The sequence below is a fragment of the Lampetra fluviatilis genome, chromosome 31 (assembly GCF_964198595.1).
Source record: "Lampetra fluviatilis chromosome 31, kcLamFluv1.1, whole genome shotgun sequence".
In the NCBI taxonomy this organism is placed as follows: Eukaryota; Metazoa; Chordata; class Hyperoartia; order Petromyzontiformes; family Petromyzontidae; genus Lampetra; species Lampetra fluviatilis.
Window position 1 is genome coordinate 4139837 of NC_136305.1, and position 60948 is coordinate 4200784.

Here is a 60948-nt window from a genome sequence, read left to right on the forward strand (position 1 = left end):
GGTGACTGGGTGAGTGGCTGGGTTAGTATGTGAGTTAGTGGGTGGGTGAGTGACTGGGTGATTGGTGAGTGATAGACTGGGTTCGTGGGTGAGTGACTGACCGAGTGAGTGTGTTGGTGAGACCCGCAGTGCGTTGCTTGAACACGATGTGAATGAGAAGTATCAGCAAGTCAGCGCAGTCGTGGTCGGCACGTCAAGCAGTGTGTGCTTCATTACAGCCGTGCCTTGCCCTGTGTTGGGACTCTCGCTCCGGGTACACCTCACCCAGGCTATCCCATCGCTCGTCACACTCCAACTCGAGTGCGGCCGGCCACCACTTAGACCGCATTCCGTAAGCAATGAAGACCCGAGGGCAAGCGGTGTAAATACCTCATCTGCTCCCCGTTTGAAATTCCATCTCCGTATTTTATTTGCTCCCCCCCGCCCGCCCCACCGCAGAAACAAGAGCTGGGCACGAAGCCGCCCACTTCTCCCCCCGCCCCCGCCATCCCCCCCTCACCCCCCCCACCCCCCCGCCTCAATTAAATCCCCCATCGAAAGCCTTCACGATCCCATGGCAGTCATCCCAAATGGCCCCCATTACGCGTGGAGCTGGAGCTAATTAGGAGGCCGGCCACTAGGCCGTGGAGTTGGTTTGGGAGGGGGGGGAGGAGGAGTTGTTGTTGTTGTTGTTTATATTTTTATTTATTTATTTTTCTGCAGATTGTTCCAGAGCGCTTTGAGAGACGAGAACGGATGGATGTCTATCTCAGCAGACGGGCGCGGTTGTTCGTTCTTGTTGTTGTCAATGTTGTTGTTTGTTGTCATTGTAGTCATTGTTGTTGTCGTTTGTTGTTGTCGTCGTTGTTGTTGTAGTCATTGTTGTTGTTGTCGTTGTTGTTATTTGTGGCCGTTGCAGCGACGGAGTCTGCTCGCTCCGAAATCAACACCGCAACAGCGGACAGCAGAGAGAGAATAAAATGCACCACCTATTGGTGGCGTTGCCCGTTCTTAAACACACCACGTAGCTAAAACACACATCACGTTGCTAACACACACACCACGTGACACACCACGTGGCTAACACACACACCACGTGGCTAACACACACACCACGTGGCTTACACACACACCACGTGGCTTACACACACACCACGTGGCTTACACACACACCGCGTGGCTTACACACACACCACGTAGCTAACACACACCACGTGGCTTACACACACACCACGTGGCTTACACACACACCACGTGGCTTACACACACACCACGTGGCTTACACACACACCACGTGGCGTACACACACACCACGTGGCTAACACACACCACGTGGCTTACACACACACCACGTGGCTTACACACACACCACGTGGCTTACACACACACCACGTGGCGTACACACACACCACGTGGCTTACACCCACCACGTGGCGTACACACACACCACGTGGCTTACACACACACCACGTAGCTAGCACACACCACGAAGCTCATCACCCCGCCACGCGGCATGAGTAGGATACCTTGTTTGTAACATTCACGTGCTCCCTCTGAAATGAAAGTTTGGATGACGGCGTCGCTTATTCCGTTGCCGTTGCGTGACGTGCGGCCCTCTGTGTGTACCACGTGGGATGTTTTCTCTCTCGCCTGGTGTGCAGGAGGTCGCGGCTTCGATCCTCGGCCCTTACGCCTGTTGTCTATTGGGAGTTTGACTGCTCTCCCCGTGCGTTTGGAGTATTTGGCTGCTGTAAATGTCCACGTGACGATGATACACTTTGTTGTGGCTATCAATTGTGGCCAGGTCGCTTCTGAAGAAGAGCTGCATTGCTCAGTGGGCCTTACCTGGTAAAATAAAAATATATAGTTTTAACATAAACATATACACGGTGAGCTTGTTGTTCAAGTTGTACCGCGTGGTATCCGAGCGATGACGTTGGCTGTTACGTCACAAAGGACACGCGGCGTGGCGAATGAACGTCGACGTCGCAGAGCTGTGGTCGCGAGCAGCAGAGACGATTTGCGTCGTTTTGAAGTCTTTGGTTGTGGTTGTTGTTGAGATATTTAAGTTATGGTCGTGGGGTTGACTCAACTCCGGAGTCGATTAAATAAAGTCCCACTTTGTCGACAGTCAACTGTGGGGCTTGTCCTATGGGGAGACTTGCCACCCCCCCAAACCTTCTCTCCCCCCCCATCATCGAATCCGAATCCATATTCTGATTCGAAAGGAGGAACGGGACGGACATCCTCCCCCCCCCCCCCCGAGACGGACAAAGAGGAGGAGGGGGGGACACGACTCAAAATGAGCAGCAGCAAGCGAGGAATGGGAGCAGGAGGGGGAGGAATGAGAGGGTGGTGATGGTGATGATGATGAGAGGGTGGTGATGGTGATGATGAGAGGGTAGTGATGGTGATGATGAGAGGGTGGTGATGGTGATGATGATGAGAGGGTGGTGATGGTGATGATGAGAGGGTGGTGATGGTGAGAGGGTGGTGATGGTGATGGTGAGAGGGTGGTGATGGTGATGGTGAGAGGGTGGTGATGGTGATGAGAGGGTGGTGATGGTGATGATGAGAGAGTGGTGATGGTGATGGTGATGAGAGAGTGGTGATGGTGATGATGAGAGGGTGGTGATGGCGATGGTGAGAGGGTGGTGATGGTGATGGTGAGAGGGTGGTGATGGTGATGAGAGGGTCGTGATGGTGATGATGAGAGAATGGTGATGGTGATGATGAGAGGGGAGGAGGGAAGAGAGGGGAAGAGGAGTGGTGTCTGTTTTCGCAGTGGGCGGGGAGAGGGGAGGGATTCATTGCACGCTCAGCGGAGTCAACTCAGGGGTGTGGATTGTAACAGAAGCCATCAAATGGGATTGGCCATCAAACAAAGGGGCCCCCCTTCCTGACAACACTGAGGCTATGCTGGGTAAAAAAATAATAATAATGGGCATGATTAGGGTTAATATACAATGGCTGAAGTAACACAAAGCCAGTTGTAATTGTTAAACAAATATGTCACGCAAACTAAGACGAAAGACGTTCCGTTAGTTTCACTTTGGCGCAGAGCACGGGCGGGTGATTTGCAGTCTCTGAATGAGGATGTTGTGGCCGCTGCTGCTGCTGGTGTAGAAGTTGTAACTCTAGAGACTGGGGGGTGAGAGTTTATGTGTGGGGGGGTGAGCGCACTGCGATATTAACCCGACCATTCTAGATTTGAAGTTTTCGTGACTGCAAGGATCCATACTCTTTAGTTCTTTCGGTAAAGTCAGGCAGAAAAAAAACCCCAAAAAACTAAAAAAAAATGATTGTCTGTGTTGCAATCGAAACGTCGTGATTTAATTTCTTTTTAATTTTGTAGTTTTATTTTTTTAGTTTATTGCCTGCCTGACTTTACCGAAAGAACCAAAGAGTATTCACCCGACCACCTGAGTTTCGTTCCTGCTCATGGCCATCCATGGACAATTTTACCTTTAAGTGAGTACCTGGTGTTGTGTGTAAAGCATCGGCAAAGGGAGACAAAGGCGGCCGGGCGTCGGTTGTGCTGCCCACACCACCCCCCTCGTGCGCCGTGCTCGGGCCTTCATAGGAACTCGACAGCAGCACTTGCCCCAACAGCCGATGTTAGGCTACATAGTGGGTCTTTGTCTTTGGTGTGTGTGGGGAGCGGTGGTGTAGCGGTTAGCGCACTGCGCTACGAACCCGGCCACCCGAGTTCGATTCCCGCTCACGGCCAACACCAGTGACGATTATCTGAGCCGGTCCTGGGCCTCCCCCTAGGTCGACTCAGCCCCAAATGAGTACCTAGTGCAATGTGTAAACTTCGCCACTAGGGAGACAAAGGCGGCCGGGCGTGGTGTTGGCCACCCACCCCCTCGTGTGCCGTGCCGGCCTTCATAGGTGCTCGCGAACAGCACTTGCCCCTAGAGTCTGTTAAAGGCTATCCGGGGGGGGGGGATCTTTTGTCTTTGTACACCTCCTTGCCACTCACGCGCACTCAAAATGCACCTAGCCTGGCACAAGCCCGCCACGCTTAGTGTTGTTTGTTGTTGTACGCATGTGCACACACACGTACACACGTGTGTGTGTACGTGTGTGTGCGCGTGTGGGTATGCGATCCACAGCGTGGTCCGTCACCCGTGAAAACGCAGCTGCGTGTGCGTACGGGGTACAAGGAATTGTGTTGTCCAGGCGGTGGCGAGCACAGCTGTTACAACAACAAAATGAAAGTACTTGCACACGTGTGTGTGTGTAGGAGTTTTTTTCCCCTCTTCCCCTAGCCGTGTTATGTGACCAAGAAAGACAACAAGTTAATAAATCACAGAAATGAAAGCTTTGGCCCGAGTAATGGCTGTGCCGTGCGGTAACAGAACCCGCGGAATTGACTGGAGTTGCGTGATAGCCCCAAACATTCAACCACCACCCACCCACCACTATTCACCTAGCCACCACCACCACCCACCCACCCACCACCACCCACCACTACTCACCTAACCACCACCACCCACCCACCACCACCCACCCACCCACCACCCACCCACCACTACTCACCTAGCCACCACCACCCACCACCACCCACCCACCACCCACCACTACTCACCTAACCACCACCACCACCACCCACCCACCCACCACCACCCACCACCACCACCCACCACCCACCACCACCCACCACTACTCACCTAACCACCACCACCATCCACCCACCACCCACCCACCACTACTCACCTAGCCACCACCACCACCCACCCACCACCACCCACCCACCACTACTCACCTAGCCACCACCACCACCCACCCACCACCCACCTAACCACCACCACCCACCCACCACCCACCCACCACTACTCATCTAGCCACCACCATCCACCCACCACCACCCACCCCTACTCACCCACCCACCCACCACCACCACCACCCACCACCCACCTCTACTCACCTAGCCACCGCCACCATCCACCCACCACCACCCACCACCCACCACCCACCCACCACTACTCACCTAGCCACCACCACCCACCCACCACCACCCACCACCACCCACCACCACCACCCACCACCCACCACCCACCACTACTCACCTAACCACCACCACCACCCACCCACCACTACTCACCTAGCCACCACCACCACCCACCCACCATCCACCCACCCAACACCACCCACCCACCCACCAGCACAACTCACCGACCAACCACCACCCACTGACCCACCACCATCGACCTACCCACCCCTACTCACCACCACCACCCACCTACCCACCACCACCTACCTACCCACCCCTACTCACCACCACCACTACCACCACCTACCCACCCCTACTCACCACCACCACCCACCTACCCACCACCATCGACCTACCCACCCCTACTCACCACCACCACCCACCTACCTACCCACCGTCCACCTACCCACCCCAACTCACCAACACCACCCACTTACCTACCCACCCCTACTCACCACCACCACCCACCTACCCACCCCTACTCACCACCACAACCCACCTACCCACCACCACCTATCTACCCACCCCTACTCACCACCACCACTCACCTACCCACCACCACCGACCTACCTACCCCGACTCACCTACCCACCACCCACCTACCCACCTCAACCCACCAACCCCATTCCTTTCAAACTTTTGATAATTTGCAAGACAAATAGCAGCTTTGTGTTGAGATGTTTTAACACAGTGGGCAATTGTGTGGGTGAGGTTTAAAAAAACACATATATACACCATTCACTTCACACAAAGACAAAGGTCCCCCGTGTAGCCTTCACATACGGTTGGGGCAAGTGCTGTTAGCGAGTAAGCCACCTATGAAGGCCGGCACGGCACACGAGGGTGGGGGGTGAGATGGCCAGCACCTACGCCCGACCGCCTTTGTCTCCCTCGTGGCGATGCTAACATCGTATTAGGGAGCTCGTGTAAGTGTGCGTCGACCGAGGGGTTGGCCCAGGACCTCGCTTCAAACATGTACGCCGTTTTTTGTTTGCATTTTGACTGCTTGTGTTGTGGTTATTGCAAACATGATGCCTTGTCTTCTTGGTTCTTTCGGTAAAGACACGTAGAAGGGAAGTAATAAAATAATAAAAATAAAACATAATAAAACAATTCTCACGACGTTTCGGCCACAACGCAAGCAGCCGTCCTCAGGTGAAAACTAGGTCTGTCGAAGCGACCTCCCTTCTACGTGACTTTACCGAAAGAATCAAGAAGATGAATCCCTGCAGTCACGAAAGCTTTAAATCGAAATATGATGCCTTGTATAAAGGTGTCAGTTTTTGTACCAGTTGAAATGGTAAAACCCTATTACTATATTTTGCCACTGGTAAAGGAGATGTCTCAAAGTGTAAATGCTTACCCCGAGCTCTCAATACTCTGATAGTGCGCTGTTTTTGAGTTGTACGCATTTTGGCGTCATCTGGTCCAACACCAATGGAGACTAGGCTCTAAGAAAAGCTGTCTCGGGTGTGGACTAATCAACTTCAAGGACAGTGCATATCATTATTATCATCATCAGAGTTGTTTCTTTTTGTTTGCATTTTGACTGCTTGTGTTGTGGTTATTGCAAACATGATGCCTTGTATAAAGGTGTCAGTTTTTGTACCAGTTGGAAGGGTAAAAACCTATTACTATGTACGCCGCTGTTGTTGGTCGTGAGCTGGAATGGAACTCGCCTCGTCGCTAACTACTGCGCCACCGCTCCTCCACGCAGTGCGAAAACCCACAGCGGCAACACAACGATGACAAGGCAGAGATCCCTTTTCACATTTTTTGTTATGCATCCACAATGTTGTGTGTGTGTGTGTTCGCGCGAATGAGTCAATAAACTGAACGTGCCGGAGAATTAATTCTAAAACTATTGTTCCAGCATTAAAAGCTCGTTTTGGGGGTTCTTTTGTTATAAAAAAAAATTTTTATATATATAAATACAAGCGTAAATATAAATGGAAATCAAACTTTGTAATTGCCGGAACGGTGTCTGCTGCTGGCAGAAGACCCCCGGCGCTGTGACCCGCGCGAGACGCGTCTCCGACAGAAGACCGCAGCCGCTTTGACTTTGTGGAGTTAAAATGTTGTCACTTTGATTAATTGCCAGAGTCTCGCCTGCATTTGGGAGTAATTATGGGAAAGCAGTCCCACAGTCGTTTCCATACAAGTTGCAGATTATGTTTTTTTTTGCTCCCCCCCCCAGCCCCCCAGCCAGACCTCTATAGGAGCAGCAGCAGCAGCAGAACTCGTGATGCCCGAGGCAGTATCGGGGGAGGGGGGTTGTGGGGGGCTGGGGGGGGGGCTTTCTGCCCAGCCCCCGCAATGTCAAAAACAGGGGAGTGCGCTAATTCGAAAACAACTGCGCGCGTGTACGAGCACGTGTGCTGATGCGTGTACGCACGCGTGCGTTCACGTACACGCACTCATATGCGTACACGTACACAGACACACACTTGTTGGGGGCAAGTTCTGTGAGCAAGCGCCTTTGAAGGTCACGCACTGCGCACGTGACGGTGGTGTGGTCAGATGCACGCCGGCCGCCTTTGTCTCCCCAGTGGCGATGTTTACACAACGCACAAGGTTACTAATTTGAGGCTGAGTCGACCTAGGGGACGCCCAGGACCGATTCAAATAATCGTCACCGGTGTTGGTTGGCCGTGAGCGCGAACCGAATTCGGGGTCGCCGGGTTCGTAGCGCAGCTCAGAGCTCACCGCTGCACTACCGCACTCACACACCGACACACGCACAGACACTCACACACTCACGGACACTCACACTCACACACCGACACACTCACGGACACTCACGCTCACACACCGACACACTCACGGACACTCACACTCACACACCGACACACGCACGGACACTCACACTCACACACCGACACACGCACGGACACTCACACTCACACACCGACACACGCATGGACACTCACACTCACACACCGACACACTCACGGACACTCACACTCACACACCGACACACGCACGGACACTCACACTCACACACCGACACACGCACGGACACTCACACTCACACACCGACACACTCACGGACACTCACACTCACACACCGACACTCACACTCACACACCGACACACGCACGGGCACTCACACTTACACACCGACACACGCACGGGCACTCACACTCACACACCGACACACGCACTCACACACCGACACACTCACACACCGACACACTCACACACCGACACACGCACGGACACTCACACTCACACTCCGACACACGCACGGACACTCACACGAGCACACGGTCACTCACACTCACACACCGACACACACGCACACCCACACAAGTGTCCGGCCATGAATAAAAACGTAGAGAAACACAATGAAATAAATCGATGCAGAATTATAGCCGTGATTGATCACGGGGTGGATGAAAAAAAAACATTTGAACGGTCTCTGTTTGCCTCCGTTGCACTCTCCACGTACAAATGCACGGAATATGTATGAACTCTCGAACCGCGGTCAATCTCAATAAGCGTCAGCTCACCGTCAGAATCTCTCGGCTCAGGCGAGCGCGACCGTGGGTGCTCTTATCGGCTGGTCGCCGTGTGTTGCCAACAGTGGAAATTCCACATTCCTATGTTGGGTTGGGGGGGGGGTGCAGTCAGTCCATTTTATTGTCCGTCTTAAACAGTTCCTCGAATTTGTGACTCTCAACTCGTGATGATGGAAATGATGGATTGTGATGATCAATAATTGGTGTTGATGTTTCATTATGATGATGATGAAAATTATGATAATCTATTGACGATGATTATTGATGCCAACGATGATGGTGATGATGATTGATTATGATGATCAGTAATTGGTATTGATGATTATTAATTATGATTATGACAATCTATTCACGATGATTATCGATGCCGACGATGATGATGATTGATTATGATTAACAATCATTGATGTTGATGATAATACATTATGATGATAATCTATTGACGATTATTATTTATGCCGACGACGATGATGATGATGATTGATTATGATTATCAATAATTGGTGGTGTTGATGATGATTTATTATGATTACGATAATCTATTGACGATGGTTATTGATGCCAACGATGATGATTATTAATTACGGTGATCAATAATCGGTGTTGATGATGATTCATTATGATGATTAATGATGATGATGACGATAATCTATTGACAATAATTATTGATTCCGACAACGACGACGCTGACGACGCTGACGATGCTGATGCTCATGAAGCACTGAGCCGCATCTCTTCGACCGGGATTTGAACTCGAAGCGTGAAGCCACCCGGCCTGACATCAGCTCAATGGATCACGATCGTTGAGATCCACCGTGTGATGATTAAGAGATCCACCGTGTGATGAATTCGGCCTATTAATGTAAACCCACGCCCTCGCGACACAATCGCAAAACAAGATGCATCGACTTCAAACGTGACGGATGCACTCGAGGATTGACCAGGCAAGCATAATGATTCCGATTTTAGTTTTTGTTGTTGTTTTATTTTGACAGAGCGTCCCTCCTACGACGCCGCGACATCTCTGAGCGCTTGAACGTGAACAAGCTCTCAGTCCCGTCGCGTTTTGTGAAGGGCACCCCCGGTGGCAGCTGGCCGTGTGCGCCACATGGTGACTCAAGCCACCTGGTCTGAAAACGGTGAATTAGTCCAGCCAAAAGGGAGGCAATGATTGCTGCTGCTGCTGTGTGTGTCTGTGTGTGTCTCTGTGTGTGTGTCTGTGTATCTGTGTGTGTGTGTCTGTGTGTGTCTGTGTGTTTGTGTGTGTGTGTGTGTCCGTGTGTCTGTGTGTGTGTGTGTCTGTGTGTGTCTGTGTGTGTCTCTGTGTGTCTGTGTGACTGTGTCTGTGTCTTGGTGTGTGTGTATGTATCTGTGTGTCTGTGTGCTGTTCCAATCTAGGATTGAAGCTTTCATGACTGTAGAAATTATACTCATTGGTTTTTTCGGTAAAGTCACGTATGTAGAAATAAAATACGATTTAAATAAATACAATTAAATTAAATTAAATCACGACGTTTCGAGCGCAACACAAGCGCTCATCATCAGATGGGAATGGGGTGAAACACACAGCGAGGGAACACACAGGGGGACACCACGTGCATAGCACGTAGAGAACGGCAAACTGCACGTAAGAAAATGCAACAAGAAGATGGGAGACGAGAAACTCAACAGACCTTAGAGACATCACGTGACGCAAACCAGTCGGCCAACAACACAGTTAGACACTAACCTGGTTGACCACGTATTTCAAAAAGACTGCGAAATCTCTCGTGTTCATCATTTGGGCTGAACATGCCGACGTAAAACAGAGGACAAGGACTCGTGGACAGACACGAGGTACATACACAGAGAAGACACACAGGGAAAGATATTGTTGGGCAGCCCAGAGGGACAACCAGAGCAACACCACACCAAGAGAGATACACACATGCAGAGGCACACACAGAACGACGCATGGATGAATAAGGTACAGGGACTTATATTGGATGTGCTATTCCAATTGAGTGTGGGGAGCGGTGGTGCAGCGGTTAGCGCGCTGCGCTATGAACCTGGCGACCCGAGTTCGACTCCCGCTCACGGCCAATACCAGTGACGATTATCTGCACCGGTACCAGGCCTCCCCTAGGTCGACTCAGCCTCAGATGAGTGACTGGTGCGGCATGTTGAACTTCTTTCGCACCGTACGTTTCCAACCGTGCTGACCGGAGGTGCGGTACATCTCCTATTAAGGAGGGATCATGCGGCCATAAAACCGCAGCATAGGTCGAGATGAGATGCCCCGCAAGGTGCTGTCCAGCTGGCTCAGGCATATCGTCAGCGTCCTGCGCGTGGAAAATCCTTCACCAAACGTAACAACAGAGGCGTTTCAATTTAAAGCTTTCGTCACTGCAGGGATTCATCTTCTTGGTTCTTTCGGTAAAGTCACGTAGAAGGGAAATAGTAAAATAATAAAAGTAAAACATAATAAAAAAAAAAAACTATTGTATTGTATAATAAAAGAATAAAAATAAAACATAAAAATATTGTATTTTATTATGTTTTGTTTTTATTATTTTATTATTTCCCTTCTACGTGACTTTACCGAAAGAACCAAGAAGAACAGAGGCGTTGCACTCACGTGCCCGTACAGACGCCGGGATCGCGAGTGGCTTTTTCATGAAAACATAAAATCTCTTTGCCACCCAAAAGAGTGACTCCGATGCATCAGCGGGGCTCAAAACGGCTGATGAACTGCAGACGACCGCCTGACTAATGAAAGCCCCCCCCCCCCCCCCACTAATGATGATATGCACGGTTGCCGTACGCACTTACACGGGCCGGTGCGAGTGAAAATGAAATGATGTATGATGCCACGGGCCAAAAGCGGCCGCTCGGTTCGATTCGCTTAAGCTGGTGACACGGAGGGGACTGCGCTCCATCCATTCACTGCTGCGGGACACTTCTAGCAGGAGGGAAGAGAAGGAAGAGAGAAGAAAAAATCCTCCCAAGTTTCATTTTGTGTGTGTGACCTGCTTAGCAAGGAGCGCGCGCGTGCGCGTGTGTGTGGGGGAGCGGTGGTGTTGCAGTTAGCGCGACGCTGCGCTACGAACCCGGCCACCCGAGTTCGATTCCCGCTTACGGCCACCGACACCGATGACGATTATCTGAACCGGTCCTGAGCCTCCCCCTAGGTCGACTCAGCCTCAAATGAGCACCTGGTGCGGTGTGTAAACATCGCCACTGGGGAGACAAAGGTGGCCGGGCGTAGTGCTGGCCACCCACCTCCTCATGTGCTGGGCCGGCCTTCATAGGTGCTCGCTAACAGCACTCGCCCCAACAGTTTGTTCAGGCTATACGGGGGATCGTTGTCTTTTGCTCAAGAAGCTCCGTGGGCTGCTGGGAATGAATGGCTCCTCTGCTTCTTACGTCCTCGGCTGCACCCACAGCACTCGCCCCGAACTGCGCGCCCGATCTCAGCAGATCTCGCCAGATGTTGCAAGTTAACCAGGAGTTGTTGTTGTTGTTGAGTCCGGCGAGTACATCTTTTTCATCATCATCATCATCATCTTCTTCTTTCGTATGGCGTTTTGGGGGATTGCAACAGTTGACAAATTGATGTCGAGATCTGATATTCCCATTTGACTGCTTCGGGAGTAGCCGCGCGGATTTGTTTCAGATCGCCGTTGAATGATGCGATTGGGTGCAGTCGTTGACTCGATGTTTGCACGGGCTGTGATGTCACAACACCACCACCACCACAGTCACAAACTTGACTCTCGTTAATTTTCCATCCGTGGGGAAAGTGTCCCCGCATCTTCCGTGCAGTGTCCGGATCCGATTCGAGAAGGACCCAGGAGGTTCCTCGGCAGGTCAGATCCTAGATGGAGGATTGTGGATGTCTGCAGCGGGTTGGTGTTTGCCCCCCAGGGCTGCCCTCATCGTGCTTCGGTGGTCTTGTCGCTGTCAGGGGGTGCTCTGCTCTGCAGATTGCCAGAAGGTGAGTGGTGGTAGACGGGCGGGCAATCAACACCTGCTGTCGTAGGATGAGGATGATGATGAGGATAATGATGATGATAATACTGAGGATCATGATGAGGATGATGATGATGATGATTATTAGGAGAGGATGATGAGGATGATGATGACGATGAGCATTATGATGAGGGTGATGATGATGATGATGACGATGAGCATTATGATGAGGATGATGATGATGACGATGAGCATTATGATGAGGATGATGATGACGATGAGCATTATGATGGGGATGATGATGATGATGATGCGGGGCTACGTTGTCGGCAGAAAGGAAGTGCGGCAAGATTCATTGTTGTACTGTACTCTGCTCCGACGTCTACGTTCACCACTTTCCACAAGACACACTGACCAGCCGTGTAACCTCTCGTCATCGCTTGTCGTGTCACGGCGCCTGTGTAGAAATTGTCGTCGTTTTTGTTGTTCAAGTACGGTCAAACGCTACGACTCATAGGACATGGAGTGTACATCAACCATCAGTGGATTGACAAAGGGCTGTACAACGTTATTTTTACGAGAGTAGTATGGCAATTCATTTACATCATTTGATTTACGCGCTTGTATGTATGTATGTTGAACTTCTTTCACACCGTACGCTAATCGGAGGTGCGGTGGAAGAACAATAAACTGAACACAAAAAGCACGTGTCAGCTCCAGGGGCGTAACAGCTGCTACTATCACGACAACATGTAGGGGCCACCCAATAAATACACGGTGCACGTGTGCTTAACTTCTTTTGCACCGCACGTGGCCAACCCGTGCTGATTGGAGGTGCGCTAATCCACCGCTAAGGAGAGTGAACTTGGTTTGGCACAATCGACGTTTGGTGTCGCCGGGTGCATTTGGCGCGCCGGATCTGTTCTCCACAACTTACACAAACTTCCATGCCGTGTTTTAAAGTTTTGCTGGCTGGCTGGCTGGTCTGATGGAGGGAGGGACGGACGAACGAAACGGCCACGGTCTAAAGTGCGTGTGCCTTGCTGGACACTTTCAACGAGAACATTTTCAGATTTCTCACAACTGCCCGAAGACGCGTGTTGTGTCTATCAGCGAAACGTCCGCACCTCCGATTATCACGGTTGGCTACGTACGGTGCGAAAGAAGTTCAACGTACACACACACACGTACAATACAAGTGTTGCGGTGATATCGCCCTCTCCTAAAACACTACCCTTCGGTTGATTCTCGCCACACATTGTTCGCGCGTGACCAACTTTATTCATTGGCCGCCTTGCGTGGAGGAGGCGATGCGACATTGGGCGAAGATTGGCAGATAAAAAACACGAATGTCCACGTGAAGGTTTCGCTCGTTCGTCTTTCACGGCGCCAGTTTGTCCGACGAGCTCACTCCTCTTGGTTGCAATCCGCACATAAATATAATTCTAGATTTGCAGCTTTCGTGACTGCAAGGATTCATATTCGTAGGTTTTGTCGGTAAAGTCACGTAGGTAAAAAAATTTAATTAATAAAAGTAAAATAAAATAAAAAATAAAATAAAAATCACGACGTTTCGGAGGCAACACAAGCTTCCGTCTTCAGGTGGAAGAAAATAAAATTTAAATAAAATAAAAATCACGACGTTTCGGAGGCAACACAAGCTTTCGTCTTCAGGTGGAAGACGAAAGCTTGTGTTGTCTTCAGGTGGAAGACGAAAGCTTGTGTTGCCTCCGAAACGTCGTGATTTTTATTTTATTTTATTTTACTTTTATCAATTTAAATTTTTTACCTACGTGACTTTACCGAAAAAACCTAAGAATATTAATATAATTACATCTCTCTTTCTTGTTAATCTGTCCTTGATGTCTCCCGCAACAACAGCCGTGCTCGGGAGAAACGCAGCGAAACGGGCTCGATTCTCTTTAGGAATGTGATTTCCTGCCGCGAGCCTTGCACCATCGGGGAGGTTCTGCAATAATTACCGTCCACATTTGGAATCTATAAAGAGCCCCCCCCCCCCCCCCGCTGCAGTAACCACATCGCGCTGGGACAAGCCGATATTTAGCATTTTGGCCAAGGCGCGGAGCACGCGGCGGTGTTTATAACCATAATTACGGGCCGCGAGTGGAACAACTAACGGTGATTGTGTAGAGGCATTAAAAGATGATGCTCATCGCTGTAAACGCGCAGCGGGATTAGTGTTCGGACGCACGAAAGACAAGCACTGGAGGCGATTCCGATATGAAATACACAAAGTCACCAGCAAACAAATAAACGCTACAAATCCACGCGCTGTGACGCTAAAAGCACCGCGCACAACACGAAAGAAAGCCACGTGGTGGTGGTGGTCATCGCGCACGCCACGGTGACGAGCGAGCGCTTCAGAAGGTGAACACCACGAGGGTGCCGTCCACGCTGGTACAGAGAGGGGCTTGTCCGGCTCCCCCAGCGTTCGAAGAAGACGCGCACATCACCGGCATGTGTGTGGTACGCGTGCTCCAGCCGGAGCCGCGCCTTAAGCAGACCTCTGAACACTGGAAGCACAGAGCAGCCGTCAGTATCACCCTCCAGCATCTTTTTCCTCGTTCTGTAACACCGCCATCTTCGCCTGAGCACAGGCGAAGTTGGCGAGGTCATGGCGCTTGCTAGCGAGAGATACAAACTAAACTACTAATATTACAGGCGTCGTGGTCGGGATCGAACCCACGGCCTCCTGTAGACAGGGCGAGATAGTTTCAAGCCCCAGACACTTCGCTTAACTTGACTGTTGAAACCAGCGCCATCGTCGTAAAACAAGGAAAATACGTGTTGTAAAACAACACGTATTGTTCGGTATTGTTAATCTTATTGGACTGCTGAATTTGTTTCACGTTTATGGCTTCGTAGTGAGTGCACAGGTGCTGTTTAACTGTCCTCTGGTTTCCTACACGCGCGCGCGTGTGCGCTTAGAGATATCTGGGCGTCTCTGTGTGGAGCGCCTTGGGCAGGGGTGAGAGTAAATTGTAAATGCTGTAGTGGGTTTTCTCTCCAACACACAACCGGTGTGCTGTACTAGTAACGAATTGGCATGTTTTATTTACGTGACAACCCTTACGCATTGGCCGTGTCGGGTGGTGGCGGGTTTACCGACACATTGACATTTATGCCATCTAACCCAAAACAAACTCTGTTATGGATAATCCAGAAAGGTGGAATTTCACAATCACAGTGAACTCCTGTCTTGCCCGAGGCTCTCATCGTCGTTGTAGTCGTTTGCCTTGGCCAATCTACTGCTGGATGAAGGCCTCGTCAAAGTTCATTTATTTATTATTTCATTTATTAGGTATAGCCCTGTGAGCCATTCGGCTCTTGAATCGGGTGCAACCGCAACAAACAAAAACACAAAAACATGAACAAGAAAACATCTTAAAGTGACTATGTGCAAACAGAAAATCCAAGAGAAGACAGCAAAATATTGCAGAAAAAGCACCGTACACCAACGCTGTGTGCAAAAATCCCAGTGGGATGCAAGTCAAACAACAACAACCACAAGACAACTTAGATTAAGGCCATCAGTCTAACTCTGTACTACAACAAACAAACATGGCCAAAGCAAAAAACTTTTCGAAAATCACCAAAATAAAGCCATAAAAGCAATGAAACAGTGATCATAGGAACACAGTGGTCATAGGAGCTAGTCAACTTGCGCTGCTAACTCTCACGATGCTGCAATGGAAAAATGCACCGAACGTTCTGCACCACGAGCTGATTTAATGTCTCCGTCTACGAAACTTTATCAATCCGCTCATCTTGTTATCTGTGTCCCCAACTGCGCCGCTAAAAAAATGCTCATGTCAACCGTGCATCACGTTATATATTTATATATATGTGATATATATTATATATGATATATTGTGTTTATAATCTCCATCACTTCTTTTCAAAATGGTTCAATTTGTGTTCCATTTTGCTTCGCCAATGTCCACGTTTCTGACGCACGTCATAGCAGGCATTCAGCATTCACTGATAAACAAACAACAACAATCACGCCAATGCTTCCCAGGACAAAAGGCACGTTGAAAAATCCTTACCGAATCCACGCGTTATAACCGAAAGACCGAAACAGCAGGAGGATTTCTCCACAATTCTGGCTGTTGCCTGATGGGGCTAGTTGTGATTACCGGCGAAAAGCCACGGCACTCGAATTGTAAATGTTGTGGGTTTACTCTCCAACATACAACCGGTGTGCTGAACTCGTAACTAATTGGTACGTTTTATTTACGTGACAAACCTTCCTACTATTTTAACTGTGCCGGGCGGTGGTGGTGGTGGTGGTGGTGGTTTTAACGACGCATTTATAAATTTCGATTTAAAGCTTTCGTGACTGCAGGGATTCATCTTCGTGGTTCTTTCGGTAAAGTCACGTAGAATGGAAATAATAAAATAATAAAAAATACAAATTAATAAAATAATTCTCTGTGAGAATATAATAAAATAATTATCTGTGAGAAGAATGGTCAGCACACCGGACTTGCTATCCAGGGTTCGCAGGCTCCGTTCAATCTCCCGGAGCGGCAGTGAAATCCCCCCACCCCGCCCTCTGTCCACCCGGCAGCAGATACTATAAAACCGTGTGCGCAACAAGTTGCGTGTGGTGGGGTAAAGCGTGGGTGAATCGCGCATCTCCCAAGACAGTGTGGAAGAGTAGGCCAAGTACCCTCTCGGGGGGTGCTGCTCGCGAGTTACCGTGGAGTGGAGACCCCATTCCGCCAGCAGTGTCGTGAGCAAGCAATTGCAGCGCTTCGCCTGGACCTCTTGCACTTGCAATGCAACAACACGGCTCCGTTGAAACGCAATTCTGCCATCTGCTGGCTCAAAATGCAAATTCATATTCTTAGGTTTTTTCGGTAAAGTCACGTAGGTAAAACATTAAAATTAATAAAAGTAAAATAAAATAAAAATCACGACGTTTCGGAGGCAACACAAGCTTCCGTCTTCAGGTGGAACCGTCACAGCCACGACAGCTGTATCAAGTAAATGAGAGATTTCAAGAGCTACCACTCCGTATGTATAATGGTTGGAGACCAACAGAATCGAGGGACTTCATTTTCCATGGACTTCATTTTCCATAGATTATTTTTGTTTTGCCGGAATACCCCACGCGAGCCGCCAGCCCCCTCCCGGATCCACGTGGGAGGCGGAAATCATTTCTTTTTCCGGAGCTCAGGCCCGGGCGGCTCCGTCTGTGACTGAATCCCTGGGAGGAGTTAATGATATAATTGGCAGTACGTGTGTATTGCACGTGTGTCGTTGAACTTATGTCGCACCGTTGGTAGCCAATTGTGCTCGTCGGAAGTGCAGGGCAAGGGCAAAAAATTAAACCCAAAAAACAACAAATTAGAGACGCAAAAAGTTCCGAAGAAATTCGTTTTCAAGCAGCTCTGTTGTCAACCCACTGCTGGATGAACGCCTCCCCAAGCTGTGTCAGTTATGGGAGGTTGCTTGACCATACTTCACCACGCTGGTCACTGTTTTGTTGGGAGTGTGCGCAGGACCGTTTCATCAGATATCACTCGCCGCTGATGTCAGCATCGAATTCAGGTTACCAAGTTCAAAGCGAAGTGAGCTAACCACTGTGCCACCGCTCCTCCAGCAGCCACCATCAATAACAGCAAACCCTCCTTTGTACAGCCGACGCACCACGATCACTCCCGCAAAATTCAGAGCGATTAAATTCGTGACGCGCCGTCGCAATAACATCGTGAATGCGCCGCAATTACCCGTCTTGATTTGCAATGAGCTTTGTCCACGGCACCGTCTTGGACACGGCGGTTGTAGAATTTACTCGAATTACCTGTCGCAGAATTGGCTCTCATTAATGCCCTATCACTGCCCCATCAGAGAGAAGGCGATATTACGCAACACCGTGACACAATTGTGGCACTGCGGTATTTTGTTTGCGGCTAACAATGCGTTTCCTTTGTACCCCCTTTCTATTCAATAGTTTATTTGTTTAATTAAAAAATTTTAACAGCTGTGATTAGCGGTAGGGTTGAACGGTGGCGCAGTGGTTAGCGCACGTTGAGTTATTCCCGGCCACGGCTAACATCATCTCCACCCCCGCTCCCTTCCCATCTCCACTTCACCAACCCATGCAGCCTGGTGAAGTAATGGCTGATTAGTGCGTGGGGAAACATTGTCCCGTGCGTGGCCTGAGAATGGCTGAAGGCGATTTCATTTTTGATCAGCGGTGATGAATGCGTGTGCTCCAGCCACCGTGATTATCCAATAAAAAATAAAATACCTACGACTACTCGCTGATACGGTTCCTAGCAACTGGGGAGGCCACCCACATTCAAGACTTGAAGGCTCGCGTTTGAGCCCATCAAATCAAGCGCTATACATATAAACTAAGCAAATAATGTGTTGTTTTTTAGCAGGTAAGGCCCACTGAGATATAGAGCTGTTTATTTTCAGAAGCGACATGGATATCGCAAACGGCAGGAGCCCCACCCTCCCCACCCAGCCCCTCCCCACCCTCCCCTTTCCACCCAGCCCCTCCCCACCCTCCCCACCCAGCCCCTCCCCACCCTCCCCACCCAGCCCCTCCCCACCCTCCCCTCTCCACCCAGCCCTACTCCTCCCATTTTTGGATGCACGACGGACGGACGGACACAATAATCCCCTGTGGGCTGATGGAACCAGGTGGTTCCTACCAGTATAAACATGCGTCTAGATTATTTAGATGATATTGCTGCTGTGGATGTCCACATGTTCATGAGCCACTTCGTTGAGCCATCAATCGTGGCCAGGTCGCTTCTGAAAGAGAACTGTCATAGCTCAGTGGGCCTTTCCTGGTTAAATAGACAAAACAATTGTTTCGTTTATTTGTAAATATTTAGTTTACCTTCCCGATGCTTTAGACTCCTGTCGTGTTTTTGGTGTCGTTTTGCTGATGTGACGTTCTCGCCTGGCCCCTACTGGACATCTGTGAGAAAGAGCTTTACAGCTCATCGGATTTCTCCTGCAGCCCAGAATAAATATCCTGCACCTGTAATTCCGTACCGCCCCCACCCACCTCCTCCAAGGTTACGCAATCACCGCGCGTCATTCACGCGCGCGTATTCCCCCCCTCCCCCCGCCGCCCTAAAAAAAGATAAAAATTGCGCAGAGCAATTGGGAGGGAGCAAGGTGGTGCTCGACAGCCCGGCCGCGTGGGAGCAACGAGAGCGATGCCCAGCGCAAGTCCCCAGAGGGCAACTCTGCTTGCCGTCTGGATCACGGAGATACATTTGCAATTCCCATATCAGCTCGCAGCCCTGCTTTCGCACACAGACAAAGATTGCCCCCCCCCTCGCCCCGCCCCTGCCCCCCCCCCCTCGCCCCCCCCTGCCCCCTGAAAGGATAACACCTATTATAATTATTATTATTCATAATCAACGTTTTTGGGTTTAGATCGCGTTATTTATAAATGTGTCGTAACCCTCCACCACCCGACACGGCCAATCAGTAAAAAAAAAAAGTGTCACGTTGACAAAAGACAAATAGTGCACTGCTTTAGCCCACCGGTGTGTTGAAGCGTGAAACCACAACATTTACAATTTTTAAATAACGCGATCTAAACCCAAAAACGTTGATTATGAATAATATTGGTCGCGAAAGCCTATGTGTTAAACTGACCTATTATTATTTTTCATCATTTTTTATACATGGCAAAAAGGTCTCCGAAGAGGAGGTTATATTTGAGAATAAGTTTTCCCCTTTTATCTGGCAACAAAACAGGTGTTAAGTTGTTAAAACATCAAACTGAAACCTTTTACAAGGAATCATGTCTGCATTAACCACAATACTTGCGGTCAAAATACAAACAAAATACATACTCTGCTAAGCTATGCATTGTCCTTGAAACTGATTGGTCCACACCAGAGACAGCTTTCTTTTGAGCCTCGTCTCAGAGGACGCCTTTTGACGCCTTTTGGCGTCGTCTGGTCTAACACCGTTTGAGACGAGGCTCAAAAGAAAGCTGTCTCTGGTGTGGACCAATCAGTTTCAACGACAATGCATAGCTTATCAGAGTATGTATTTTGTTTGCATTTTGACCACAAGTATTGTGGTTAATGCAGACATGATTCGTTGTAAAAGGATTCAGTTTGGTGTTTTAACAACTTAACACTTGTTTCGTTGCCAGATAAAAGGGGAAAACTTATTCTCATATTTTGATACTGACAAAGAAGGTCCCATGATGTAGCGGTTTTATTTGTTAGGCATTGAGGGAGAGGGTAGGGGGGAGAGTAGGGGGGGAGAGTAGGGGGGGAGGGGCGGGGGGGAAGGCCCGCCCCTCCCCGCCCCTCCACGCCCCTCCACGCCCCTCCCCGCCCTTCAGTGGCTCGCTAACCCCCCACCCATCCACCCACCAGCTCGTCTCGGCCCTGTGCCCTTCGCGAATGCTGCAACTGGGGCGATCTTCCAGCAGGTGGCGCAAGTGCCTTGTCTAGATATCACTTTGTCTCCGGCAGAGAGAGGGCTGGGGGTTGGGTGCAGATTTGAGGCTCGCTCCGTCGAAGGAGCCACAGCAGACTGCACGTGGTGTTTATTATTATTACTACAATTAAGTAATACACAACACATATTGCAATGCCTTACGGGTGAGTCACATGCTAAGTGGCTGATTACTGATCTATTACATAATTGCATACACCCCCACCCCCGCCTCTGCCTCTGATCTCGAAACGTGATGGGGTTCCACAATGAAGACGTCATCCTGCACGATGTAAGACTGGCAGCAGGTGGATGGCTTCGCTATTCTGGCAAATCGCCCGAAGATGCTGGATGTTATACTGGTAGGAACCTCCTGGTTACACCAGCCCACAGGGGATTATTGTGTCCGTCGTGCAGGGAGGGGTGGGGTGGGGAGGGGTGGGGTGGGGTGGGGAGGGGAGGGGCTGGGTGGGGTGGGGAGGGGAGGGGCTGGGTGGGGAGGGGAGGGGCTGGGTGGAGTGGGGAGGGGAGGGGCTGGGTGGGGAGGGGAGGGGAAGGGATGGGTAAGGAGGGGAGGGGCTGGGTGAGGCTGGGTGGGGAGGGGAGGGGCTGGGTGGGGAGGGGAGGGGAGGGGGTGGGGTGGGGAGGGGCTGGGTGGGGAGGGGCTGGGTGGGGAGGGGCTGGGTGGGTCGTTCTACGTTGTTACGGTCTCTGTTCTCGATGACCCACAGTCGCACACTGCTGGAGAGTTTTTAATTTTCCATTTGTGCATCATCAGGTCTCCGCATCTGCCATGGTTTGTGCGGATGTGGTTTAGGGTGGACCATGAGCTTCGTGGAAGATCAAATCCAGGGATTTTTTTGCGTTGAGTCTCACCATTCAGCTCTCCAAGCTTTATCGGGGTTGATTTCACATTTTTTATGTTAAGTGCATGGATTCAAAAGGGCTTGGGTGACTTCAAGCGATGCCGAGGGACGTTACTGAGGTCGCGATATGAATGGGAAGGCGACTTTCCGGCTAAAATGTTGAAACGGGCCTGGATTCAAACCCATGCCCTCGGCGGTGCTGTCTCAGAGGACGATGACCCCGCAGCCACGTGGTCATCCCAAACAAAACAAAAAAGTATCTTCTTGGTTCTTTCGGTAAAGTCACGTAGAAGGGAAATAAAAAAAAATAAAACATTATAAAATAATTCTCACAACGTTTCGGCCACAACGCAAGCAGCCGTCCTCAGGTGAGGAACAGGTCTGTCGGAAAGACAGCGTCTAAATGTCTTTCCGACAGACCTGTCCCTCACCTGAGGACGGCTGCTTGCGTTGTGGCCGAAACGTTGTGAGAATTATTTTATAATGTTTTATTTTTATTATTTTTTTATTTCCCTTCTACGTGACTTTACCGAAAGAACCAAAAAGATGAATCCCTGCAGTCACGAAAGCTTTAAATCGAAACAAAAAAAGTAGTTTAATCTCTTTCGTATTAGCCCGGAATTTGAACCCAGCATCTCGGTCAATTCTCACCACGGGACAATCGCCGATCCTCCACTCTACACTTAATTACACGAGTCAATGTGCACTTTAAAATTGCGTTTGATTTCCGTTAACTGTGGTACACGTGCACTCAAATAAAATAGCAAGAGTAAGGGGAGAGAGAGGTGCGGGGAGGTTCCACGCTATTGATTGAGATCGGATGTTTTAATTAAAACAATTAAAACGGAGCTCTTGAGGCTTTTGGCCAGGGGTTCATATTAAAATCAATTTATTTATACCAGAGGAATCCGATTAGCTATAAAGCTCTTTTTCACAGGTGTCCAGTAGTTTCACGGATGTCAAATAGTCAGCTGGGTCTGTCCGGATCAGCGACCCAGAAAATATTTGTGAACCCGGCACACTGCCTCCAGTATACCCTTAAGCGGTTGTGCTTTCGCTACGTTGTCCCCACCTGAAGAAGGATGCTTGTGTTGCGCCCGAAACGTCGTGATTTAATTTAGTTGTTTTCATTTATTTTATTTTTTACCTATGTGACTTTACCGAAAAAAAAACAAAGTTTGAATTCTTGCAGTCACGAAAGCTTCAAATCTAGAATGACGTATTGTATGTTGAACTTCTTTCGCACCGTACGTAGCCAACCAACGGTGCTCATCGGAGGTGCTCCTGGTCACGTGCCACCTCCTCTCGTCTACCAGTGACCCGGAACAGATTCGGTGAGAAATGCGAGCCCCGCATGTGATGGTGATATAAACATCCACGATCATTGTTGTCGATATTGGTGTAAAAAGTATTCATAAGCAGAGCTTCTGTCTGTCTGTTCTGCCTCTACATACAGATCATAATTATACAACATTTGTAAGTCCATACAAAATATATTTTCGTGGATTTCCAAACCAATATTATCCAGCAGCATCTGTTTAAGTGAGAAAACTCTGCACGACTTTCAACTTCCTGGGTCTCGCCAGCAGTTAGGCTTTGTAGGAAAAAAACTGCCGGGTTAGCAGAAATTATTGTAAACCGTGGAATCCTGTTCAACGCAAACAAAGCAATATGGATAAAATACGTAAGCAGAACTCAGTTTCTCCACGTGTCTGCGATGGCGAGATGTTATTACCTCGCCTGGTATATGGGAGGTCATGGGTTCAATCCTAACCTCTGACGTATATGTCGAGTTTGCGTGTCTCCCGGTGGTCGTGTAGATTTTTCTCCGGGTCATCCGGGTTTTCCCACTACATTTATAATCAATATGCGTTTTGAGTATTCCGCATGATAAGCCACTTTGTTGAGCTATCATTTGTGGCCAGGTCGCTTCTAAAAGGGAGTTAAATAGCTCAGTGGGCCTTACCTGGTCAAATTAAAAAATTGTTTGGTTCATAGTAGTTTCATACATATTTGCGTGTACTCCGTTTTGATAATAATTCCATTCATATTGCGCTTTTCATCAATGATCTGAAAGCGCTGTACAGGACACAGCAGCAGCAGACACTCAGCATGAAATAATATAATAAATACATTTTAAAAGAAACAATAAAACAATTAAAAACATAAAACAATACAATTATCACGACGTTTCGACTACAACACAAGCAATCATCATCAGGTGCGAAAAACAGCAAGAAAATTTGAAAAAAGTCGTGATAATTTTATTTTTTATATTTTTTTTTATTTCCCTTCTACGTGACTTTACCGAAAGAACCAAGAATATGAATCCCTGCAGTCACGAAAGCTTTAAATCAAAATTTACATTTTAAGAGTCAATTTACATCATGAAATAAAAGTTTAATAAGCGGAAGTATATCAATCATTTTTAAGACTCGTTTTAAAAATGTCCACAGACTCAAAGATCCCTGATATTTCATGGGAGAGTGTTCCATAGCCTGGGGGCTACACGGGAAAAATCTCGGTCACCCATAGACCAAAGCTTCGGCCTGGCAATGCAGAGAAGATCTGCATCCCCATATCTTAGGGGTCCTTGAGTGGACATATGCACCTTGAGGGGACATATTTTGGCGGTGTACTTTATAATGTCATTTATTGTGACGCATACGAGGCATGGGACAATGCATCATGTCGTTGATTGAAGCAGATTTGGACTGTCTCGAAACTCGCATCGAATCGTGCACACGAGAGTGCTAGAATTGTAAATGTTGTTGGGTTTACTCTCCAACACACCGGTCAGCTGAACTAGTAACGAATTAAATTTCGAGTTAAAGCTTTCATGACTGCAGGGATTCATCTTCTTGGTTCTTTCGGTAAAGTCACGTAGAAGGGAAATAATAACATAATAAAAATAAAACATAACAAAAGAAATATATTATTTTATTATGTTATATTTTTTATAATTATATTATTATATTTTGCTTTATTTTATTATTTCCCTTCTACGTGACTTTACCGAAAGAACCAAGAAGATAGTAACGAATTGGCTGTGTCGGGTGGTGGTGGGCTTAACGACACGTTTATATTTACGCGATCTAACCCCCTAAAAAACCTCTATTATGGATAATATTGGATGACTGTTTTTGTATTTTTAAATCCTTTATATTAAGTTCGCTTGCGTGCTTGCGTGCTTGCTTGCTTGCTTACGACCGTGCAAATCTTTCGGTCGTTTTTAACCCACTTCCCGTGATCCAATCGAGCTGACATTTTGCACACAGACTCGTTGTGTGTGACAATTAATTTTCGTGAATTTTTTTCCAAAATGTTTAGGGAAAATTTTTTCAATATTTAATTACCAATTGCTTAATGCTGCCAGACAATAATCTGACCCATGGGTGGCAGCCATCTCAAGCCAGAGGACGAGAGGACTCTAGCCGCCACGCATATAAAGGATTTATAGTGAAAAACTTAGTTTTTACGGGTTAATTTTTTCTTGTCTCTGGAATGTTTTTCCACTCGTGGAGTCTCATCTTCGGATCCCCTTTTCACCACGAATTCTTGACCTGGGTCGTCGGCTCCACGTCCACTCTCCACGGTCCTTCAAAAGCCTCGTTCACCGCTCAGAACCCCCCTGTTTCTAGGCCTGCCTCTCCATCAATGCAACTCGTGAATTATGCAACGTCTATGCAAATTATTTTTTTGCTCGTTACGAGCCGGAATTAATCACCAGCAACTCCCCAGCGATTTGATGAATTGGTACGATTAAGGGTCACAATTTTAATTCAAGAATTGATGTTTTTTGTTCTTTTTTTTACATTGTGGTGAATTCTTTGGTGCTCCAATAAAACACCAGCCACCAAGGCCACTTACAATAATGCTCCATTTTCCACTGGAACAAACAAGCCGAGCTAGCACGGAACACTCACAGTACGGGTCATTGTTTTTCACCGGTAATTTGCCCTGCCAAGCCAGAAACAAAATTGTATCACGTTGGTCACAAAGGGACATCTGACTGGCTCGAGCCCAAGTAGGGCCAAGGGGTGGGGCTAATGACGTGTTTGTAGCCTGTGACGTCAAGTTAGTACGTCATGAGGACACGGCGTGACTGTTGCGTCATCTTACACGCATCTCAACAAGTGTATCGTGCGTGAAGTCAGTCAGTACGTTGTGATGATGCGGCGTCGTCACGGCATCTACACGTGTTTCGATTGGTTGATTGCTTGTGACGTCAGTCAGTAACACTGTGCACAGCATCCCTATTGTGTCACCTACACGCGTCTCGATTGGTTGATTGCTTGTGACGTCATCCAGTAACACTGAGGACACATCATCCCTATTGTGTCACCTACACGCTTCTCGATTGGTTGATTGCTTGTGACGTCAGTCAGTAACACTGAGGACACATCATCCCTATTGTGTCACCTACACGCTTCTCGATTGGTTGATTGCTTGTGACGTCAGTCAGTAACACTGAGGACACATCATCCCTATTGTGTCACCTACACGCTTCTCGATTGGTTGATTGCTTGTGACGTCAGTCAGTAACACTGAGTATACGTTATCTGCGCGCGTTTCGACGCTTTCATTGCCTGTGACGTCAGAGGCACGGCTCGGCTTCTGGATGTTTCTTTGCGGCCTCCACCTGAGGTTCCCAGCAAACGTGGACGCCAGTGTCCAACAATGCATTTCACCCCGCAAGGCATCATGGGACGGCTGAGAGGCCGTCCATAAATGACGTCACGCGATTTTGGACGATTTTTGACCCCCCCACCCCCCCCTTGTCACACGGCGTCACAAAAAGTCAGACCCCCCCCCCCCCTCAAATATGACGTCACAAAGCTCTGCCCCCCCCCCCAAATAAAACATGCTTCAAATCGCTTTAAACTGTTGTCATTGTAGTGCGTATTTAATGTGGCGCTGCACTCTGATGTAGGAGAAAACATTTAGTAAAAAGTATATGTAATGAAGTAGAACGTGTTGTCTATATTTATTTAAAGTTGCGCATTTTGATGTGACGTCACATTCTCAACCCCCTCCCCTCCTCGTCACAAATGTCTGACCCCCCCGCCCCCCCCCCCCAGGTGCGTGACGTCATTTATGAACGGCCCCTTTAGGCCCTGATAACATGCTGGCTCCAGTGCTAAAAGAACTGTGCTCCAGAATCTAGCAACTCCCCATGCCAAGTTGTGCTCGTACAGCTGCGATACTGGCATTTTCCCGGCAATGTACGTATGTGTGTTGAATTTCTTTCGTACCGTACATAGCCACCCGTGCTCATCGGAGGTGCGGGGAAAGGACAACAAATTTGACTCAAAAAATTAGTTTGTAAAAAAAATGAGTTTGCAATATAGATGATGTAAACGTGCATAGCTCCAGTGGCTTCCTAACAAGGCCGTAATTATAATATATTGGGGGGGACTATTCAAATATGCTCAAAATGTCCCCCCCAAATATATTGCTATAAAAAAATCGATTGCTATGCTATGTAAATCAAAACAACAATTTGCTAAACCTTGGCCACAATATCTGGACTTGCCTTCATATAAATCAATGCATAGATTTCTGTTTGTATGATTGTGGTTATGGTAGTACTTTATTAATCCCTAATCTCTGACATTATATACAATAAAACAATAAATTGTAGACAAGTAAAAACAGAGCAATGTAATACAATACACTATTAGACATTGTAAAACATAAATAAAAAGTCCATCCCGTGTGTTAGTGAATGTTTTGTTATATTTTAGGCACGAAATGAGTTATCAAATGTATACATTTTTCTGGGTTGGGACCCCCAGACACCCTGGAAGATTTGGTCCCCCCCAATGTTGACTCCATGGCTACGGTCTTGCTTCCTAATATTGGAAGGAAGAGCGTTCCAGACGGCCGCAGAAGCGCATCTGAAAGCGCGCGATGCAGTGACGTCTTTGTTCGATGGCCAGCTAAAAAATTAACCCGTAAAAACAAAGTTTTTCACTATAAATCCTTTATATGCGTGGCGGCTAGAGTCCTCTCGTCCTCTAGCTTGAGATGGCTGCCACCTATGGGTCAGATGATTGCCTGCCATCATTCCATCATGGCTTGGCTTCGCGAACGAAGATCTAGGAAGGACATCCACGTCTTCTGCAGGCACGCTGGTGGCTGAAGAGGCCTATGCGGGACAAGCAGGTCCTGCCACAACAGCTGCAAGTATAGGTCTGATCTGGGATGGGTGCTGAGGGATCATGGTTCTTCCTCCTCCTCCTTTTGTCCTCCATACGGGCCCTGCGGGTATCTTCGAAGAAGGAGGTGGCCTGGTGGACTGTGTGCCGCCAGGAGTTGCGATCAGCTGCTTGTGTTGCCCACTGACGGTGATCGATGCAGCAAGCAGTGAGGGACTTCTTCAGGGAGTCTTTGTATCGCCTTCGTGGTGCCCCTATGTCGCGATGGCCAGAGGACAGTTCCCCATACAGCACAATCTTAGGTGAGCGGTGGTTCTCCATCCTGGTGATGTGTAATTAAATATTTTTTAAAAAATCCTAAAAAGTGTAAAGTTATGGATACATGTTTTCTCACGAAAATAAATTGTCACGCACAACGAGTCTGTGTGCAAAATGTCAGCTCGATTGGATCACGGGAAGTGGGTTAAAAAACGACCGAAAGATTTGCACGGTCGTAAGCGCGCAAGCAAGCAAGCAAGCACGCAAGTGAACTTAATATAAAGGATTTAAAAATCCGCTGTTGCTGCTGCGAGGATGACCGAAGTTTTCGTGATGGTCGTTTATCCTCCTTGACGAGATCAGCAAGGTATTGTCGTTCATTCGTGGCAACCACTTTGTGTGCAATGAGTGCGACCTCGTGACGTTGTCGTTCGGCAATCGGAAGCCAATGCAGCTCAGCGAGCACTGGACGGACATTGTCGCATCTTGCAGTGCCAGTCACGACACGTTTTGTACAACGCTGCAGCTTTGTAATGTTTTACTGGTAGGAACCTCCTGGTTACACCAGCCCACAGGGGATTATTGTGTCCGTCCGTCCGTCGTGGAGGGAGGGGCTGGGTGGGGAGGGTGGGGCTGGGTGGGGAGGGTGGGGCTGGGTGGGGAGGGTGGAGAGGGGGTGAAGGGGCTGGGTGGGGAGGTTGGGGCTGGGTGGGGGGGTGGGAGGGGTGGGGCTGGGTGGGGAGGGGCTGGTCACCCCGTGGTGCCCTTATAAAACTCAACGTGTAACCTACTCACGCCGGCTTGTGCCCGCCCTCACAGTCGGCCATATTTGCGGAATACACCACGCCGCCGTTGACCCTGGCCATTGACCGAGCAACCCAACGTTCCTACCAGCTCCCTCCGCAGGAATGTGTTAATGATAATACATTATCGTGGTAGTTATGTTTGTATTTACATGGCGCTTACATTAATTCCTGGGCAACTCAAAAAAAGCACCTTACATCACATCTCGTCTCAAGCATTGCAAGGGGACCGCTAGTAGCAGCTGTCCCTGGGCGGTACAGAGTGACCCCGTACCAGTGGGCATGTCTGCCAGGATTAGGAGGCGATGATTGCTACGTGTGTAATCCCATTTGACTGAATGTAATAATACAATGTGGATTCATGCAGTATCTATATACAACTGCATCTCTGCGCATTTAAAAACTCACATTTAATTTGTTGTGTCTGTAATTATTATTAATAATAATAATTATGCATAAAATGTTTTGCATTATATCCTACAACTATACACCCAGAAGTTGGGGGGGGGGAGTTGTGTGACGGTGGTTATCGCAATGCGCTATGAACCCGGCGACCTGAGTTTGATTGCTCGCCACATTCTAATATCGGCGATATTTGAACCCCCCCCCCCCACTCACTCGCTCACCAAGCCGCACTGACCAACGTGAGGGAAGTATGGTCGAACAGCCCCCCCCCCCCCCATTACTGAAAGGGTTGAAGAGGGTTTAAGCCCAGCAGTGGATTGACAAAGGGCTGGGAAACAAGATCTACAATCACTGCCGGAGCCAGTGATAGGGGGTGGCATGTGCCCCCCCAATGATCCGATCGAATTCCCGAATTTCGATCGGATCATTGGGGTTTATTAGTAATACATCGGCATTTTGCGACCCCCGCTGCCACGGTGTAGCATATTATTACGTGCCAGGGACTCTATGAGATGATAGGACAATAGTATGAGTCCATAATTGGCAATAAGTAACGGCAAAGTGGTTATAAGTGACTCACAGAACTGTGCGTAGTTGCGTATACAGTGCACGACTTCCCTGAAGGCATCGACACCTTCAGCGAGCGCGATGCCCATCACGCAACGCGGTTCGAATTCGACCCTCGATCGATGGCACAGCCATCACCGCACACGCGTCAAATAAAAAGCAAGGGATAAGTCCTTACTAACAACTCCTTACTTACTAACAACTCCTCTATCATGTTTCATTGCTGGAGGGGTTGCCCCCCCTACCTGAAAATCCTGGCTCCGCCATTGTTTACAATTGTATTGTTCTGGGTTTTAATTTGATTTCATGACCCGAAGAAAAGTCCACATGACCACGGGGTGAGGGACACGCAAACTCCAAAATATACAGCAGGCGTCAGGATCAGGATCGAACCCACGACCTCTTGCATACCAGGTGAGGTAGTTAACACATCTCCTAGCCACCGTGCTACCTTGGTGTCAAGGGCAGTCGCTCTCACCTCACCTCTGAAGTTCAGCTATTTTGTCCATACGTACGTATGTAGGCAAATTGAACTTATTTTACACCATACGTAGCCAACCGTGCTAATCAGAGGTTGGACTAAAGCTGTAATGAGACCTCGAGTCGAGTGGCTCTGGCAGAAGCCAGCTTGTCGGTGGGGCCAGTTGTCACTTGATAGCACCGTTGATTACTCCTTCCATCGCTTTGCGAATAATTGTGAGTAGGCTGATTGGTTGGTAATTGGCCGGGTCAGATTTAGATCCTCTGTTTTTGTGGCTAGGGCAAACTTGGGCACTACCCCACATTGGGACGTCTGGAAAAAACACATTCCTGCGGAGGGAGCTGGTAGGAACGTTGGGTTGCTCGGTCAATGGCCAGGGTCAACGGCGGCGTGGTGTATTCTGCAAGTATGGCCGACTGTGAGGGTGGGCACAAGCCGGCGTGAGTAGGTTAAACTTTGAGTTTTATAAGGGCACCACGGGGTGACCAGCCCCTCCCCACCCAACCCCACCCTCCCCACTCAGCCCCTCTCCACCCTCCCCTCCCCACCCAGCCCCTCCCCACCCTCCTCTCTCCACCCAGCCCCACCCAGCCCTACCCTCCCCACCCAGCCCCTCCCCACCCTCCCCTCCCCACCCGGCCCCTCCCCACCCAGCTCCTCCCCACCCTCGCTTCTCCACCCAGGCCCACCCCTTCCATTTTTGGATGCACGACGGGCGGACGGACACAATAATCCCCTGTGGGCTGGTGGAACCAGGTGGTTCCTACCAGTACAAGATGTCACTGGGCTCGTAACGCAGCGTGGCTGACCGCTGCGCCACCACTCGACTCAAATGAAGACGCGTCCTCCGGCACCATTCAGCGCAGAGAGAGTGAGAGTGTGTGTGAGTGAGTGTGTGTGTGAGTGAGTGTGTGATTGAGTGAGTGTGTGATTGAGTGAGTGTGTGATTGAGTGAGTGTGTGAGTGAGTGTGTGATTGAGTGAGTGTGTGAGTGAGTGAGTGTGTGAGTGAGTGAGTGAGTGTGTGATTGAGTGAGTGTGTGAGTGAGTGAGTGTGTGATTGAGTGAGTGTGTGAGTGAGTGTGTGAGTGAGTGAGTGCGTGTGTCTCTTCACTTCGTGCACTTGGCAACAAGTCGCTCAAAAATAGACGGGGCGGCTGGGCGAGAGTGGTGAGTGTGTGGCGGGCAGGCAGTCGGGAGGAGTGGGGGCTTGTCCTTGCCGTGAGACCCAGTCACACGCTGTTTATGCGTTATTCCTGGCTTGTTTGGGTTGTCGCATACGAGCACGTGAGAGTGCACGGATCGGGTCTCGGTTACAGTAGAAGCTGGGATGCAGGACGCCGGACACCACAACAACTTGGATTGTGGGTGACGGTGGCGTGGGGGAATAACGTTTTGGAAAGTTTAGGATGGAAAAAAATGTCGATGAGTCTCCGTCGCTTGATATATATTGTATTGGTTTAGCCATGTTTGTGTTGTTGTAGTACAGAGTTAGACTGATGGCCTTAATCTAAGTTGTCTTGTGGTTGTTGTTGTTTGACTTGCATCCCACTGGGATTTTTGCACACAGCGTTGGTGTACGGTGTTTTTTCTGAAATATTTTGCTGTCTTTTCTTGGATTTTCTGTTTGCACTTAGTCACATATTCACTTTAAGATGTTTTTGTTCATGTGTTTTGTTTGTTGCGGTTGCACCCGATTCAAGAGCCGAATGGCTCACAGGGCTACACCTAATAAATGAACTTGAACTTGATATGTCAGGGCGGTGTTTAATGCGGGGTGGTTCGCGCACTGCGCCATGAACCCGTCGACCTGAGTTCGATTCCTTGCCACGGACAACATCAGCGGCGACTTATATCAGAACCGGTCCTGCACCCTTCCCCCACCACTTCATCAACTTGCTGCACTGACCAGCGCGGTGAAGTATGGTCATACAACCCCCCATGATCCCTCTTAGCGTGAGTTCGATTTCCGGCCACGGCAAACATTAGCAGCGTGTGATATCTGAATCGGTCCTGGGCCTCCCAACCTGACACACTCACAGCTGACTAACCTGGTGAAGCTATGGTGAAATAACCCCCCATGAAAGCATAATATTATGAACTATCATAATACGGTGCTGTGTATTGCGCACGTCATTATTAACTTAAAAACTATTAAAGTAGTTTTATTTTACCAGGTAAAGCCCACTGAGCTATGTAGCTCTTCTTTAGAAGCGACCTGGCTACAAATGATAGCTCAACGAAGTGGCTTATCACGTGGAAATGTGTAGCAGCCAAATAACCTAAAAGCATGTTGATTCTAAATGTGGAGAAAAAACCAGAGGACCTGAACAAAAATCCACGACACCACGGGGAGAGAGAGAACATGCAAACTCCAAATATACAGCAGGCGTCAGGATGAGGGATGGAACCCACGACTTGCTGTATACCATGCCAACTTCTCATACGGTAACTGGAAATCCAGCGAAGTGTAATTTTACGCTGGAAAGCCTCACACTCTCTAAGCCGTTTCCAGAAGGTTCCTGTGGCTTAGGATGATTTTCCGATTGCTCAACAAGTGTGTGTGTGTGTTTACATGGGGGTGAGGGGGTGAGGGGGAACGGGGAGGAAACGGTGGGTCCGGTGAATACCCAAAATGTAGAATTGCTCTGGAGTTTCGATTTGAACAGGGTCATATTGCCCAGACGAAGAACATTGCCCTGTGAATTAAGTACTTTGATATCAGGACCAGAGCAGTTCATACTGGTGCAATTATGACCGCGACTTACACCCTCCGTGTGAGTGAATTACTCCAAACTAAAACTCTCAAATCTGCGCTTGTGGTCATCCAGAACAAACCAAAGGCCGTATAACGACGCAATGCCCCCCGATCCACAAATACGACATCTCAGCGGTAACGCTCCTGCCGCGGTTGTCTGACTTAACCACCTGAATGTTGAAATCGTAATTGTTGCTTTGCATTTACATCAGCCGTATGGAGGAGGAAGAAGACAACGCCAATCTATTAATGGGACGAGCACTATGAACCTGCTGGCCTGGGTTCGATTCCCAGCCATAGATTCATCTCGGTGGCATGCGATATCTGAACTGATTCTGCACAATCCACATTACCCAATAATATCCACTGACCACTACGGTAAAGCATGGTGAAATAATCCACATAGCTGAGGCCAGTGTATAGGGAGGGCATTTATCCATCAGTCGATTGACACGTGGCCGTAAAATTCAATTGCAATTAGGCTCATGCACTTCACGAACCGGCAGTGACCATCGCGGGGAAGTATGGTCAAATAACCCGCATGACTGACATGGCTTTACATTGGTGAAAAACCGGTGTGCCCAGTAAAAAAGAACACAACCCCCTAAGGTCTCGAGTTTCTCTGAAGTTTCGATTTTCACTGGCGGCTGATAAAGTCTTCGGGGAATTAAGTTCATATAACCGGAATAAAGTCTGTTGCTGTGTGCAGTTAAGACACTCTCGATCCAGTTCACCCCGGCAACAGTCAGGGCTTAATTCTAACTGGCTCCTTCCAGGTTATCAACCCGGAATAATAATAATAATAATTTTGAACCCAGCACACCACGTCCAGTATACATCTCGCTATGCGTCTGGCTCCTAGTCACGTGCCACCTACTCCCAGTCTACCACCGTCAATGAGAAATGAGTGATCAATTGAAACTCTGGTCGCAGTTATGAGCGTAACTAACATCCAACTGTAAATACATTACTCCAAATCTTTTCGTGGGTTTAGGGAGAGAGAAATCGCACAGTGGTAGGCGCACTGTGCGACGAACCTGCTGGCCTGCGTTCGATTCCAGGCAAAGGCTAACCATCAGCTATGTGGTCAGTGATGCCCGAACCGGTACTGCACGATCCACACTCACCAACCACCATTAACCACAGTGGTGAAGTACTCTTGACATTTTTGAAAGACCTTTGAAATAAAAAAACATGTGTGTTCTACATGAGCGGTAGTTGCGTTCCCGGAGAACACCGCGTTGTGGAAAAAATCAAGTTATAATCAATAATACATAACGTAGGGTAAAGCACAGTCCACGAGAACACGTCAGACGTGGTATAAGCTTATCGATTCATCCAGCAGCATACCGCCTTGTGTGACGCTATGCCGAGGCAGCCGTACAACCGCGTATTCCTTTTCGCGCTACGTAGTTATTCGATCGTGTTATATACGAAAAAAATGTGTTCCCCAATACATTCATTGCGTTATATCTCATTCGCGTTCTGAAAACAACACGCGTTATAGGAGAACAAATTGTACTATATCCCTATGCTCTTAGTGGCGTCTCTATACATGTATCACTCTGGTATAAGCAAAGTTCAATGATTGAAAGGCAGACGTAGTCCATCTCCTAGCGGGGAAATGGGTGAACGTGGTAAACACATTTTCTCTGTTTACATTCGCTTGATGGAACCTCTGGCTAGAATGTGCTTGGAGGCTGCTGTTTAACAGAAGTTGTGTATACAAAGCAAAATATGCCCCGTATTGCCTTCTACCAGACTGTTGGGGCAAGTGCTGTTAGCTGGCACCTACCTATCAAAGACCACCACGGCGCACTTGGGGGTCGTGTTGCCAGCATCACCTTTGCCTCACCAGTACTGATGTTTATACACCGTACCAGGTAATCATTTAAGGCTGAGTCGACATAGGGGATACCCAGGTACAGATCAGATATTCATCACTGAGGTTCATAATCAACGTTTTTGGGTTAGATTGCGTTATATATAAATGTGTCGTAACCCTCCACCACCCGACACGGCCAATCAATAAAAAAGTGTCACGTTGACAAAAGACAAATAGTTTACTACTTTAGCCCACCGGTGTGTTGAAGAGTGAATCCACAACATTTACAATTTTTGAGTACGACGTTTCACTGGTAATTACATCCAGCATCATCGGGCAATTTGCCAGAATGATAATAACTAGAAACGACGATGACCCAGGGTTAAGACTAATAACAAAGTGGCAGCAAGGCACGGGAGGACATTTTCCAAGGAAATGGAACGTTGCAATCGGCTTGGTGGATTGTGGGATGTGTTATATCACAGGTCCTTGAGAGATTCAGTTTAAGTTTTCAGTTTCATTTATTTGGTATAGTCCTGTGAGCCATTCGGCTCTGGAATCGGGTGCAACCGCAACAAACAAAAAACAAAAACATGAACAAGAAAACATCTTAAAGTGACTATGCGCAAACATAAAAATCCAGGAAAAAACTGCAAAGTCTTCCATAAAAAAAGCACCGTACACCAACGCTGTGCAAAAATCCCAGTGGGATGCAAGTCAAACAACAACAAAAACCACAAGACAACTTAGATTAAAGCCATCATTCTAACTCCGTACTGCAACAAACAATCATGGCCAAACCAAAAAACGTTTTCGATGGAGTCATCCTGGGGAGGTCTTCATCCAGGGTGGATACTGGTAGTCTGGCGCCCCTACCTGTTTTAATTCCTCGACCCCAAGGCCCCTAAACACCTTCAGTGGTGAGGGAAGGGGGCACAGCAGGGGCAGGCAACAGGAAAGGACGAGGAGAGAAAGAAATGCCATCTTGTCAGAGCGCAAAGTGGGCATCCTGAAAGGGGTTGAGGTCGCGAACCGTTTGGGAGTTCGCTACCTGTGTAGCCCTGCCCGAAGAAGTTCAACATGCATACATACAATGAACTCATTTCTTTCGAACTGCTCGTTGTGTTAAGTTTGCTGTCCTTCCCCCGCAGCTCCGATTAGCGCGGTTCGATACGTATACGGTGCGAAACAAATTCAACAGACAATTGAGTATGGGTCTCTGTGAGTTTCTTTGGGTCTCTATGGTTCTTTCTAGATGTGAAGCTTTCGTGACTGCAAGGATTCATATTCTTAGGTTTTTTCGGTAAAGTCACGTGGGTAAAAAAATTGAAATTAATAAAAGTAAAATAAAAATAAAATAAAAATCACGACGTTTCGGAGGCAACACAAGCTTCCGTCTTCAGGTGGAACTGTCACAGCACGATAGCTGTATCAAGTAAGAGAAATTCCAAGAACACAGTATTTGTATATATACTGGTTGAGGGTGGGAGGAGCCAAGGTAAGCCCTGAATACTATTTTATTTTCATGGTTCTATTCCTTCAGATCTTAGGAAACCACTGAAGCCATTTAGGATTAAATAATCACGATTGAAAACTCATTTCTTTCGAACTGCACTTTGTGTTTAGTGTGTTGTCCTTAGCCCTGCACCTCCGATTAGCACCGTTGGCCACCTACGGTGCGACAGAAGATCAACACATACACGGCCTGTGTCTGTGGCCCCCACCTGGGCCTGCATCGGGAATACTGAAAGAGGTTGGGTCGCGAACCGTTTGGGAGGTCGCAAACCTGTGCAGCCTTTTGGCGTCATCTGGTCCAACACCAATGGAGACTAGGCTCTAAGAAAAGCTGTCTCGGGTGTGGACCAATCAACTTCCAGGACAGTGCATATCATTATCAGAGTTGTTTCTTTTTTTTGCATTTTGACTGCTTGTGTTGTGGTTATTGCAAACATGATGCCTTGTAGAAAGGTGTCAGTTTTTGTACCAGTTGAAAGGGTAAAAACCTATTCTAGATTTGAAGCTTTCGTAACTGCAAGGATTCATATTCTTAGGTTTTTTTCGGTAAAGTCACGTAGGTAAAAAATTAAAATTAATAAAAGTAAAATAAAATAAAAATCACGACGTTTCGGAGGCAACACAAGCCTCCGCCTTCAGGTGGAACCGTCACAGCCACGACAGCTGTATCAAGTAACCACGACAGCTGTATCAACTTGATACAGCTGTCGTGGCTATGACGGTTCCACCTGAAGACGGAGGCTTGTGTTGCCTCCGAAAGGTCGTGATTTTAATTTTATTTTCCTTTTATTAATTTAAATTTTTTACTTACGTGACTTTACCGAAAAAAATCTAAGAATATAAAAACCTATTACTATACTGTGCAGCCCTGTTTGAGTTGTGTGCGGCCCTCGCTTGGGCATGCGTCTGATACCCGTCAGCTTGGGCTCACACCTCTGAACTAAAACTAAACAATAAAATGTTTTAGTTTACCAGGTAAGCCTCACTGAGCTCTTTAGCTCTTTTCAGAAGCAACCTGGCCACACTTGATAGCGCAACGAAGTTGGTTAATACTCGCGTGGAAATGTATAGCAGCTAAACACTCTAAACGCGTGATGTTGATTCGAACTGTGGAGGGAAAACCAGAAGACCCGGAGAAATTCCACGCGACCACGGGGCAGACCAGAGAACACACACTTCAAATATACAGCAGCAGGCGTCAGTCAGGGTTGGGGATCGAACCCACGACCTCCTGCAGAGCAGGCGAGGGAGTTAACATCTCGCCAAGCTGTGGCTGTTCGCATAGGTGTCTCTTGGGATTGAATGCGATTGTGGAATCCCAAGAAGTGACGTTTTGAGTTTGGGCCTTTGGGTTTTGGAGAATCTCCAATTTAGTTTTTTTTGAGACAATAGCCCAAACGGCTTGTCACACATGTGTGCCGTATGTGGACACGATGTAATAATTCTAGATTTGAAGCTTTCGTGACTGCAATGATTCATATTCTTAGGTTTTTTCGGTAAAGTCACGTAGGTAAAAAATTAAAATTAATAAAAGTAAAATAAAAATAAAATAAAAATCACGTTTTCTTGGAATTTCACTTACTTGATACAGCTATCGTGCTGTGACAGTTCCACCTGAAGACGGAGGCTTGTGTTGCCTCCGAAACGTCGTGATTTTTATTTTATTTTCATTTAACTTTTATTAATTTAATTTTTTTATCTACGTGACTTTACCGAAAAAAACCTAAGAATACGATGTAATAAGTTGAGGCAAAGTGAAGGTGCAGTTGAAACGCATGTCAAAATGTGTGGTATACAATCTCATTAAAATACCAAACACAACCACAAGTCATAAACATACATTTTATTTGATATACGTTATATAAAACATTTATTAGCAAGGCAAATATAATTTTTGACTTAAAACTTTCGTGACTGCAGGAATTCATATTATTGGTTCTTTCGTTAAAGTCACGTAAATAGAAAATATAAATAATAAAATCTAATAAAAATAAGAAAAAACTTAAAATAATACATTGAAAATAATAAAAGCTATTTTTTTAAATTCTTTTTTTCTATGTACGTGACTTTACCGAAAGAACCAAGAATAGGCAAATAGTATTACTACTGTGCTGTAATATTTCAGCCATACATTGAAAAAACACACAAAAGCTTTACTGCCACTTTTAAGTGACCTTTCATTGCCCATGTGTATAGCGGCTTGCAGTGGCTGTGGAGATCACGTGACCCCTTCACGAACGATGTTTTCCAATACGCGAATCGAATAACATAGATTCGTGGTACAACGCGATTCCACGCAGGTTATTTACTGTGGGACTGCGGTGGGCTTAAGAATCGATATGCATCGATGGATCGATGCATCCTTGTGTTAACCCCCCCCAACCCCCGAAGCCCCGAACCACGTGTAGTGGTCCAACAATGTGCAAGTCACAGTAGGGGGACCACAAAGGTATTGCTCTGCTATCTGCAGTCTATCAATGCAAACGATCAAGCAACCAAATTGTCTTCCAATTACCAAAACGTGGTTAACCGTATTATTAAAAAAAATTAAGCGCATAATTCTATGAAATTAATGTTAATTAACGTATATATTTTTTAATTAAATTATGACTGACAACACATTTTTAACAAACCCTCAATTGTTCTGTCGCTTTTCGGCACGTCGCGAGTACCCCTTTGATGGGACCCCGTCCAGGAAGCCGGGGCCCGGCGTTCGCGAAGGCACGCCGCATTGAGGAGTTACTTGACGTAATAATAAACGCCTTGGAGGCAGATCTCTGCGCGTTCTCTCCGCTTACATTGCATCGCGCGTGTGCCCTCAGGGCGAATTTTATATTGAAATAAGCCGTGGGGGGGGGGGCATAAAGTAAATAAATTATTAATGTGGGTTGTGGGGGGGTTGGTGGGACGACGACGACGACTTCCGCTGTCAGTGTTGAAGGCAAACGCGAGGCCGCCTTTGTCAGGACATGCGCGTTGGAGGCTTTAATCGAAGCGTTACAACCACCACCACCTTTCCGTGTTGATTACTATTACTACTACTACCCATATAAGAGAGTCAATCGTGTTAAGTGTAAGTCGCTGCCCACCAACCTCCGTTGTACCGAGGCGTTCGCGGCTGTTCGGCGTGGCCGAGTGTGGGGAGGTAGTGGGGTCGAGCCCGTGGATTGATCCAGAAGTTTTGGGAAGGCACCCACGGTCCCCACTCGCCTTCTTTGGATCTCCCCCCCCCATCCTCCTCCTATCCTCTCGCCCGCGTGTCTCTTGTTAATGAATCGGACATCGCTGGGCTGTATACACTCCACGTTTACAACACGGGAGCCGTGTTCGTAACGAAAGACCGGCCCTAATACGCCCGAACAAAGAAGCAATAATACGTGTAACTGTTACAGGAACAAGCCATTTGGTAGTCGTGGTAAGAAGCCGGAGGGGGGGGGGGGGAACGGGAGTAGTAGCAGCAGCAGGAGGATTAAACAGCAGAATCGGCACTGGTGGTGAGAGAAACGAGCAGCTTGAAGGGCATCTTCACAACACTCTCGACCGAAGCATCAAGAAACCAGCAGCATCATCGGCAAGAGAGAGAGGGGGGGAAGGAGCCAGACTTCGTGGGTGGAATCAGGAAGGCCATATAAAGTCACGGCAACTGCATGAGCAAAAGGCGGAGGCAGAGGCCGGCTGTATAAGAAGAAGAAGCAGCAGCAACAAGAACAAACAACCGACGACCAAGCAGCCCTACTATCAAGAGCTGTAGTTAACAGAGCAAGGAGCGAGAAGGCCATTAAGTGCCAACAGCAGTTGTGGGTCTCCATCGTCAAGAAAAACCACCACCAACAACAACAACACCAGCACCACCATGTACCCGCTGAAGAAGTACTTCACAGAGGGCCTCATCCAGCTCACCATCATGCTCAGCTTGTTACGCATGGACCCGGACACCTACCTGATGGGTGGCCCTGGTCAACAACACCAGCACCAGCAGCACCTTCACGACCTGCTGCTTGTGCAGGGCCCGGCTCACACCCGGCCCGGCTGGGACACGATACCCGGCGGCTTCCAGGGCCCTGGCCTGGGTCTGGGTGGTCCTGGTCCTGCCTTGCTGCTCCACCCCAAGAATCCCGACGCCGCCTTCCTTGACGGCTTCTGGGACATGCGACGTCTCCTCGATGAGGTTCGATCCCTCGATCGGATTCGAGCCGGCACCACGGACATAGCCGCGTGGCTCGTGCACAGCCACGGCGGAGGGGCCTCGGCCTCCTCCTCTTCGGCGTCTGCGGCGGGCGGTGAGACGGAAGGCGGTGGTGGTGGTGGCGTGGGTGGTGGTGGTGGTGATGTGGAGGTGGTGGGACAGGGCCAGCCTGGAGGTGGTGGTGGTGGAGGTGGTGGTGTGGTGGTGGTGGAGACACGGACTGCTGCTGGGCAGGAGGAGGCTCGTGCGTTGGAGGAGAGGCCCTTGGCTGCTGGTGCCGAGGCTATGACGGTGGGAGGCAGCGAACTGACTAAAGAGGTATTCGCACACACACGCACGGACATCGTGTAGGGGTTTCAATCATCGGTTCATTCATTCGATTGCCTTGCGTTGATTTTGCCGTCGTTTGCTGTCGAGCCGGAATCTCGCGGACACGCGGATTTTGATTTGTTTCGAAGCTGAACGCGATCCGGGCCTTGTGTGTCGGTGTTTGAATGGGGCGGCCACCCACCCCCGATGCATGTCAGGGTGTCATAGGCGTCTCTTGGTGTACAGCACTGAGCAGCCCCAGTGCCGTGTGTGTCCAAATCTATTATACCCTCCGAGCGATGATGCTCCATGCACAATAACGATGGTAAGTCGTCGTCCAATCAACACAAACGTCTGCACGGTGCACTCTCTTTTAGAAAAATCGTCCCGCAGAATCGTAATCGATTATCACGATTCTCTTAACCCTTACCAAAGTAACCCAAAGCAGCAAGGATCAACAACAGCACGCACAGAAACATGAACCATTTTAACCACGCGCTGTCTTGTATTACTTTTTTTTAAATCGGCCCTACTCGTTTTGAACATTGGTTACGAAACTGCCTTTGTGTGCTTGTTTTGATGCTTGGCTTTAAACAACGATGGGCCGATGTTGTAATGGGTTACGTGTTGCGGTGATTTATAACACTCCTTAAAACAAACCATAGTCCCAATAATCCCATCGTGAAGGGAACGATGAAAGATTAAAGTGTACAGTAAACAAGGGCGCTGCTGGATAACATTTTATTGTTGATGATGGTATTTTCGATATTGATGTCACAAGTCCCATCAAAATGGCTCCCTTGCTCTCTGAATGAGTCAATAGGGCAACCACTCCCCCATCTCTTTCTCTCTGTTGGTGACACTTGAGTAGATGGTGGTGCTCATTCCACATTCCTCTGGCAGGAGTCACTTTAGGCATCGGCTGGGCCTCTGTTAGCACCGTTTTTGACTGTATGACGGAACCGCGTTCACTCTTGACAGGTCTGAACATCGGCGCCTTCGTGTCGGGTAGTGGACCTGTGCATCCCTTTGCTGGTCCACTGCTGGATGAGGGCCTCCCTTACAGAGTTGCGGGTCGTGGGGAGTTCTTTGCCAATACTTCACCTTTGCTGGCCATAGAATTTCAGTGCAATTTTAATTTTGCTGCACCTGGCGTCTGCTGCCTGATCAGTAGCAGCAAGCGGCCACCTCGACCTATAACAACAGCCTGGTTTGTGCTTTGGTGGTGGTCACCCATCCGAACACCACCCAGACTCAAAGACCTGCTGAGCTTTCGAGATTTTGAAAGAAGCGTTGCAGGTGAATTGGTCGTGAGCTTGTGTAGATACATTATCATTACAAGATACGTTTTTTCACATTCTCTCGGGGTATCGTATTACAGAACTTGTCCATCTGCTCCTGTAGATAACAGAGCCGTTGATTCATTTCACTTACAGAGATCACAGAACTATTAATCTCGCAATCTTCCAGGTGGTGGGTGTGTACGAATCCTATTACGCTCCCCTTGTGTACATGCCCTCTGCTCTCCCTTGCTCAAGAGGTATTTTATCAAAAGACCTGCCCCGCACCCGGTTAAATACAGGACACCGGCCTGAACAAACATGTCCAAGAATGGATTATGTTTAATTGTTATTTATGTAACGTCGAGAAGAGAAAATTGCAAGGGAAACAGTGTCCACTTCAACCACATCATGTAGACTGGGGCAGAAAAGTGGTAATTTATGCACTACTTACTGTCCCAGGCTCCTAAAAACCATAAACCCTCACTCACAATCCTAAACCACGTGACCCTCAACCCCAAACCCTAAATCTTATACCCGGAATGCTAACCATAACCCTAAACCATAACTCCGAATCCAAACCTTAGCACCTATCCCCTAATCCATAACCACGAAACCATAAACCTAAACCCTATCCCACAACCCCTAACTCATAATAATCCCCAAACTCAAACACTGGGTCATATGTCCCCTGGGCTGTGAACCTAACCCTTAAGCCATAACACCCCCCCCCCGCCCCCCTCTTAATCTTAACAATAAACCTTTCTTGGAAATTAGAGACGAGGCGTTGCTTAATATTTCATCAACTGAAAACCAATGAGGAAAGAAGGGCTGTGGTTGCATAAAACTCTGGTAGGTCTTTTTTTTGAAACTTATCTCACACCCGGTGGTTCTTGCAGGGGTTCTGTGGTGGTACGTGAGAAAGTTGGCACGAGCGCATGCTTGAGGTGCTGTCACATTTCATCTTTGGGAAGTGGTTTGGCAGGCAACACATTATTATTTGTGGGCCATTAGGATCACAGGTTATGGCCAATTAACAATGGCCTCCACTTTAATCACGTGGGCCCTTTTTTAAATCCTTTATATTAAGTTCACTTGCTTGCTTGCTTAGGACCGTGCAAATCTTTCGGTCGTTTTTTAACCCACTTCCCGTGATCCAATCGAGCTGACATTTTGCACACAGACTCGTTGTGCGTGACAATGTATTTTCGTGAAAATTTTTTTCTAAAATTTTACACTTTTTTAGGAAAAAATAAATTATATTTAATTACCAATTGCTTAATGGTGGCAGCCATTCATCTGACCCATAGGTGGCAGCCATCTCAAGCCAGAGGACGAGAGGACTCTAGCCGCCACGCATATAAAGGATTTATAGTGAAAAACTTTGTTTTTACAGGTTAATTTTTGGTTCTTTTATAATCGGCTTGAATAATGCTTCAAGACTTCTGCAAATTATCACGAAACGTCGTGATTTTTATTTTTCACCTACGTGACTTTACCGAAAGAACCAAAGAGTATGGATCCTTGCAGTCACGAAAACTTCAAATCTAGAATGAAATGATCACCAAGCCATGAAAAACGCTAGTAGTTAAACGGCGCATATACGAGGTGATTAACATGGACATCTCTTATTGGGCGGGAGGCGGGGAGGAAATTTAAGTGAAGGCTGCAAAGTCTAAAACAGATGTGAATAGAGTTGGCTTGCATCACATTGCATAAGTCGCGCGCCCTCCCTCCCGCCCACCCTAAGATGCACGTGTCGCTTTAGTGGTGGTGGTGTTACCTGCCTCTTGCAAAACATTGTGGTGTGAATAGTTTACACACAACACTCCACGCATCACTGGCCGTCCGTCACCCACCACTATACCGGCCAATCACAGGCTTCTGCAACTGAAGCGCCGGTGCATTTGTTTAATCAAGCGGGGGGGGGGGGTGTTTTTGTAGTTTCCTGGTTTACAATGCGCGGGGATCATTTGAGTACAAGGGATATTTTTTTTTACAGCGGGGGTGGTCAAAAAAAAGCCACCGCCTGATTGTGTGCGGTGAGTTTCATGGCCGTCCTCCAGCTTTAGTTGGTGGAGAAGAAATAGGGCCCTCCCATTCAAGAAAGTGAGAGTTTCATTCCTGGCCAGGGTCAACTTTGAGCCCCTTTAGTCCTCTCCACGGTTGTGAAAGTGAGCACCACCTGGCCACACACTAAACTTGGGGCCTTACTGAGACTCGGTGGCTTTTGGCTTGTCGTAAATGCACTACACTATGAACCCAGCGACCTGAGTTTTATTCCTGGCCAAGGCTAGCATCAGTGGTTGCGCGATATCTTAACTGGTCCTGTGAGTGATATCTCACCGGTCCTGTGAGTGATAGATTAACTCCCACGACTTATACGGCATGAGAGGTGGTGGGGGGAGGGGGTGGCCTTCATCCAACAGTGGATCTAAAAAGGGCTGTCGTTTTAAAAGAATATCATTAGACACCAGCATGGGACTGAAATTAATGAATAGTATGTTTAATAACCAGGCACGTAAACAGGCGTTGGCTTTAGGTCAATTAGTGGTGCGTCAAAAAAAGAACATTCAGCTCTTAATACATCATCACAAACATGCAGCAGTGTAGAGACGGAGAGCTATACATCAGATCTTGTAATGGGAAAATCGGCGATTTGAAAAACATGATCTTAGCCACGCTGGGTGAGTGCCATGACCTCCTTCACATAGACCCAGCACTAACCTCCCCAGGCCACCCTGTTCACTTTTGGCTAGCCGGAGAGGATTACAATAAATGGTTGGGGTGCATGGTAAACACTCACCGTGTCCCTGCCACCACCATTTGTGTGCGTGTGTTTACGAGTCCAAAAGTGGATCACTTGACTCGCTGCTGCCCTCATGCAATCCGCCCCCCCCCAACCAGATTCTATTGGTGGGTGCCCAGACGTAACTCATCCAAGTAGAAGTCGATCCCGAGTTACTCCACCCTGGCTATGCGTAGGTGTCACTGCCGCAGTCGTGGGCGCAGCAGTGCGTGTGGGCGCATATCTGGGGTAGTGGAGAGTTTGATTCCCGCTCACAGTCGACACCAGTGACGATTATGTGAACGGATCGTGGACCTTCCCTAGGTCAACTCGACCTCAAATGATTAGCTGGTGTGGCGTGTCAACATCGCCACTGGGGAGGCCAAGGTTTCCGGGCGTGGTGCTGGCATCCCACCCCTTCGTGTGCCGTGTTGGCCTTCATAGGTGCTCGCTAACAGCACTTTCACCCAACAGTCTGTTAAGGCTATTTTGGGGAGTTTTGTCTTTGTGCGCATATCTCCTTTACCCTGTGAGGCACCATGGCAATGTTATGGCATTTGTCACCGGCAGTCATCGCTGGCGGCAACAACTCTTACTTGCGACTGGATTGGAACTGGCATCAAGTCGATGAGTCCTGAGGGTAGAGCGGTCGTGCAATGGTTGGCGGATCAGTTCTTAGGACGATGTCGAATGGCAGTTTTGTTGTACTGAGGGCCGCAGAACTCGATAACTCAACGACGTCTGTCAGGAAGACTTTCCTAACATAGCTTTATGATATATTGATATGGGATTACTTTATTGGTCAAGAACGTCGCAGGCTTTATTCGAACCTGGAAGATGGTACGCTTTGGTGGTTCTCGCCGACGGGAACACGTGGAGTGGGATTGGCCACAGATCCCTTGGGGGGGGGCGGTGGGGGTCTGCTCCCTTGTTGCCTAGCGCGATGATGACCTCTAGATCGTCTGGCAGGCCGTGGTAGCCTTGGTGACAGATTGGGAATTTACCACAAAGTAATCTGTGATGTGTTTTTCTTTTGGGGCAAGCCTAGGAACCAAGGGCAGATTGGGAATTTACCACAAGGTAATCTGTGATTTATTTTTTATTTTTGGGACGAGCCCTCGGAACAAAGGATCCTTCCGTCTGCGTGAAGCAGATGTCCCTTAATAGCTTCAGGCTTTGAAATGCGAATTCTCCCTGGAACAATGGTTGTAAAAAAACCAGCTGGTCTGAAGTGGGTTAGGATTAGTGTTGCTTGTCCCTGTGGTCAGTGTCAAATTTCCATCATGTGACTGCTGGGGAAAGGCAATGTGTCTATTGCAAACACATTCAGTGTTAGCTCTCACCCCCCCCCCAGGATGCGTTTCAACGCAGCTGGACATCGCAGCCAGTCTCGTCCCGACCGCGAACATTCAGCCGGCCAATCGGGTTACGTTCTCGTGAACTAGCTGGGGAGGGCTCTCGATTTCCATTGGTTGCTCGCTTCGTAAAAGCACCCAGTGATAGGAGGGCGGTGTTGTCATGTCGGGTTGAATCGTACTGCTGCGTAGGATTCCGTGCGGTTGTGCCGTGCACAGCTGTGCTATGGTTTGATGTTTTTTTTAAATTATGGTTGTGTTGCGCCGTGCGGTGTTGGTTCGCCACGACATCCGACTTTGTTTTCCTCCCGTGTGCTGGTAGCCGCTTCAGGAAGCGGCTCGCGTCCTCGTTATCGTGAGCCCGCTCCTGCAGAAGCTGCCAGCACGCGGAAGTGAAACGTCGGATGTCCTTCACCCCCCACCCCCGCACATCCCAATTAGCACGGTTGGCTACGTACGGTGCGAAAGAAGTTCTACATGTCTGAGCAACACACAGCGGTACAACCCGAAAACGCAGGGTGGTGGAGGGGGGTTGCTGGGAGAAAAGGTGAAGGTTGTTGGGTTGTTTAAACAGATAAATAATCTTCCCCTGGCCAAGGGTACAGGTTGTCATCGTATTGCACCATGCACTCTCTGGTTTTGGCATGGCCCGTGCTCTTTGCCGTCTTCCGGCTTTACTGTCACGCTCCCGGAGGCGGAATATATTTATCTGGTTCGCGGATAATGAGCAACGTGGAATTTTTTTAAAAAGTGTTTAATTGGCGACTGGTTGTTATAAATTTCCACATGATAAGCCACTTTGTTGACCTATCAATCGTGGCCAGGTCACTTCTGAAAAAGAAATGTATAGCTCAGTGGGCCTTACCTGGTAAAATAAAATAAATGTTAATAGTAGCTTTAGTTTCATTCAGACCACTGGGCTGTCATTTTTGGCAGCCTAAATGCAAACTTTTGTTCAGATTTGTTTTAGTTGTAAGCATAGGATTGACTAATATTCGTGGCAAATCTCAGTCTTTTAGCCTTTCTATAATAACATCATTAGAAAAAGGCATCTGCCACTGTCACCATCATGCATGTACAACAGATTTCTTTTTTTTACTGCCAAATGCCCCTGTGGCTCAGCCCTGAGAGGTTTCCAAGAACCAAACTGCTGCAAGGCAACATGGAACGATTGGCTTGCTCCATATCCACATGCTGTAAAAGTAACCGAGGCATTTTCTGAGTACAAGTTAAATGCCCCAGTGTGGTTGGAGCTTGTCCCATTCATCCCAGAAATATTTGTTTGGTTTATGACTGACGGACCTTGGCTGGCTTTCACCACGATGTCACAGTGACCTTCCGTCATGGTCTCCGATATCAAAATAGGAGGCTTTCTCATCATTAGTAGCTCCTAAAATGTCTCGCATCTGAACTCCATCTCGTCATAAACAACAAATGCTTTAGTAGAAAAACCCATCGCATAGCCATGATTAGCCTATTGCTGGATGAAGGGCCCTCTCCCCAGGCTCTGATCATGCGATGTGAACAATCCAAGCAGCAGCCGATGTCGGCTCAGTTGTGTCGCCGCCTTTGGCTGTCGTTCTGTCATTAGCTTCAAGCCTCTGGAATCAATCCTTTCCAGCAACATGTCCTACCCCCAAGGCCGCCGAACCTGCCTGTGTTCTCTAATCCAACGTGTTCCTCTGTCTCTCTCATTTGCCCATAACTGATGTAAAAAGCACTATGGTGTCAGAAGTCTGGTAGAAAAAAAACCTTATACTCTTAGTTCTTTCGGTAAAGTCACGTAGGTAAAAAATGAAATAAAAATTTATAAAAATAAAAATCACGACGTTTCGGAGGCAACACAAGTCTCCGTCATCAGGTGGGACCGTCACAGCCAGATTTGCTGCAGCAAACGTCGTGATTTTTATTTTTATAAATTTTTATTTAATTTTTTACCTACGTGACTTTGCCAAAAGAATTAAGAGTATGAATCCTTGCAGCCACGAAAGCTTCAAATCTAGAAGAAAAAAAACCTATTCAAGTTGTCCATATCGTGATTTGTCGATGTGCCCAAAACTGATCTCGTGATGGCTTCAGCCTTAATCATTACTCAGAAACGTGTACTATTTATATCCGTTGGACATGTTGACAGAAATAATATAATTGTAATTTAACTTGTTTTCACAGGGAAGACACGCCGAGTGTTTAAACTTTACGTGGGATATTTGGACAATTTTCTGAGCGGGTTTTTTTGTACGTGTTGGAACAAAACATTCCATGGTGCCTGGAGAAAATCGAGCGCGATGGGTACATCAAAATCTCTGCATGGATAGGTTCAAAACTTACCATCTCTACTCCCTCACAAAGAAAGTCATCTTAGTTACCAGGCATAGCTGACAACCGAGATGACCTATAATATGAATGCTTGTTGAGGGCATCCCCATCCCTTACCAGTAATTTATCTATACTTTAGCATAATCAAGGGTTTTGTTGAAGTAGTAACGAATGTCACGTTTTGTTTGTGACAAAGCTCGCTAAATTTGCTGTGTCAGGTGGTGGCGGGTTTAACGACACATTTATATTCACTCAATCTAACCCAAAAAAAACCTTTATGGATAATATTAGTTGCGAAAGCCTACTACGTGTGAAACCTACTTTAGCACTTTCGACAATAACACTGCCGTAAAACAGAAAAAGATCTCTGCTGCGAAGAATGAACATTGCCCAAAATGTCACCTATTATATAAATTTTTTTCTCTCTCGATTGGGCAACGCTGTTTTACGAATCCGTGAGCGGCCTCCTGTTTATTTGTGCTCGTGCGCCCAATGCAGTCCTCGCCTCTTTTAAACATTTCTAACTCCTTTAAATACTCCACCACTGACCGGTAACAGTGTAAAGTATCATTTCGATTTAAAGCTTTCGTGACTGCAGGGATTCATCTTCTTGGTTCTTTCGGTAAAGTCACGTAGAAGGGAAATAATAAAATAATGCAAATAAAACATTTAATAATTCTCACGACGTTTCGGCCACAACGCAAGCAGCCGTCCTCAGGTGAAGAACAGGTCTGTCGGAAAGACAGCGTCTGAATGTTCAGACGCTGTCTTTCCGACAGACCTGTTCTTATTTTATTATGTTTTATTTTTATTATTTATTATTTCCCTTCTACGTGACTTTACCGAAAGAACCAAGAAGAAAAAAAGTGTAAAGTATCGTCATTTTTTTATTAAATCCACGATGATCGATTTGTTTTAATTTCGAGACTTGACACATGATGGGTGTTGTCATCCCCCCCCCTGCCCGCTCCATAGCTTTGGCAACACAACATACCCACAAACGTCCACACACACACACCCCTTTTTCTTTACCTTCGTCTGCAGAGTGCAGACTGCACACAAAGGCATCGACTCACTCTCTCGCACGCATGCGGGCACCGAAGTGGCTCCGAGTCGAGGGGTGGGGCACTGCAACTGCTGTTGCTGAGCGTTGAGGCTGTTTTCTGGGCTACTGCCTCCCCCCCGGTTGCGTTGTTTTTTTACCCGGCAATCTGCCCGCCGTTTCTTAACCCCATCCCACCTACGTCGTCAACGGGACGAGGTGTCCACCTGCAAGCTGTAGTCAAGTTTCAAGTTTCATTTACTAGGTATAGCCCTGTGAGCCATTCGGCTCTTGAATCGGGTGCAACCGCAACAAACAAAAAAAGAAAAACATGAACAAGAAAACATCTTAAAGTGACTATGTGCAAACAGAAAATCCAAGAAAAGACAGCAAAATATTGCAGAAAAAGCTCTGTACTACAACAAACAAACATGGCCAACCCGAAAAACTTTTCAAAAATCACCAAAATAAAGCCATAAAAGCAATGAAACGGTGATCATAGGAACTGTGACCGAATTTTCACAATAAACGACGTAAACAACATGTACTACCAAACTTTGCAGCCATAGCTGGCTGCGTGAGTCACTCCACAACAGCAGGAGCATCAGTCGGAGTGTCAACATTTTTCAATGCACCTTTAAGATCAACACACTAAATCAAAACACAGGTCATACACCGTTGGCCAAGGAGAACAACAAGGCGGCAGCCCACCCCTGGCCCCCCATAGGGGGCTGCCTCGTAGACGTTTCTGCCAAACAACCAAAATAGCTTTTTGTTGTTTGGCTTGATGAATCTTAAGTTGGGACGGACTTTCGTCGGATCGTAAGAATCCTTGTTTCTTGTTTTAGCTCGACTGCGGGGCGGCAGGTTCGACGCAGTGTTGGCACTTCCGTGGAAGTTGTTTTAAATGGAAGTGTATTAAAAGCTTTCTTTGCCAGCGTTTTTGATTTTCCAGGAATTGAAACTGGATATCCATTATTTGCCGTCTGATATCACATGGCGAGCTATTTCGGCATCGACAAGCTTTGTCAATGATGTCATCTCGATCTTGATCACAACTTGTAGTTGCGCGAACCATGCGTGTGAATGTGCCCGGCAGTATTAAGTGTCTCTGCTTGTAAGGGACACTTAAAAACAAACCCCACAGATGACCTGTAAACAAGTTGTGGCCTGCCCTGGGTCAAAGTAAAATTACACACGGGGAAGGTGGCGTGACTGTTTACACACCCAATTGACATCATATCCTGTCATGCCCTGTCTGCTCAACAACTACGGGAAGAGCAAGCGTTGGCTTGGGGGAGGCCTTCATCTAGCAGTGGAGCGGTCACGGCTGGCCATGAGTGTCGCTCTGTGGCAAAGTGTCTTATGAGAGGCTGGTCCCTTCCAGGGAAATGTGGAATTTACGCAGCTGGCTTCAGCTTGCCATTAGGAAATCGGCTCTGCTCCATTGTGCTTTTTGAGCAGACTGATACACTTGGTAACTTTTTACTGCTTTGCGGTAAAGTAACACGCCTAGAGCGATGTGATCTTCTCTGGCGTAGGAGTGAAATGGTTTGGTTTTGTGCGTGACACAAGACCTCGCTAATGAATTGGCTGCTTTGCGCGTTTCGCCCCAGGACCTGGACCTCATCGAGGTGCTGTGGCGTCAGGACGTGGACTTGGGCGCGGAGCGCGTCGCCTTCGACTCGCTGCACCGCCAGCGGCAGGCCAAGGAGGAGCGGTTCCCAGGAGCCGGTGGCGGTGTTGATGGGACGAACGCGGAGGCGGTCGACGGGGAGACGGGCGAGGCTGTGGAGGGGGGAACGTCTGATGAGCGGCTCGTGCAGGTGAGCGGGGTGAGCGGGGTGAGGGGGGTGAGCGGGGGTCCCCTTGGGAGTCGTGCAACAACAGCGGGCTGATTTTCCCCGATTTAAAATTGGTGTCTTGCGCCCACGGTTAGGAATTTGCTTTTCTTTAAATGCGTCGGCAAACTCAAATCAGCTCTGCGTCACTTCTCATCTCGGCCCATTCCAATGCACCCCAACTGTAGTCCGAACCAAGGAGACACCAACACACAGGTGGCAGCTGTCCCTGGGCTGCACAAGGTGAACGACTGGACATCTATGAAAAGAGCTTTATAGCTCATCGGATTCCTCCAGTAGATATATAATAATTTTTCTGATTCTGAACGCTGCTGGCCTGTAAGAAGTGGGCATGAGTCTGCCAGTAGGGGGGTGATGTTGCGATTAGATTTTTCCCAATGAAGTAATTTTGTGATTCAATTTATCAAATTTGTCAGACTGCGCTTTATTCTTTGGTCAACACACCCGTGGGCAGTTGAACACATAGTAGTAGTAGTAGGCCTTCAAGACCAATATCAATAATAAGGGTTTTTTGGGTTACATCGCGTAAATATAAATGTGTCGCTAAAACCCGCCACCACCCGACACAGCCAATTAGTAAAGTTTGTCACCTAAACAAAACGTGCCAATTAGTTACTATGTCAGCACACAGGTGTGTTGGAGAGTAAGCCCACAACATTTACACCCGCAGTATTAACCAGGGCCGCCGCTGGGCCTCAAACTGCAAAACCTCCACATCAAGCGGCAAACACGCTCCAGCTTGGCCATGTACCCGCCGTAAATTGTGCGTGTGCGAGACACAACGATTGGTTAACATTTACATAAGGTAGTTAAATTGAAAAAGTGTGTTTAAAATTAGTTTTTTATGCAGGTATTATTAAGTGGGATGGGACCATCGATTCACTCCACTTGAGTAGTTTTTGGTTTATTCATAACTCCATCTATGGACCTCTAGTAGTAAGTATACAGGTCCCTACGTGCATCTGTGGGTCACTGCCTAAGTGTTTGTAAGTCTACGGGGTCTATGTATGCCTACGAGTGTCCATGGGAGGCATTAACTTAGATTCACTACACTTCTACTATACTTTTAAGTTGCCAGGTAAGGCCCACTGAGCTTTATAGCTCTTTTTCAGAAGCGACCTGGCCACAAATGACAGCCCAACGAAGTGGCTCATCATGCGGAAATGCATAGCAGCCAAACACACTGAACGCGTGTTGTTTAAAAATGTAGAGGGACAAAAACCGGAGGACCCAGAGAAAAATCCACTGGACCACGGAGAGAGAGACGCAAACTCCAAATATACTGCATGTATCAGAGTCGGGCTCGAACCCACGACCTCCTGTACAGCAGACGAGGTAGTCGGCTGTACTGGTTCAGTGTCTCTGACCCTCGAGCCACCCATGCGACCTGCTCAACGAGGTTGAGAGTCCCTCTTAATTGCAATTCTGTTTAGCAAGACAGTTGACACTTCATGAGATGAGCCACACCCCTTGTGCTTTGAAACCGAGCCTGGGGCGTGTGTTGCTAATGAACGAGGGTCTTGCCCGAGTCGCCGGGAACACGGCCGATCTCATCAGATCCTGCAAGCTAATCGGGGCTTGAGCCTCGATGATGCTTGGATGAGAGACCATCTATGTATCAGGAGTTGTAGACGCCCGATTTGTATATGGCACGGTTGGCTACGTACCATGCGACAGAAGTTCATCATGCGCACATTCATAGGCAACTGTGGGTTGCTATGATGTGGGGCAACAGAGGCCATTGCAGCATTTAATTGTCATACCCCATTTCCTTTTCTCCCAATGTCCGTGCTTCTCGTTAATTTGCCAACCCCGCATCGGTAAGAAACGTGGTCAAGGTGTGGTCTAATAACCCACGTGGACCCGCACGCCGTGCGGAGGCTTTCATCCAGCAGTGGACTGGCACGAGTTCTGTACGCAAGATTTTATTTTAGCTGGGTCTTGTCGATCGAGTTTGGCGACCCTGAAAATGTTTCCTCACCTGGTACACTCCATCCAGTATAACTCTGTGTGGCTGTGGCTATTTAGAGACACCGGGAAAATATTTGGGTGGGAAATTAAGCCCCGGGTGTGTGTGTGTGTTGTGCCTGCACACAAAGTGTCTCCAAAGAAATGGCATCCTGTGTGGCGACGTCACAATGTGTCGGTGTGTTGGTGCCACTCCCACATAGGGAGCGGTCGCGCAGTGGTTACTGCGCTCCACTAACAAACCCGGTGACCAGAGTTTGATTCCTGCTCACGACCAGTAATTTTGGCCTTTATCTGAACCGGTCCCGGGTCTCCCCTAGGTTGACTCGGTTTCAAATAAGTACTATCGCCACTTGGGAGACCGGGCGTGGTGCTGGCCACCGACCCCACCTCGTGTACCGGCCTTCATAGGTGCTCGCTATAACAGCCCCAAGCCCCCAACAGTCTGTTAATGGTATATGGCGGGGTCTTTGTCTTGTGTCACTCCCACAGCCCGCGACTTTGCCGAGCGAAACGTTTAGTCTGGACGAGTGCCTGCAGTTGCTGGAAGCGAACTTTCCCTTCGGCGAGGGGAGCGAGGTGAGACGCTGCGTGCGATGCCAGATACGGGCTTCACGTTCTTCACCTTCCTGAGGCTGATGCGGCGGCTGCTGTTTTAAACCTACAAAAGTTTACTATTTTTATTTTAGCAGGTATGTCCCACTGAGCCCGGTATAACCGGGTTTTTAACTAAACCCTGTTATTTGCAAGAAAGCCTGTGGCATGGTCGAGCGATTAGTGCGTTTGCCGCTCATTGAAGAGGTTAGTGGTTTGAGCCCAGCGGGGGCCGCCCTGGTGAATTATTACCGCGGGTGTATTAAACTGAAGAAATGCGCGCAGGCCGATTCGCAGTGGCCGTCAAAGATCCTGCGACGTTCGTCAACGAGATGTGTCGACCGTTGAGCAGCGACGCGCTCCAAATTGACCAATTTGGAAAATTATCACGCACGTTGCTCGACTGGGTAAAAGCCGCAAAGCAACGTGTCACCCCCCCCCCCCCCCCCCCCATATTTGTGTGTGAAACCTAGCACCTTTGTGGTAGCCTTGCACTATCAGAACTGCAAGAATGTCATATTTACTCGATTAATATATTATATTGCTATTCATAGAAATATATGTAGAGATAGCAATGTGGTATAAAGCTTTAAAAAAACCTGCCACCGAAACCGAATATTACAAGCCAATTGAGCTCTAGGAGCGTGATTTATTAAAATAGATATTAATTTTAGGGGGCCCCCTAAAAATAAAAAAGCGCGACACGCTATTTTAGGTGACGCACTACATGTGACCTGCAATCACATGAGGGGAGGATATTGCGGTTCACCACCAAGTGTTTTAGTGTGCGAGGTCTTCGCGTGACTCCCCCTGATTGCACGCAAGAATCCATCAATCTTCTCCCCCCCTCCCCCCCGGCGGTCGATAACGCCTCTGATTTGTAACCAGGTGTGCTGGGAGCCCTTTGCACCACCCAGAATTTTGAAGGCATTTCTCTATTTAGCGCCTCTCAACGGCGTCGCCAAATTGCCGGTCCTTGACCACACTCCGCGTGCCGTAGGAGGGGGAGGTGTAAGTCTCATTGGGCGGCCGATTGTTGATTTTGAGGATTTGGCTCGACATTGGTCCTGTGCGTGTTTTCTTGAAACCACCTGCTGGGGGCAACGTGGTTAACGGCGGCGTTGCGGTCGGCGCACTGCGCCACAAGTCTACTCTGTGCGTGTGTGTATGTTGAACTTCTTTCGCAATGTACCTAGCGAACTGCTAATCGGAGGTGCGGGGAGGGAAGACAACAAATTAAACACGAAAAGCAGTGCTAAAGATAAGAGTTTTATCAATCTTTGATGATTTAATAGTCCATAGCTCCAGTGGCTTCCTAATATCAGACGGAAGAGACCCACAGAGAATGTATTTCTCATCGTATGTAGGCAACTGTGCTAATTAGAGGTGTTGGGGGAGGGGGGGTAACAAACCAAACTCACAAAGCAGTTGTAAAGGAATGAGTTCATACTCTTAGGTTTGTTCGGTAAAGTCACGTAGGTAAAAATAAATAATACAACTAAATAATAAAAAGAATAATAGAAATAAAATAATAAATTGCGACGTTTCGGAGGCAACACAAGTCTCCGTCATCAGGTGGGACCGTCACAGCTAAAATTCGAATGACTTTGATACAGTAAATTTTAGCTGTGACGGTCCCACCTGATGACAGAGACTTGTGTTGCCTCCGAAACGTCGTGATTTATAATTTTATTTCTATTATTATTATTTTTTCCTACGTGACTTTACCGAAAAAACCTACGAATCCTTGCCTTCACGAAAGCTTCAAATCTAGAAGTAATGAGTTGTCAATTTACATTTAAAGGTGCATAGCTCCCCGTAGCCTCCTATTACATCAGAAGGATTACAGGCCATGATGGCGAATATTTGAATGAGTGCAAGGGCCACCCCAAACCCAGGTCAACTCGGCCTTAAGTAAATACCTGGTGCAGTGTGTAAACACCAGCACTGGTGGTGCTGGTGGTCACCCCTTCATCCGGCCCGCCAGCCTTTAATTGGTGCTTGCTACAACGGCACTTGCCCTAATGGATGGAGTACGTACGGTTGGCTACATGGGAGATCTTGATTTTCTTTCCCCCCACCCGCTGGTTCCGCCCGCCCCCCCCCCACCTTCTAATGAAGAATTTAAAAACGGACATTAAATTGCAACGAGTCGTGTTCAAATTGTATCGCCGTTACAATATAAGAAAGGGGCCTTGAGTCTTGGCAGGTAGGTGTTCTCAAGGGACCATCGTTTGAAGGAATACAATTCTGACCGATGGGCTTGAAAGATTAATGATGATAATTTTACGTGGGGTTGGTTTCTTGACTGTGCTCTGCCGAGGCCATCCGCGTCATTCGTGAGTTGATCGACGTGGCCAGGGGGCCCTGGGCTCGGAAATGTTGAGCCGGCGTCGATGAGATTCCCAGTTCAATTCCATGTTTGTGATCTCCGTGATTAAACCGGGAGTGAGCTGATGGTGTCATCCAAACTCAAGGCCCCTTTCTAATATGACATTATTGAGACCCATAGACTGACATACAAACCTTTAGACTTGCATATTCATAGGCTTAGATAGACCCATAGACTTACACTTACCCCTATACCCACAAACTTAAACAGGAAACTCATAGACTTACACAGACTTCGATGCACTTGTTCATGTAGATACTCGTAGGCTTACGGGGACCCATAGGCTGAGATGATATAGAGATCCATAGGGCTTCCATCTGAACACGTTGCGATTAGACCAGCAACTCAAGTCTTAACGAGCCAACGGTCTCAGCCTGATCACCAATGAACTGCCCAACAAACAAATCCAGTAGCAGTGACTCGAAAATTACTGACAGTGGCGGCGGTGGTGGTGGTGGTTGTGTGAAGCAGGTTGCCGTGCCACCGCAGCAGCAGCAGCCGCCGCCGCGTGTTGGCCTGGCCCTGCCGACAATGACAGCGGCTGGGGTGGCCGATCGGGCCGCCCCTCCTCGCTCGACCGCGCTGGACCGGCACTTGCAGGAGCTGCTCTCCCTGCCCGAGTTTGAGGTGAGGACGGGCAGCTCTTCGGGACGTGATGGCGAGCGTCCTTTATGTCTTAAATGTCATCTTATACCCTTCGCCGTTCCCCGCTGAATCTCGGAATGTGCAGGGGGTTCGCGTGAATTTTGTACTGTGGCACACGCCCTCCCGCATGGCCTTGCGGGATCCTTGGTACGTCTTTAGATCGGAAGACGTACAGATAAGCATATTTTATTGAAAGTACGTACGTACGTGTACGTCATCAGAATGGGAAAGGTTTAATTATCATCCGGGAAACCCTCCGTGTGGTTCCGAGCTCCAAACTGGGTGTGCCTTTCTCTGTGTTCCGGCCTAAATAGGCGCTCACCGACCGCACTTTCCCCAGCAGTCTGTGTAACGCGTGGATCTTTGCGTCCGCGCGCAGGCGCTGGCGGCCACCAACGACAGCTTCCCCGACGCCTACGACTCGGCGCTGCTGCCGGAGCTCGCCGGCGACGCTGGGCGGGGCTCGCTGCTCCTCTCGTCGCTCAACGCCTCCTCGTGCCCCATCACCCGCGACGTCAGCCTGCACGACGCCGCCGCCACCGCGGGGGCGGCCGCTCGCGATGAAGCGGCCCTCCTCGCCGCGGCCGCCGCCGCCGCGGCGAGGAGGGCCGCGTCGTCGCGAGCGGCCCCCGTGGCCCGCGGGCCCTTCTCGTCGCCGCCGTCGTCGCCGCCGTCGTCGTCGTTCTTCTTCAGCAGTGGCTTCGAGGCGCTCGACCCGTGCCACTCGCGCAACTTCTTCCGGCTCGACTCGTCCGACGGCGCCGACGTCATGGACATGGAGCTGGGAGCGCCGCTGGGAGCGCCGCTCGCCCCGCGCCTCTCCTCCGACCTGTCGGACGAGGCGCTCACGGGGCTCCTGGACCCGGCCTTCCTCGACGAGCTCAGCCTCATGGATCTCACGGACGAGGAGGGCATGGACATCGTCGGCCCCGCCGCCCCCCCCGCGGCCGGCGGTTGCTCCTCTTTTTCCTCCTCTTCCCCATCGTCATCGTCATCCTCCTCTTCCGCCTTCTCTTCCACCTCTTCCTCCCCGACCGGAGAGGTCGTCGCCGTCCTGACGCCGCCCCGTTCCGACTCTCTGCTCTCCGCGTGCGACGGAATCTCCGGCTTCTTCGGCATCCCCACGATGAGCAGAGAGCAGAGTGGTGCCGATGCTGGGCAGCAGCTGCAGCAGCTGCGGCAGCAGCAGGGCGAAGCGGGGGAGATGCTCGGAGCGACTCGGCGCACAAGCCTCTGTGCTGAGCTTGACTCTGACTCGGGCCTCTCTCTCGGCTCGAGTCCCCGCGCCTCGTCGCCCAGCTCGTCCATCACGGCCGGTGACGAGGAGGAGGAGGAGGAGGAGGGGGCGGTGGGCTACAGCGACGGGGAGACGATGGATGTGGACTCGTCCTCGGACGACGAAGACGACGACGACGACGACGAGGAGGAAGAAGAGGAGGGCGCCGTCGGGGGCTACCAGCCCGAGTACCGCAAGTTCTGCCGCATGGACTTCCGCAACCCGGACAGCTTCCGCTCGATGCCCTCGCTCGACCACGTGCAGCACAACCACACGTACAACCTGCAGGCCGGCGTCACGCCGGCGCAGCACAAGCAGCAGCAGCAGGGCAAGCTGTCGTCCGCACCGTCGCCGGCTTCCGCGTCGAGCAAGGACCGTCCGTCGACGCGCCTGTCCCGCGACGAGCGCCGCGCGCGCGCCATGAAGATCCCCTTCTCCACGGAGAAGATCATCAACCTGCCCGTGGAGGACTTCAACGCGCTGCTCAGCGGCCACCGGCTCTCCGAGCCGCAGCTGGCGCTCGTGCGCGACATCCGCCGGCGCGGCAAGAACAAGGTGGCGGCGCAGAACTGCCGCAAGCGCAAGCTGGACACCCTGCTGACGCTGGAGGGCGAGCTGGCCGCGCTGAGGCGGCGCAAGGACGAGCTGCTGCGCGAGAAGCTGGAGAGCGGGCGGGCGCTGCGGGGGCTGCGCCTCAAGCTCGGGGAGCTGCACGCCGAGGTGCTGGCTTCGCTGCGCGACGGCCGAGGCGCCGGCCGGAGGCCGCTGAGGCAGGCGGAGCTGCTGCTGCTTCAGCGCGTGAGCGAGGCGGGGGCGGTCGGGGCGGCCGCCGGCGATGACGGCGGCGCGGCGGAGGCCGCGGGCGCGACGGCGGTGGCGTCGCGTGACCGGGCCGCGTCGGCGCAGAGGCGCGCAGGCGGCGGCAAGAAGGGCAAGAAACAGGAGAAGAAGGAGTAGGCTGGGGAGGGAGTGAGAGCGGTCGGGTGGCAGAGAGAGGCCGATTTCATACAATAAGCTGAACGGCATTGTGGGTGTGTAGAGCCGCAATACCCCACCCCTCCTCCCCGCGCGTGCCGCGACAGGGCTCGTGCGCGTGTATGTACATACATATATGCCTTCATCCAGCAGCGGATTGATCACGGCTCACGGCGATGACGCTTCATATATGCACGGCGGTCCCGCTTCGGGCGGAAGTGCGACTGCTATACGAGATATCGCAGCTGTATCTGCGCCACGGCAACTGTGCGGTTACTCCCGGTTTTGCCCTCGTTAGGGATCATCAGTACAGCGTAGCCCTGCTTTTACCCTGCTGCCACGATTGTGCCTAGGGGCCATCGTCATAGAGAAGGGGGGGGCCCTTATCCTGACAAACTGCGGGGGTGTGGAGGGGGGGGGCTGTGTACAATAAGGGACTGGCGCAGTGCGGGAGGAGGGGTGGGCTTGGTGAACATGGCTCTGGGAATCCCCCCCCCTCCCATTGAGTGGGATGCATGCGAAGGCGGAAACACCAAAAATGCGAGAGAGCGGGCGAGGAGAGACGCGTTGCGACGGCCCCGTTGCGCCCGCCCCGTTGCACGTGTCGCTTGCAGCTCTGACGCGGGGGGGGGGGGCGGGGGGGGGAGTTCCCTGACGGGCGGGAAGGGAACTGTCTGGCTTCGTCCTACGTTGGGGCAAGCGCAGAGAAGGCCGGCGTCATGCCGTCGCGGCGCTCCGCTTTGGCACATTGATGAGCGAGTGGGGAGAAAGAGCGACCCGGCTGTGAGGACGTCTTGGCTGTGCGAGAATGGGGATGCGTGTCCGTGTCGTTGAACGTGCGAGTGTCTTTCATTGTGAGCGTGTGTGCGCGCCTGCGTGAGTGCGCACCTGTGTGTAAGTGTGTGTTGTGCCTGTGCGGTAGTGCAACGGTTAGCGCTAAAAACCCGGCGACCAGAGTTCCACTCACGGCCAACACCAGTGACGATTATCTGAACCGGTCCTGGGGCCTCCCCTAGGTCGACTCAGCCTCAAGTGAGTACCTGATGCGGTGTAAACATTGCCACTGGGGAGACAAAGGTGGCCGGGCGTGTTGCTGGCCACCAACCACCTCGTGTAACGTGCCACCCTTCATAGGTGCTCGCTAAACAGCACTTGTCCCAAAAGTCTGTTAAGGATACACGGAGGATTTTTGTCTTGTCTGACAACGAGCATGCGTGAGTTTGTCTTCGTATGGGGAGCGGTGGCGTAGTGGTTAGTACACGGTGCTAACCAACCTAGGCCACCCGAGGTAGATTCCAGGCCACAGCAGTCATCGGTGCCGATGTTGAAAACAAACGGCAGTCCAGGCGTGGTGCTGGCCACCCACCCACCCCCTTCGTACGCCATGCCGGCCTTGATATGTGCTCGCTTGACAG

General features: G+C 49.1%; 1 protein-coding gene across 2 annotated transcripts; it reads left to right on the top strand.

Moving 5' to 3' along the window:
* The first annotated feature begins 39423 nt into the window (after positions 1-39423).
* On the top strand, positions 39424-60159 carry NFE2L1 (NFE2 like bZIP transcription factor 1). 2 transcript variants are annotated; one of them, XM_078870910.1, is made up of 5 exons: positions 39424-41049; positions 51438-51647; positions 54144-54230; positions 57106-57264; positions 57662-60159. In XM_078870910.1, the coding sequence occupies exons 1-5, from the start codon at positions 40399-40401 to the stop codon at positions 59513-59515; spliced, it is 2961 nt and encodes a 986-aa protein (XP_078727036.1). In that variant the 5' UTR covers positions 39424-40398; the 3' UTR covers positions 59516-60159. The 2 variants fall into 2 exon arrangements, with proteins under 2 accessions (XP_078727036.1, XP_078727037.1); XM_078870911.1 differs by having other exon boundaries at positions 57109-57264.
* Positions 60160-60948: the final 789 nt, after the last annotated feature.

Excerpts from the sequence above, each read along its gene's own strand:
- NFE2L1 (XM_078870910.1), top strand. The coding sequence starts at position 40,399 with ATGTACCCGCTGAAGAAGTACTTCACAGAGGGCCTCATCCAGCTCACC. Across the intron at positions 41,050-51,437 it reads GCAGCGAACTGACTAAAGAG|GACCTGGACCTCATCGAGGT; the intron begins GTATTCGCACAC and ends GTTTCGCCCCAG. Across the intron at positions 51,648-54,143 it reads CTGATGAGCGGCTCGTGCAG|CCCGCGACTTTGCCGAGCGA; the intron begins GTGAGCGGGGTG and ends TCACTCCCACAG.